The sequence below is a fragment of the Heterocephalus glaber genome, unplaced genomic scaffold, assembly GCF_053883595.1.
Source record: "Heterocephalus glaber isolate CG9 unplaced genomic scaffold, H.glaber_assembly_v1.0 deba00000331, whole genome shotgun sequence".
Lineage (NCBI taxonomy): Eukaryota > Metazoa > Chordata > Mammalia > Rodentia > Bathyergidae > Heterocephalus > Heterocephalus glaber.
In genome coordinates this window covers 16251303-16323391 of record NW_028258142.1, presented here as the reverse complement: position 1 = coordinate 16323391, position 72089 = coordinate 16251303, and positions in this window count along the sequence as shown.

Here is a 72089-nt window from a genome sequence, read left to right as displayed (position 1 = left end):
CCCATGACTGAGAGGTCTATAATGGTGGGTGTTTAACACACACACGCACACACACACACACATACCCCATAGCAGGTTCTGCATATTCCACATGTCATTGATGAGAAAACTGCATTCAGACAAATTAACCGGACCCATTACTAATTGACCGAATGATGGACTAATTAACCAAACTCACTCATACTAAACCCTACATTTCGTTTGCCTCTCTTTTCCTTTCATTGTTTTTTTTTCTCTTTACATAGTAATAATCCCCAAAGTAACAAGCACAGAAAAGGTTTAAGATAAATACACAGACAAAAGAGGGAAAATCTAGTCTCAAAAGACCATGATAGTATCTGAATACTCTAGAAATATTTTTTTAAGATAGCTGGAATCAATTGGATTTTCAACCATAGTTAGGTCTCATGAGCTAAAACTGGGTGGGCGCTGTGGTAATGGGCATACAGCATTTCACCCAGAAAGAAAAGTATGATCAGCCAGGCTTGGTGGCATACTCCTGCAATCTCAGAATTCAGTAGGCTGAGGCAGGAGGATCTTTGTGAGTTTGAGGCCAGCCTGAACTACACAATGAGACCCTGTCTCATAAAACCAAAAAAAAGAAAAAAGAAAGAAAAGTATAATCCAAGACACAAAATAAAAATATGATGTAATTTACATCCAGTTATAGAAATAATCTATACCCAATTTGAGGTAAAGCACAAGGCTTACCAAACTTTTTGAAAATTGACCTGCATTCCACAACGCTCAGTGAGCTTTCATTGAGAAATCAATCTTATCTCTGTTGCATCTTCAAATCCCAACTTTTCATAACTTACTAAACTTCTACTAGTTTGAGACATAGGATTGGTGAGATTCATATGCAAATTTATATTTATATTATTAATGTATTATTACTACTCTTTAAAACTATTTTGCAAGAGAAAAAACTTACACAAGGACAAACTTAGAGAAACCTACTCAGCATAGCATGCTGTATTTTTTTTGGTATGTGTGTGTGAGAGATTTCATGTGTGAGGGAGGGAGGGAGAGTGACAGGATGTGTTTGTGAGGTGTGGCAGGGCTACTGATATAGCAGTGCAATATGGCAGGACTAGAGGAACGTTACTTAAGAGAGAGGGTCAGAGTAGTAAACAGGGATAGATACTTAAATATTCAGGTACAGATAACAAAATCAAAAGGTTAGACTGAGGATTATTTGTGGGAGACAAAAAGGCTACTAAGAGCAATACTACATTTTATCACTGCTTACTGAAAGGGCAATTCCCAGACTGAAGTCGCCCACTGTAGGACTTTTAAATGGGTTCGTCCTTGTCTCATTGTCAGTATCCGACCCTTGATTGCCCCATTGCCAGGGATCATTTCCACCTTTTCCAGTGGCGATTCCTTTTGTTGTCTCTGAGGGTGATACATTTGCACACTCCTTGAGGAAGTGTGCATGCAGAACAGCACAAAAATGAACATCCACAATGCATACGTTCCTATTTGCTCCTACAAGGGATGCATCATTCACATACCTCAGTAACACAATAGTGAAATGTGGCAGGTCGCTAAAAATATGTAGTTTTAAGGATATTCAAGCAGATGTGCTAAGCTTTGCATTAGATAAATTTTATTTCTTCAGCCTTTTTCTGAGCACTAGAAATGTCATCACCTTTGAAAAGGTCACAACGACTTTAAATTAGTCAAGAATTTAAAAAATATTCTCCAGAATGTCTTTTTAAAATTGGATTTGTCCTCTAAGTTTTTAAAACAATTATAAAAGGAATCTAATATGATAGGATGGGTTTTTTTTCTATTTTTATGTTCACTAAATGAAAAAAGAATTAATTGTTAGGGCTGGAAATTTCCAAGGTACTCGAGCAATATACACTTTTAACTCCTTAAAATGTTCATACATTAAGCCAATAATTTTATATAAATACAATTTTAAATTTACCCCATACACATTTAAGTTAGTAAAGCTATTATCTTTTGCAATAGAACTAAACATATGCCCCTTATTTACAAATTAGCTAATAGGTTTCCTTCATTTAATGGGTTTTGCTAAAATTTACTGTGACATCTGTGGATATAAGATTCATTATAAACTGTTGTATGTTCTTTTAAAGCTTTTGTTTCTGTTCAAGGAGAAATGGACCATGTCCTGGAAATAAATGGTGTCAATTTTTTAATGAATTAGTGCTTCATATACAGCATATAAACTTTCCTTTTTTATATACTAAGGTGATTTCACACAAAATTCAATAGTTAGAATTCTTTTCACATGATCTTTCTTCTTCATGTGATCTTTCTTCTTTCTTCACATAGAAAATGAGCAATTTTAATCTAAAACTTAGATTTGCTTTTCTAGTCTCTCTGATAATATAATATAATATATTATATAGTAATATAATATTTAAAGGAGGTCACACCTAATTAAAATGAAAACTAACCCTGCATATGTGAACTGTACTTTTCTAAAAGCATTCATTATTACACATAAATAATCATATTCTCATCTTATTGCCTCTGGATTAAATGAAGGACTCCATTATCTTTTTTATCATTAGAAATTTGAAATAAGGATTTAACCTGATTTGGTTGTAGGGTTCTGCTTACTTTTGCCCCATAGGAAATATTGAAAACAATGGAAATTATTCTTCAGTGCATGTGTTTCTAAAGCAAAAATGTGTTATAGAACATGGAGAGGAAGGAGATGTGTTCATACATTATCTTATTCTATCCCATGAGAACAATATGACATGACAAGGATATAGAAAAAGTAGAGATATTGTCCCTAACTTACAATTGTTCAACTTTAAGATTGTGCAAACTTTTTATGGATTTGGTGACTACCATACTTGCAGTTTTGAATTTTGATGTTTTACTTGGTTAACGATAGGGAGTTCAATCCTCTTCTGTGATGGTAGGCATGGGAAGTATATTAGTCAGCTTTCCTTGACTGGGATAAAATACGCCACAAAACAAACTTAAAGGAGGAGAGATTTGGCCTGGCCCAGGGTTTCAGAGGTGTCAGTTCTTGGTCAGCAGGTTCCACCTCAGAAACATGGCTGAAGAATGAGACAAGAGAGAGCTGCTCACCTTCTCCTGGCTGAAAAGCAGAGACAAGGAAAGAGCCCAAGCAAAGATACATGCTTCAAGGTCATAGTCCCTGTGACCTACTTCCTCAAAATAATCCTGTCTTCTAATGATGCATTCAGCTATGAAGATATCTATGAGTTAATTAATTGGGAAAGTCAGGGCTCTCACAATCCATTCACTTTTCCAGTGGTCTCTTAAAAAAACAAATTGACAATGAAGATTAACCATCACAGGCAGTGAATGGGAGCTTCTAATCAGCCACTCAATCAACGGACTGTTCAATTTGTACCCTGAAATATACACTGTTGTTAACTTGTGATCTACTGTGCATTAGAAATATTGAGTGTGTTTTCAAATTATGGTGTTTTCTTTTTTAATATTTTTACCAATTTATTTATTTTTATCAGTACATTTTTGCAGTGCATAGAGATCACATTCTTCATGGGGATTTTGTACATGTACATAACGCATCTTAATTTTTTTATTCTATTCCATTCCTGTTCCCTCCATCTATCCCTCTTCCTTCTATCTCTTGGTCTTCGTCCCATATGCAACAAATTTATTTAATTATATAGTATTATCTATCTTTGACTTTGTTCGTTATTTAAATTTTGGGTTTCTCACATGAAAGAAACTATCCAGTATTTAGTCTAGAATGTATGATTTGTTTCACTTAACATATGATATCAAAGTGCATCCATTTTACTACAAATGACCCAAGTTTATTTTTCTTTGTTGAAGAGTAGTGCTTCTGTGCATAAAAAATGCTACATTTTCTTTATCTATTCATCTGTTGATGGACATACAGGCTACCTTCAAGGCACTTTCAGGAAGACACCTTAAAGGGAAATAGCTGGGTGGAATAGAATTTCTAGTTTTAGATTTTTGAGGAATTGCCACACTGATACCCATATTTGTACTACTTTATATTCCTACCAACAATGTAGGTCCACTACTGTATCACCAGTATTTCTTATCTGATTTCATGATGATAGCCATTCTTTCTGGAGTAAAATAGAATCTCGGTGTTATTTTAATTTGCATTACTCTCATAGCCCACAATATAGAGTATTTTAATTGATTTATTGGGCATTTGTATTTCTTCTTCTGCGAAGGGTGTGTCCATTTCAGTTGCCCATTTTTGAATCAGTCTTTTATTTTGGGGGATCTATTTGGGGGATCTTTATGTATGCTAGATATTAGTACTTTTTCTGAGGAGTAGCTAGCAAAATATTTTCATTCTGTAGGTTGTCTCTTCACACTGTTATTTCTTTTGCTTTTTCAGAAGCTGTTTCATTTAATATGATCTCATTTGCTGATTCTGGATATTATTTTTTGTGCAATTGGAATTCTTTTTTTAAAAGTCTTTGCTTAGCCTATGTCTTCAAGAGTTTTGCATATTTTGCTATCCAGCAGATAAATTGTTTGCATTTTAATCTTTGATCCATTTTGATTTTAGTTTAGTACATGGTGAGAGATATGGGTCTAGATTCAATCTTCTGTATGAAGATAGCCAATTTTCCCAGCATCTTTTGATAAAGAGGCTTTTTTTCTGCCAGAATAAGCTTTTGGCCCCTTTGTCAATGATAAAGTAGTTCCATGTGACTGGAATGGTTTCTGTATCTTCCATTCTGTTCCATGGGTCCATGAGTCTGTTTCTGTTTGTTTTGAAGTTTATTGCCAATAACATGATGTTTTTATCTGTAGCTTTGTAGCCTAACCTAAAGTCCAAGCTTCTGGTATCTCCTGCCCTGTTATAGTTGCCCAGCATTACTTTTGCTATTCTAGTATCTTGTGATCCCATATGAATTTTAGGATTATTTTCTCCATTTCTGTGTAGAATGGTATTGGTATTTTGATTGGGTTTGCATATCCCTATTTTGACTATATTGGTTCTGCGTAATGAGGAGTGGAGTATTTTTCCATTTGATAATGTCCTCTTTAATCATTTTCCCAAGTACTGTATTGTAGTTTTTGTTAGAAAGCTCTTTCACTTTCTTGGTTAAGTTAATTCTTAAGTATTTAATTTTTCTTGATGTTATTATGAAAGATATTTTCCCTTATTTCTTTCTTGGTGAGTTTATTATCGGAGTGTAGGGACACTACTGATTTTTCAGAGTTGACTTTGTATGCTGCTACAATGCTGAATTTGGTTACTAATTCTACCAAACTTTTGATGAAATTTTTGGGTCTTCTATGTAGAGGATCATGTTTTCTGCAAATAATGATAATTTAACTTCTTCCTTTCTTATACATACACTTTTTATTTCTTCTTCCCTGATGAGTCTGACTAGTATTTCAAGAACTATACTGAAAAAAAGTGGTAATAGGAGACATCAATGCCTTTTTCTTGATTTTAGAGGGAAAACATTCAGCATCTCCATTTAATATGATATTGGGTGTTTATTTCATAAATAGCCCTTATCAGTTTGAGATAAGGTCCTTCTCCACCTACTTTCTTCAGGAATTTTTTTTTTTTATCATGAATGGATGTTAGATTTTGTTAAAGTTTTTTTTTCTGTGTCAATAGAAATGATCATGGGGTTTTGTCCCTGCTTCCTTCCATTTATATGATGTATTACGCTTTTTGTTATGCCTATATTGAACCATCCTGCATGCCTGGGGTGTTTCCTACTTGGTCACCATATATGATTTATTTCATGACTGTTGCATTCTCTTTGCCAGTATTTTGTTGAGAATGTTTACATCTACATTCATGAAAGAATTTGGCTTATAGTTCTCTTTTAGTTGGGTTCCTCAATGGTTTGGAATCAGGCTAATGTTTGCTTCCGGGAATTACTTGGTGGTAATCCTCTTCTTTTGATTTCATTAAAAAATTTGAGGAGTACTGGTGTTAGATCTTCCCTAAAAAACTTTGTAGGACTGGACAGTGAATTTATTGGCATCAGGGTTTTTCTTAGTTGGTAGTTTTATATATTTCTTCAATCTTATTGACTGGTATTGGATTATTCTTTTTTTTTTTTTTTGTACCAGGGATTAAACTTGGGACCTTCTGCTTGCAAGGCAGGTGGTGGCACCACTGAGCTAAATCCCCGGCCATATTCAGAGTTTTTGTCTCTTCTTAGTTCAGCTTCATTGTTTTCATTGTTTCATATGTGACTACATATCTAACCATTTCTTCTGAATTTTCCATTTCATTAGAGTATAGGTTCTCAAGTTAGTTAATAATAATCTTCTGCCTTTTGGCAGAGATTGTTGTGATATTGCCTGTTTTATTTCTAATTACACTAATTTGGATTTTTTATTTATCTATTTTACTTTTGCTAAGATTGGCTAAGGTTTTGTCTTTTCAGTTTATTCTTTCAAAGAACTAGCTGTTCAGTTCTTTGATTCTTTCTACTGTTTTTTTAATTTCAGTTTCATTAGTTTCTGCTCTGATCTTCAAATTTTCTTTACTTGTACTAAGTATGGATATTTTTGTTGTTGTTTTTTTTTTTTTTTTTTTTTTTTTTGGTACTGGGGATTGAACTCTGGACCTTGAGCTTGCAAGGCAGGTAGCGGGACCACTGAGCTAAATAGCTGGCCCCTAGCTATGTATTTTGAGTGTCATTGTTTTCCTAGGAACTTAAGGTACATTATTAAATTATTCATTTGAACTACTGCTGCTTTTTCTGATATGGGCATTCACAGCTATAAACTTCCTTCTTAGGATTGCTTTAATTGTGTTGCATAGGCTCTAGTATGTTTTGGTGGCATATTTCATTTGATCAGAGGAACTATCTAATTTCTTCCTTGATTTCTTCAGTAACCCACTGATTATTCCAGATGGTATTGTTTCCTTTGCATATTTTATGTTGTTTCTTTTGGCATTAATTTAATGTTTCATTGCACTATGATCTGATAATATGCATAGAGTAAATTTGATAGCTTTACATTTACTTAATCATAATTTATGCATTAGCATGTGGTCTGTTTTGGAGAAAGTCCTGTGTGCTGCTGAGAAGAATATGCATTTTGTTGTTAATAGGTAGACACTCTGTAGATATTTATTAAGTACATTTGTTCAAAGTTTTAATTCAACTCTCATATTTGTTTTTTGAATATTTTTCTAATTAATCTTTCTATTTGTGTCAGTGGGTTATTAGGGTCCCCCATTATAATGGTGTTGTTATTTATCTGATTTTTTTTTTATGTCCAGCAGTGTTTTTTATGAAGTTGGGCATGCTGGTGTTTGGTGCATATATACTTATAATTGTTACGTCTTCCTCTTGAATTGTTCCCTTAACTAATACGTAGTGACCTTTTTTGCCTCTTCTGATCAGGTTTGGCTTAAAATCCACTTTGTCTAAAATTAAGATAACTATTTCGAATTTTTTTCCTTCTTAAAGTATGTTCAATTATATTAGGTTTGGTTTATTTCAACATAACCCTACTGTAAGTAGATGTTTCTCAGTTATGCTCAGCACCTTCATAAAGAAAAACTTATGATTATGTTTGTCTGCATCATTTGGTTTTGAATTTCAGAATCTCAAATCAAATAGTCAGTGACCTCTTTGTTCAGTTATCTACAGATAACTATACTTACAAGTATTCTATCAATTGATCCAAAAATTAAAGTCACAAACTATAATAAACCTTGTTTAAGATTTGCAATATATTTACTGTCATTATTGGTATATAGTGAAACATGTAAGTCTCTAGTTTCATTTATTTATTTATTTATTTATTTATTTATTTATTTATTTATTTTGGTGGTGATGTTACTCGGGATTGAATCCACAACCTTCATACTAAGCTATACTCCCAGTTTTTTAATTTTTAAAAATTACCAGTCATGGTCTTACTACATCATTAAATTTCCCAGGCTGTGTAGTTAAGTACTTCTAAGGAAGCTCCTTAATCACTATAGCTGGTGAGAGTTGCATTGAAGTCTTGCTCAGGTCATTGGAAATATAGTAGTATATCAATGACTTCTCTGATGACATTTGTGGCTAAGAATTGGTCTAGTTCATGGTGTGCCTCAAACTGGACTTTGCATTTTCCTTTTAACTCAGACTTGGAGGTGGAGCAGCAGTAGTAGTATTCTTGAAGCCAAGCATTCCAGGCCTCAGTCCTGTTTGAGAATATCAGCTGATTTGGTTTAGTTGGATGGAGTGCTTTCTAACTATTGTAGCTTAATTCTCTGTATAGGGAGGATCTTAACAAGATATGAAAATAGATCCTCATTTTTGTAAAACCATGATATCTCCTGGAGATGACCATTAAATATCTCTTCAGGAGGCAAGAACTAGGGAATAACACAGAACTCTTCTTTATTTTACAGGATAAACTAATATATTCCATGTGCATAACAACTTAATATTTGTCTCATGTCAGAATAATGAAAAAAGAAAAAAATGACAAATTATTAAATAAAATTTTTAAAATATATCAATATTCACACAAAAAAGTAACTTATTTATATTTTATATATAACTCTACAGACATCCATAGTAAAATTTTAACACCCTTGTAGTATCCCATTGCAATAAAGTTTTATTGTTGCAACAAGTTATTCCTAATAATTCTAAAACTGGTATCATTTTTTAGTTATATCTTTGGGTAAGAAACTTAATTTCTCCAGGAAATGTCCAAAACTCCAAGTCAATTTGTCCTACATTATACATTTTTGAAAAGCTTAGAGTTCCATTATTTGACATATATGCCTATATTGAAGACTATTAGATACTTTTGAGTTATACATACTTGCAATATCCCCTTTAATTTGAATGGATATTTTGCTATGCACAAATATTTTATACAATTTAATGTATTTTCCTTTGGAATGCCTCCATCTGTTCATTTCATTTCTGAAACTATTTAGTTGATTAAAACTTAGAAACAGATTTTTTTCTCTATCATCCCAAACCTGTTTTCACCTAAGAAAAAGTATAAGAATTTTGAGTTAGAAAATTAAGTGCCTTTAATTGTTTTTCCTTCTCAGTTTCTCAGTATGTATTTAAAGAGAATAAAATGCAAAATAAAGTCCAAAAGATGTAGAATTCAGGAGAGCAATAGTTACAAATTGTTAGAACTAATGATCATTTAAGTACTTGTAAAAATCAAGGTTGGCTCCAGATTAACATTACCAATGTTTTTATTACTAGGAAAGTCATGAGAAAAAGAAGCAGAGACCACTAGGTAACATTAACTACAACATTAGTACCTTAATATCTTCTTAGGATTGTTATCTGGTCTGAAAAACCCTGATAAGCAAATTGTCCTAAAAGTCTGGCTTTATCTAATGTTTAGATACACATGGGCTTATGCTCATTTAAATTTAACTTTCTTTTCACAGTAATTCTCATAATATCATTTAAGGAAGCTGAGGGCTTAGGAGGTATATAGGTTCTATGGTTTGTGGACAGAGAAAATGGGTAGGAAGAGGTGTATTCGACCCCAGATCTATTTCCCTTGTCTTATGTCAAGTTCAAGTTGGTTACACTTCAATCTTCAATCTCTTCTCTGTTCAAGCGAAGGTGTCGTAATAAGTAACTTGAAATCTTTCATCTCTTGTTGATGAGGAAGTAGATTACTGTGGTTTTGTTACATGTCAACTAGCGGATTTATTCTTATGTTTGAAAACACAGAGGAACTGTTGGAGGGAAACTAGCGTAAAACTAATGATCTTAGAAGAAAAATAATCTCAAAATATTGAGTACAAAGAGTGGAATTTGCTACCATCAGATAATTGAAAAGAAGAATGCATATGACTACTGATAGCAGTATCAAAGTTACAATATGATAATATAATAACAGATTGTTATTCCCTACATAATAGGATGAAACATAGAAATCCAATATTAATGTACATAATTTCAATTTTACACAAAGTATTTAAAATCATGAACATCAATACATTGATACTTTGCAGTTACTGGTTTTCTGGCATTTGACACAAATGTTGGAAGAAAGAAGAACAAGGAAAAAAATAAAGAAGTCTGTTTTCCTAGTTTTTCAGAATTGCATTGTTCACTCACCCATAGGGAGGTTCATCAACACTGATTCTATTCCAGCAGGTAACACCCTGCAAGTGAAATCGACTGACATCCGTTTCTCTCTCTCACCTTTTACTCTTACTTGAAACAGCATATGTATATGTGAAAACAAAATTGTGCTTAATTTAAATAAGCTGAAGTGTTGGCAGATTTTTTTTGGACAACTACACAGATTTATCTTTCCATGAAATATTTTCAAGGACCAAATCAGTTTTCCCTGAATCCCTGAATCTTTCTCCTGATACAATTTCATTATTTATATCAGAAGGAAACTAGAGTCAACACCTCCATATTCTGGTCTCTACTTGATTCTGAAGCAGAGTGAAGAGGTGGAATTTAAAGTACCTGTATTTTTAAACAAGTCTATGTTTTAGCATACATGGGTTTAGCAATGAAAATAAGAATGATTTTTTAAAATATGGTATTAAAATCATGTATGTCTTTACAGATGAAATATCAAACAAGAAAAATTACATTGCATGGATGACTAATAAATCTGTGCTGTCTTTGTAATTTTTGGTAGCTGATGTTTCTTCCCACTGTAGAATCAACACAGTGCTATGAGGCTTTGTGATGAGAGAGGATTTGGGTTTCTCAGTGGAAATAACTTTGGCTAGGAGTTGAATGAATATGACTATTTCATCCTGTCATGTTCATTTTGTTTTAATTTTAAAAGTGTAATTTCACATGCAATATTGTTTTATTGATTATTAATATTTACACTGCAAATCTTTGATACAGCACCAGATAATTACATAAATATTAATTTGTTGCCCTTATAGAAAGCTCAGGAAAGTGCCTTCAGTTTAGAAGACACTGCAAAGAAGGGAGTTTTAATAGAAAGGAGATGAGAGGCTGCCAGGGAACAAATCTCCCTGGTTAAGAAAAGATGTTTCCTACTAGCATAAATGTAGAAAGATCAGTGTGCATCCAAAACCACTAGTCATTTGGCACTTTTGGGGAAGTTTCAAGTCGATGACATGGCATTTCTACATACTCTTCACACTGACTTACAGATGAAGCACAATATCAGTGTTAACCAATTGTTTACCTTGTTGGGGAACTTATGTCAGATACTTCTAGGTCTTTAGAACACCTCCTTGTCCCTATTTGACCTGCTTTAGAAGGCCAAAAGACAAGTATAATCATTCACTTACTTTCCAACAAATGTTTATTAGAAGGTTATTCCAGGTTGGCATTGCATTCAATTCAGAAGGGCACTGGCCATGAAGACAGAAAAAATCTCTGCTCTCAAGGGACTTTAGGAATGTAATAAAGTGCATGTATTTCTCCCTGACATTTGACAGAATTCTAATTAGAGCCCTTGCTTCCTTTGTAGAGCTTTATGTTCAAGCATATCCAGATGACAGTGTGACTAAGTGCAGTCTTAGGAAGGATTTCTTTTCAACTCTATTACTTTGTTCTCATAGATTTCAGAGATCAAGCATGCCAATTATGTTTGTAGCTTTATTTACGGGATTCAAGGCCAGTCAGATAGGTGATGACAATCATCCTGAAAGCACCAATACATTACTTGCAGATTTACTAAAATGTAATCTCTTATTTTGACTGTGCTCCCTTTCACTCACCTACAGACATGTGGATACACATGCACAAAACATTAAGAACCAAGTGAATAAGATGGGTTAATTCAACAAAATATATTTTTAGTATTTCTCCTTGATAAGAAAAGGAAAATTTGAAAATTAAATATATTTGTTTAATTCATACTATATAACTTGTATTTTTCCATATCACTCTTAAAAATCGCTTCACATCATATATAATTTAAGGATCTGATAAAATTTATTCTGGATAATCATGTTGTACAAATATCAATTATATTTAATAATGAGTTTCAAAAGGCCTTTCTAGGTAAGTTGGATGACAGAAATAATATGCATAAGAAACTTATCTTATTTGATTCAAGAGAATTCAATTTTTCTTGGACTAAAAGTCACAATTTTCTATGTATTGAAAACTTTCTCATCACCTTCACTTTATACTGTTCCTAATCTGACCAACTCATCAGTAATATTTGTATTTTCTCTAACAATTAAAGCATTGTGGTGATCAGGGTGTGGTGTCGCATGCCTGAAATTTCAGCATTTGGGAAGCTAAGATGGGAGGACCAGTGCAAATTTGAGGCCACCCTAGGCCATATGGTGATACATAGTCAGTTCAAGGTCAGCGTAAGCTACACAAAGAGGCTCTCTCTCTTTCTTTCTCTCTCTCTCTCTCTCTCTGTCACACACACACACACACACACACAATTGCTGCTGTAAAAGAAATCTCTGTTTCTTTAATGTTGGATGGATATATTCATTGTAGAACACAATTCTCAGTATGATTTCTCCTGTGATGATTAACTCATTATCAAAGTAGTTGAATCCTCTCCTATTGTCATTTTAAGATGGAAAGAAATAGAAATAGGTGGACCACATTTCTGGAATATATGTATGAGATTTTATTTTCAAAATGTACTTTGAATAAATTTATTTAGAATTTTTCGGTTTATTGTTTTAAGGCTAAGTAGGGTTTTCAAAGGGAGAAATGTCTTCTCTGAATAAATTACATATTACCCATAAACTACAGGTTTAGAAAGAATAGAGAATTAGATAAACTTCCTTCCCCATTACTATAGACTCATGCTCAAACATTTTAGAGAAGTAAAGCACAACTGCACTAAAATTTATGTCCACTATAAAAGCCATCTTCTACCACCCCTCCTAGGATCCTTGCTTAAATCACTTAAATATAGTGGCTACCCAGGACAGAACTGCTTGACAGCCTGGCCAGTATGCTGGACACAATGCTGAAATTTAGGTTCAAAGACCATTCTGATTTGTTAGTTCTATGATCTATCACTAAATGTATGTGAAGTAGATAGGTAGCCATGTAACTAAAATTTAAATTATTACCTCATTGATAAAAAATTGCATTTTAGTGCACACACACACACACTCAAGTATATACCTCAGACATAAAATATTTTATGGGAAAATATTGCCAACTTATTAAAATAAAAGTGCTTTAAAAGAACATATTGTAAGTAAAGGATAAAAGATTAGATTAAAATAAGTGAAAACAGGAATGAGGCCCTGGTTAAGTGAAATAAGTTGGATGCATGGGCTCAAATATTGCATGGTTCTCTCATATAAAAACAAAATATAAATAAAGAGCAAAAGGAAAAATGGCTAAAGGAAGTAGGGAGATCTTTTTCAAGAGATGGATGAAGGGAAGGGCGGGGAGGGAAAGAGGTTGAAAAAAGAATTGATATCTGTTAGATAAATAGATCAGCTCCCCACAATGTATGTGATGGTTGTTTAAGGTAAACATGTACTAATAAAAAAATAGAGACTGTAAAAAAAAAGAATGAGGTCCTTATATAATATCACGTTTATTGTATTATCAATGTTTGAAATTATTAGTATTTATTGTCTAGGAGTAAGAATAGCAACACAGGTTACAAAACATTTATCTGTTTGTGAAATGATTACATATTTATCATCTCATTTGAACCTCAGGAAATTTTTTTTTTAATTTAAATTTTACACTAATGTCCATTCATCAAAAATAAAGCATACTATAGGAAGGGATGGAGGGTTTGAAGGGAGGCCAGGGGAAGGGGAAAAAAATAAGAACCAAGAGGTAAAGGTGCAAATTTCCAATGATGAATGTCATTATATGGTAGACCTAAAATGTACCAACAAAATAAAATTTAAAAAAATAAAACATACTTGCACAGTTAAAAGATTTGACAATGACTATAAAGCACACAAGTACCTAAGTGTAAATGTTCATACCTATCTACCAATTTTCTTGGAATAAATAGCTCTCACTCTTTATCACATTGGTCATAGATATCGCACTGGATTAACGGAAGCACCATTCCAGGAACTTCACCTATGTCTTGACATCTTTTTATGACATCTTGTATGGTTCTTAGCAATTATCTTTCTTATTTCCCTTTAACATCAAAATAAGTCATCTGTTTCTTTTTTCCTCTTTGCCTCCTCATATTGTGTTGTCTTTTCAAGCAAATATGATGAGTGTTTTTGAGTGTTAACCTGACTAGTTTGAGAAATGCCTAGAAAATTGACAAGCCCACTTCTCAGTGTGAGGTTGTTTCCAGAGATGACTGGCATGTGAGGCTGGAGACTGTGCAGGGCAGACACACCATCTATGTGGGCATCACTGTTCCACAGGCTGGGGGCCCAGAAGGAACAAAAAGCCAAAAAGCTGAAGAAGAGAGAAGCTTACAGGTGAGCTCATCCCCACCCCGTTCTCTCTCTCTCTCTTCTCTCTCTCTCTGTATGTTTGCAATACAAAATAGTTATATTGATTTTAGGGAACCATATATGTATATGGCATATCCATTTTCTTATCTCTTTACCCTCTCCAGATAATCTTTCCCCAGCCCATAAGCCTTCCTCATTTCCAAAACATCTAGCTTTTTGCTTCCTACCAACTCTCCTTCACTGTACTCAGTCTCTTTTTGAGTAAGTGTGTTTTTGCTGCTTCTATAGCCTATGGACATCAGACTCCAGATTTTTAAGCTTTCGATAATGAACTTGCACTCATGACTCTTCAGGGGTTTCCAGGCCCTCAGCCTCCAACTGAAGCTACATCACTGGTTTCTCTTATGCTGAAGTTTCCAGCTTCTTAGTCTGAGCAGCTACTGGGTCCCTGGCCTGCAGCCTCTGAGCATGTAAGTTCATCTAATAAGTCCTGTCTTACAACTGTATTCTATTGATTCTATACCTCTGGAGAGCTCTGCCTAATACAATGTTTTAAATTCATTTTAGGCTTAGATGGAATCTACTCTTCTACTCTTAACGTCCATACCAAATGTTAAAATTTATAAAAGAGATAGACATACATATATTGGTGCTTAATTTTATCCCTTCCCTTCAGAAATTTTTCTAAAAAACATGAGGGTTGAGTAACACCACACTTTAGGTGCCTAAGTTTCATGAATTTGATAGTGGATAAATTCTGCTAAGTGTGTGAATGGTCAAATGATATATTTGTAGAGAAAATATTTTCTAAATTATAGTAATTTTATTTTTTAAAAAATGAAGATGAAACCAAATTTCTACAGGATATAAATAAGTGTATAATTATTATTTCAGGAAGCATAGCTTAAAGGATAGATGAAATTATCTAAATTATATCCACCTGTATTTTAACAGAGTTATGACTCCACTAGCCAGTTCCACACCAAACACTGTGGGCCTGAAAATCTATTGCAGATCAATGGATTCATATGAGAAACATATTTTTCCCACAGTATTCCTTTAGGAAATACCTCTATAGCTTATTTGTGATGATTAAATGTTTATATGGAATTTCTAAGATGATGGTTGTTTTCTATTATTTTCCACCTACCTAAAGTATGTGGTGCAGGAATTATTTCTGACTGTTAGCTATTAATTCTTATATGTTGTTCTCTGATGCTGCTTTCTGTTTAGTTTTTATTCTGTTAAAATTTTTATTGTTTGTTGCTTAAAATGATTGAGATAAAAATCAGCCTTTTCATTCTCTGGGTTATTTTAAAATGCATTCAAAATGCTCAAAAGGAATATGAGACTAATTGATTCCCTTGATGTATTTCAATGAAACCTCTATTTGCACATCTGGCTGAAATAAGATATTAATCACACTATTGTTCTATCTTTAACAAATAATGATATTTGAAATAAGGTAGCAATGACAAATTTCCAAATAATGAATGCCAAAGAGTTAAATAAAAAGAGCTGGGCAAAAAAAAAAAAGAAAGGAAAGTGGATGCTCTTGTTATAATCTCGCCAGTTCTTGCCAGACTCCCCAGGACTTGTGAGTCTGAATTGAATTTCTTTCTTGACATAAGTTCCATTTCACTAACTCTGGGTCCTCTCTTTTCCTACGTAGGTAGCTTCTTGAGAAGATTTTGACCACAGTCCTGAGAAATCACCCTGGAAAAATTTCAAATGTGTGTGGACATACATTTGAAGACTAAGTGACCCCATAAAGTGGCACAGCCTCACTTGTGCCTCTTTCCTCCCCTCCTCTCTTTTTCTTCTTTCTCCTCCTCCTCCTCCCTCTTTTCCCCTCCTCTTCCTCTTCTTCCCTTCTCTTCCTTTTCCTCTTCTCTTTTACATCCTCCTCCTCCTCCTCCTTCTTCTCATTCTCCTTTTGCTTTTTCTACTTCTTCCTCCTCCTTCCTCTCTCTCTCTCTCTCTCTCTCTCTCTCTCTCTCTCTCTCTCTCTGCCTTTCTAATGCTTCAGGGTACATTAACATTTCTAAATACATCAGTATTTCTTCTGAGTGCCAATCCTTCTTCTAGAAGGACTTTCACTGGGTACCTCTATTTCTGGAACCTCTAGGGGAACCAGTTTGTACACTGGTCTAAGATAATAGGATGGAGACCTCTCTTACTATTTTTCTGTAAAACTGATACAAACAAAGGATAGAACACTAATATATATGCTCCCAATGATGTTTGTGTTATGTCTCTTTCTATTCCCTTCACCCAAAACATGTCTAATGTTCAAACATGCAGCAGACACCATGAAGGAGAAGACATCTGTCCTCCTGCTCCCTATTTTATGGTCCATATTCTTTCATGAGGTTTCTATAACCTTACTTCAAAAATGAATTTTAGTTAAATATTGGTCCCAAATGTAGTACAGCTATCATAATTTTCCATATTCCTGTCATGGTGAGACAGAATATGTAGCCTCCTGTGTTACATATATCTGTAGATCTATCTATTAGCCTTGAAGGAGCTGGTAAATTCCCCAGTATAGAAAAGAAAACTTTCATACATCTTTCTTACATCATTTCTGAGTGAAATTTGTTTGGAGATTAGAAAAAATGTATTTATTCCTAAAAGTCACTTTTGACTTTAACTATGTTAAGGCATCAAGCAATTGTCTCACATTTTTAAAAAATATAGTATAAAGCGAATATAAATCAGGAGTAACTTTCATACGAGAAAAATTTAACAACATATTTTCCATTCAAAATAGAAAAAGTGTTTCTTGAGACTCATGGAGGAAAAGTAAATGGTCTGATGTTTGGTTTATCTCTCTTCTGCAATGTTCAATGTAGAGACTTGAGAGCCAAAGAAACCATAGCTCATAACTTAGCTCTGCCACATACATGGAAAATCAGAGTTGAGGGACTTGCAGGAAGGTTTCAGAGTAGAAAGCAGCAGAGAGAGGGCTTCTCTGAGGTTTGGTGTCCAGGCATTGGAATAAAGCAATGTGAGGAAGAGAGGGAGGGAAGTGGGTCCCCAAAAGAAAGGAAGGATCTGAAGTGAGACTTGAACCCAATGGGAGAGTGAAGGCAGAGTGCCTAAGAAAGAAGAAGGAGGTAACATGCAGCACCTCCTACCTGAGCCCAGACTTGCTTCTGGGGAAGGGCAGCTTAAACCTGTAGACAAATCATGATTACTGGTGACACCCCAGGGACCTCCATGGGGAAATGCAGCAATGGAGCTAAGTGGTGGATGCAGTGGACTGCAGTGGTTGGTAAGTTGTTGGGCTTTGGTTATCCCCTAAGAGAGAGCAATCGCAATTTTGGAGAGGGACCAACTGAGCTCAGAACTCAGAACAGCTGCTGGATAGCTCCACCTGGCTGTTTCTAGTGTCAGTGTCAGAGTTCAAACTCATAGGAGGACAGAGAACACAGTTTGAGCCATTGGAGGGGAGGCACACAGACTTTTGGAGGCTCCAAAGGTCCAGTTCCAGCCTCACAGCCAGAAATCAGCCTGACCTTCAATGGAACTAATGGTGCACACTTGCTGGAATTATACATTATGCTGTCATAAAGCTATGATTGGCTTGCTAGGATTAATCAACGTGAATCCGTACATTGCCCACATTGTCAACCAGTGATAGCAGGGACATGCTTTGAAATGGACATTTTTTTCTTCTTGTTTAAAATTTCTTTCTTTTTTGTTTCTGTTTTTGATTTGTTTTGGGGGTTTTTTTGACAATATGTTCTTATTTTTTAGGAATGTGGACACAGTTTCTAGTATTTTTTGTTGTTGGTCTTCTTGGTTCTTGTTTTTATTTCTTCTTTTGCTCTTTCCCTCTTATCTTCGTCACCAAAGTTTCCATTATCTTCCTTTGTCCTCAGCCATGATTGTAATTTTTCCCTCTTCTTCTATTTCTCTACTTTTCCCACACTAAATCCTTTTGAATTTTCTCCCCAGAGGGTAAATTCTCTATATTGAGGATGTATTTACTGTAAACATTTTTCTGATTTGTTTTAGATTTTTTCATATAACCATAAATGTAGTTCATACAGTTAAATGTAGCAAATTAATTACCACAATTTGCCATTTTCTAGGCTGTGTTTGATGCTATTATTATTATTATTATTATTATTATTACTCATTTTACTACTTTAGCCAAAGTAACATAATTATTTTAATCAGTTGTTCTTCCTGGTATACCAAGTCTGAGATTGCCTAAAGGTCATAAAAAATACTATAGTCCAATGCCAAAGAACCAGGGGCTAGACCAAGTAGGCAGCAACTTCTCATCCTTAATAAATTGAAGAGGTAGGATCTTGCAACAGACTCAAAACCCAAAAGCTAGCCATACAAAGAATACACTTCTAAGAAGTGGTCATTTCCTAAGGGCTCTAAATACTAACAATAAAGATACTCACCATAAGCAATCTCTAAGCATCAAACCAGAAACTAAACTAAAAAAAAAAAGAAAACAAAAAGACACTTAAACAAGATGCAATCTCAGACTTCCATCTCATCAAAGGCAAGCCCAGGGCCAATGAGGTGGAATAATCCTATAGTGATCCATCTGGACTCCTTGAAGTGGTAATGATGGACGTAACAAAGCACATGAAAGAGACTCTAGAAAAGAAATCAAATCAGAAATAATTTCTCACGTAACTACAGAGATGGTGACCATTGAAAGACATAATTAGTAACTCTAGAGCAGATACAGGTAAAAAATAGAGGAGTTTAGGAAAATGATGGAAACCATGAATGTGCCGTATAGAAAAGAAATGGAATCCATGAAACACATTCAACCAGATATCCAAGAGATTAAAAATTCCACTGAAAGTATACACAATAGAATGACCAATATGAGAACAAAACATCAGATATAGAAGACAGGATTGCTGTTAGCAAACATGAAAAGAAAGATTTCTTAAGAAAATAGCAAGGGGGGTGCTGGGGATTTAGCTCAATGGTTCCACCTCTTGCCTGGCAAGTGCAAGGTCCCAAGTTCAATCTTCAGTACCAAAAAAAAAAAAAAAAAAAAGCAAGGGACCACGAGAAAACATGTTGCAAAAGATCATGCTGGATCATGCAAAGAAGAATAACGTACGATTCATTGGAGTCAATGAAAAAGCAGGTGATAACTCAAATGGCTTAAAAAAACTGTTTACAGAAGTAATGACAGAAAAATTCCCTAACAAAGAAAAAGAATTTGACCTACAGGTAAGTGAGGCATATAGAACTCCAATTAGCCATGATAAAAAACCCTACACCATGGCATATAGTAGTCAAGATTCTAGAAATCCAACACAATAATAGTATATTAAAAGCTGGTAGAGCAAAGAAATAAATCACATATAAAGAAAAGCCCATCAGAATCATGAAAGATTTCTCAACACAAACCCTCAAGTGAAGGAGAGCCTAGAGTGAAGTATTTCAAGTCCCCCCCCCAAAAAAACCTCCAATCCAGATTGATGTATCCCACAAAACTATCTTCCAAATTTATACAGAAACAAGGTACTCCCATGACAAAGAACACCTGAGGAAATTACAAAGCAGCACTATAAAATTATCTGAAGGATATTCTAGAAAGAAATAATGAGAATTACAACTTTATGAGTACCAACAGAATTAATATATCAGACAAGGGAATAAATTTTGAAAAAGGCATCCAACAACAGCAAAATAACATGATAAGGATAAGTTAATACATATCAGTTAGAACCATCAACATTAATGGTCTAAATTCACCAATCAGAAGAAAAAGACTGGCAAAATGGATCAAGAAGCAAGATCCAGCAATATGTTGCATACAAGAAACACATTTAATTAAAAAAGAAATTCATAAACTGGAAATCAAAGGATGGAAAATAAAACTCCATGTGACAGGAACCCAGAAAGAAGCAAGGGTAGCTACTCTATTTGCAGATAGAGTGGATTTGAAACAAAGATTAAGAGAGACAAAGAACATCTCTACATCCTTGTAAAGGGAACAGTATAGGAAGAGATGAAAATCATAAAAATATATGCACCAAAGTAGTGCACCCAGTTATATAAAACAAATATTAATGGGGAAGAAAAATGAAGCAGTAACACAATTGTAGAGGGGGAACCCAAAACCCCACTGTCACAAATAGATCAATTAGATAAAATATCAACAAATATTACAACTTAAACTTTTGCAAAAATGGACTTAGTGGATGTCTACACAATAGTTCACCACACAACATCAGGATATATATTCTTCTCAGATGAATAAGAGTTGCTTTCCAAAATAGACCACGTGCTAGAGAACATGCTTAACTAAAGGAATTGAAGTTATTCCATGCATATAATCATACCATAGTGCAAAGAAATTGGAGATCAATGGCAAAAGAAATCACAAGAACTTCATAACCACATGGAAATTAAATAACATCCTCCTCAACAACCAATGGGTCACAGATGAAATTAAATAAAAATTTAGACAAGAATTAAATGATAATGCCAGTACAACATACCAGAATTTATGGGACACAATGAAAACAATCCTAAGAGGGAAATTTATAGTGGTGAATACTGATATCAGGAACAGTGTGGACTTAAATAAACAGATTGGGTACAAATGAACCTCAAGATTCTAGAAAAGGAAGAGTAAATCAAACTCAAAGCTTGTATAAGGGATTAAATTGTAAAAATCAGAGCAGAAAATAATGCAGTGGAGACTAAGAAAACAATACAAAGAGTTAATGAATTGAAGAGTTCTTTGAAAGATTAAATAAGATTGACAAACCCTTAGCCAACTTCATCAAAAAAAGGGAAGAAAAGGCTCAAATCCAAGCAATTAGGAATGAAAAGGGTTAAATCTCAACAGATCCTGCATAAATCCTGAGGATCATCAATATCTACTTTGGGAATCTGTATTCTAATAAGATGGAAAACACAAAAGAAATTACCAGATTCCTAGATACATATAAATTATCAAAGCTGAATCAAGAAAATACTAAAATTTAAAATAACTAATATTATTCAGTGAAATTGAAGATGTAATTAAAAACCTACTAACAGGGTCAGGGATTTAGCTCAGTGGTTTCAACGCCTGCTACGCAAGAGCTAGGACCTGAGTTCGATCCCCGGTACCAAAAAAAACAACAAAAAAAAACCCCCAAAATCCCTACTAACAAAGAAAAACTGAGGCCCTGACAGATTCACTGCTGAATTCTACAAGAAATTTAGAGAAGGCCTAATCCCACTACTTCTCAAAATGTCTAATGAAATTGAAAAGGAATCTATACTCCCAAATTCATTCCTGAAAGCAAGCTTTACCTTGATTCCAAAACCAGAGAAGGATCCAACCAAAAAGAACCACAGGCCTATTGCCCTAATGAACATAGATGGAAAAATCCTCAACAAGATACTGGCAAACAGAATGCAGTCAATCATCAAGAAGTTTACACACCCCGACCAAGTTGGATTCATCCCAGGGATGCAGTGATGCTTTAACATATACAAATCATTAAATGTAATACACTATATTAGTATATTAACAGAGCCAGGGAAAAACATCACAGAATCTTACCAATAGACACAGAAACAGCATTTGACAAAGTTCAACACCATTCATGATAAAAACTCTACAGAATATTGGAATAGATGGTCTACATCTCAACCTGAAAAAAGTCATCTATGACAAACCTACAGCCAGTACCATACTAAATGAAAAAAAACTAAAAATGTGCACCCTAAAATCAGGAATGAGAGAAAGATGTCCACTGTCACCACTCTTCTTCAATATAGTTCTGGAAACATTAGTCACAACAATTAGAAAAGAGAAAGAAATAAAAGGAATTAGGATAGGATAGGAAGAAGTTTAATTGTCATTATTTGCCGATGACATGATACTTTACGTAGAAGGCCCCCAAAATTTCACCAAATGTCTTCTAGACTTAATAACCAAATTAATAGCATAGATGTTTACAAAGTCAATACTGAAAAATCAGTAGCCTTCCTGTACATTAATAACAGCTCACTGAAGGTGGAATTGGGGAAACAACACATTTCTTAGAAACATCAAAAAAAAAGAAAAAAAGAAATACCTAGGAATCAGTCTCATGAAGGATGTAAAAGACTTCTACAGTGAAAACTACAGTACTCTGAAAAAAGAGAAGAGGATATCAGAAAATGGAAAGATACCCTTTGTACTTGGGAAGGAAGAACCACTATAGTGAAAATGGCCATGTTTGCAAAACTTTTATACAGATTTAATGCAATCCCAATCAAAATTCCAGCAGCATATCTTACAGAATTAGAGAAAAAGAAATCCAAAATTTCATTTGAAACCAGAAAAGCCCTAGAATAGCACAGGAATTTCTAGACAACAAAGACAAGGCAGGGAGCATCTCAATCCATGACTTGATATTATACTAAAAAGCTACTGTGATAAAAAAAAAAGATCATGCTACTGGCAAAAAAATAGACCCAAGGATCAATGGAACAAATTAGAAGATTCAGAAACCACACCAAATTCAGCCATCTTATCTTTGACAAAGAAGCCAAAAACCTTCACTAGATGAAAGCCTCTTTAATAAATGGTGCTGAACAAAACTGACTTTCAACTTGCTGAAGTTTAAAACTGGACCAACATCTTTCTCCATGCACTAAACTAAAATAAAAAGATGGATGAAAGATTAAATATTAAAAGAAAAATACTAAATCTGCTGCAAGACAAATTAGTTAGAACTCTTGAAGACATTGGCTTATAAAGAGAATTTAGGAACAAAATCTCGGTTGCGTGGGAACTATCACAAAGAACCAAGAACTTGGATTTCATCTTATTAAAAACCTTAAGGTCTGCATATTTAGCTCAGTGTCACCACGCCTGCCTCACAAGCACAAGGTCCTGACTTCAATCCCTGGTAGAAAACACACATACACACACAAAAACCCCAAAACCCTTTTCACAGCAGGAGAAACCACCAACAGAGGGAAAAGACAATCTGCCATGTGGCAAAACAATTTTGCTATGTGTTCTTCAGACAAAGAACTATTATCTAGCACATATAAAGAACTCAAAAAAATCAGATCTCCAAATTTAAAACCCAATCCCAAAATGCTCATCTGAAATGAATAGACATTTCTCGATGAAGAAGTACAAATACAAATATGAAAATTTGTTCAACATCAGTGGTCATTCATGAGATGCAAATTAAATGAACACTGGGATTCCATCTCACTCCAGAAAGGATGGCTGTTATCAATAAATCAACCAATAACAAATGCTGGCAGGGTTGTTGAGAAAAAGGAACCCTTCTTCACTCTTAGTGAGAGTGTAGACTGGTGCAACCACTGCGGAAATCAGCTTGAAGATTGCTCAAGAAACTAAAACTATAGGTTCCATTTGATCCAGGTATTCCTGTTCTTGGTATCTTCCCAAAAGAATTAAAAGCATCATAGCACAGCGACATATGCACACCCACGATTATAGCAGCACAGTTAGTAATAGCTAAATCTTGGAAACACCCCAACTGCCTATCAGTTGATGAATGGATGAAGACAATGTGTGTTTTTTTTTAATACAACGGAGTACTACTCAGCCATAAAGAAGGATAAACTTAAGACATTTATAGCTAAATGTATGCCCCTTGATGCCATAGTAATTGAAATAAATTGGACACATATGTGTAAATACCACATTATTTCTCTGCTGTGAGAAACTGAATGTGTAAATGAGGACAAAAATGCATAATAGATTTTGTGAAATAAGAAGTATATGTTCAAATGTGAAGGAGAACTAGGGAGGATGGAAAGGAAGGAAAAAATTGAAAAAGGAGGAATAAATGCAAACAAAGCTTTTGTAAATAAGGAGGGGTGGAGGGGTTGAAGGGAGGGAAGGGGAATAGGATAAAATAAGTACAAAGATATATCATGTACAGGTACAAATGATGAATGTGATCATTATGTATACCTAAAATATACCAAAATCTTAATTACTTCTAAAAAATCAGAAGTGAATTATGTTGCTTCTCTTAGCACATGTTTCTTATCTGTACATCTAGATTTCACAGCTCACCTTACCCAAAAAGCATGCTTTTAAAATGACAAGAGCCAGTGCTTCTAAACCAAGGAATATTGTACTAAGTGACAAGCTCATGGTAATGAGTGTGCCTATTAGTTTCATCCATATCCTCAGTGATGATATTAGTAGCAGTGTTTTCTTGGTTAGATAAATTGAAGAAATTGACATTACTCTAAAACCAAAATATTAATATCCAAGATATGGAAAGGACAGGAGTTTAATTCAGCCTGTTTTAGGCTGCCCTAGTACAATAGCATCAGCTGGCTAGCTTAGAGAAAACAGTAATTTATTTCTGTGATTCTGAAGGTGAGAAGAACAAGATCAAAACACTAACCAATTTGATGTTTAGTGAGGGCCTACATTGGAGTTCATAGAGTAGCACATTCGCACGGTAACCACAGGAGATGGACAGGGGAAGGATCCTGAATTGTTAGCGATAAATGAAAGAAGAAGAAATGCACTACTAGTTTATCATAGTTTATTGAAAGGAAAGTTTTGCGTTATTATCTGTGGGGTTTTTGTAAGAATCTTTAGTTTAAGTATCCATGAGTAACTACTTTGAAGAGAGCAGTCCACAGTGTAATAACTATTGCTATTCACTTACTATTTGATTACAAAATTTTGTCTCATTTTTCACAAAATAAAAAAGAAAACTTTGTTTTTGATATAAAATAAATAATTCTATTTTTTACCAAAGGAAATCAGTAGAATTAGATTTTAAGATGTGGGAATATTTACTTCCGTAAAAGGGAAAAACATTTGTACAATTGCTCATCAGTCTTGGATGGCTGCATGGGTAAGTATAATCATACTCTAAGAAAAGGTGCAAAGGGCTGGGGATTTAGCCCAGTGACACCATGTCTGCCTCACAAGCATAAGGTCCTAAGTTCCATCCCTGGTACCAAAAAAAAAAGAAGCTGCAAATAAAATCAGTTATCAAAAAAGTAGAAGAAATGATATATGTGACAATAAAATTTGCAAAATTTTGCTTATTTAAATGCACTTTAGAGAAAATGAAAATGCATTACTACATATGTGTCTGACATAAGAAATAATTAAAATTTTTAAAAATTCTTAAAAGTGAAGATTTTAAAAGTTCACAAAATTCAATAAAAAAATAAGGTAAATGCATAAATAAGTATCATGCACAAACAAAACATGAATATCTGCTGAGCATATAAATAAATGTTAAAGATATTTGCTGCCTAGGGCAATGCAAATTTGAACCATATTAAGTGTTTTTTTTTTTAACCATTTGATGGAGAAGCAATCAAAATCTGAATATGATGTGGAGGGATGCATGAGCAGCCACTTAGTTTCTTTTCCATCTCCAAAGGAAGCATATATAGAAATAATTAAGATGGAAAATCATTTAGCTTTATTTCCTAATGTTAAACATTCAAACATATAACCAGAAAGCCCATGCTTCTTTGTGTAATCAGATGTAATTAATGTCCCTTGAAGTGTCAGCATATAGAAATGAACAATCATATCAACACTGCTCATATCAATAACCTCAAAACAATAAAAATGCTCATTAAATGGGTAATTGATAAAAAGGACTTTTACACATATTCATAGACAAATCAGTAATAGGTAACAATATAGATGAATCTTAGCCTAGGTTAAAGTGGAAAAATAACAAGTGAAAAAGCAATACATTTTTCTGAATACTATAATTTTGCAGTTTTATTTTTAAGGATACCTATTAAAACAATAGCTATACTTAAAAATGAATAACTGACATACAATTCAGGTGGATAATTAAAGAGAGTGGATGGGGTTAAGGAAACAAATGAATAAACATATGGAGATGATTTTCTAGGTTTTATTCTTATTTGCAGTAGTGAGACTGTTGGAAATTATAAGATTTTTAAAGAGTAACTAATGAGCAAATAGAGCAAAAATTAAGTCCGTGTATAGTGTGATGTGGAAAGTGTACCAGGACTATTCAAATTTTATCAAATAAAATAATTTTTCAAATAAAATATAAACTAATAACCTAATCAATCAGATTGTTGTAAAGAGTAAATGTGATTAAAAGTGGAAGGCACTGGCACTGATTGGGTGATTAATATTTTTTATATTTTTTGTTGACATTTTTGTCAACTCTAAGTTAATGTTATTAGTTCATCAATAAAATGATTTGCTTTCGTGCTGGTGTTCTTTACATTCTTCATTTTCTACCACCTTGAGAGAAAATTGTGACACTATATCAATTTGTTTATGTTTATACATAGAATTGGGTGAAATGATCATATTAGTATAAATGAAACCATAACAACAAACCTCTTCTATTTCTTTTTCCTTTGACATGATCACTAAATATGATCTATAACTCAGTATTTATTCCCCTTAGGAAAAGGGAGCATGATTGGAGAGAGGGTATTTAATTTCTATTCATGTATACAAATAATGATGTTGGGAAATGAGTAATTATAATTAACAAGGAACATATACAAAAAAACCTATTTTTTAAAAAAGTATCCAGTTGCAATCAGTATCCTGTATGTGTGAATTCTTTTAGAAAATTTTGTTTTTATAAACCTGTGAGTTTAGCAAAAAATGTAGGAAGAAAAGGAAGACCAGTGTGTTTGAGCTGGCTGCTTAATTGCACATAATTAATTCAGGGAAATGCAGTTAGAATTCTGATCTTCTTCCTAATACCCTGTATTTTTGACACTTCACATCATATCAGTTACTGAAAAAGCAAGTTTCCTGTAGCAATGTACTGTAATGTGCTGGAATATATGGTATGTTATGATTATGTTCCATATTCTTTTCATATATCTCATTGCTAGACATACAAGTTAGATCTGCTTTGGCACTATTATAAATATTTATATGAGTAAATTGTATAACCTGATGGCAAGTCAGCTTTTTATCTACCCTAAAATGGCATGTCAGGATATAAAAATATAATTAATAAAGCTGTTTTGTTTAGACAAATTCATTTGCAAAATGTACTGCTTTGAAAGTAGCATACTAGAAATGTAAGACTCAGATAATGAGACAATATATTAACTATTGATGAAGATAAAATATGAGTAATAGTAGTGTCTACATTTGGTATATTCTGACACTGCTTGAAGTAAAGCTAGATTAATCATGCAATTAGCTTTAAATTCTAAAAAGTTCCAATTGACATTTTTTAGCTTTTAGCATGAATATTTTATATGAATATTATATTGGGAAATGATGTCAGAGAAACTCTTAGCGTGAAAACTATTTTACAGTAAAAACTAACTTACATAGTGAGTAATGTGAAGACCATTATTTTATTTTTCTTTATAATTACTTCTGAAATTTTAAGCTATCCTTAAATTTTTATTGAATGACTAAGAAGTAAGAACAACTCCTTGTAATGGGCAATAGATCTCACAGAAGAAAAAATTTTAAGTCTTCAATGTAATTCTGGGGAAGTTAGCAATTACAAAATAATACCTTAAAAAACTTCACTCTTATAAAAATCTGTGAATATTTTTGTTTCCTAGGAATTGATGAAAATATGTATAGGCAACAAACTTTTAGTATATTTGTGATACTTATTTTTATTAAAAATAGCTTTGAGTGCAAAGTCATGCAAACATATTGCATGATGTTTTACAACATCTTTTTAAATCTCAACTTTTTTGTTAGAACTTTCTTACTTTACATTTTCTAGAAAAAAACTTAAAATAAATTAAGAGCAAACATTTTCAAAACAGTTCAAATACGTATAAAGTTTATAAATGGTTTATATAAGGCTGATGCTCCAAGGAAAATAAGACAACAGTGAAGACAGGTAGTAACATCACTGCTTTGACAATTACAAACCCCTTGGCAACCTTAGGTACTAGAACTTACCTGATTACCTTCAGGGCAGAAGAATCAAACTTTTAGTTTTAATTAATAAAATTTCCCTCAATGTAGAAAGTGCCTTGATACTTTTAAAAATCTTTTGTTTTCATTTTCAGTGATTTACAATTTAAGGAAAGTACAATTTAAATTCCTTCTTCAGAATAAATTTTCAGAAAGGGGGCCTTAAGAGGATAATAGATCCTTAGAATTTATTTGAACAATGTTTTCCTGTTCACTTGTGTTGATTTTGTGAAGTAGAGTAAGTTAAAGTTACTCTACTTAAATCATGTCATTAAATAAGGAATATCTACTGACAAAGTTTTTGATTTTTATTTCAAGGTTCCTGTGGCCAAGTCAGCAAACTGTCAAATACAAAATAATGCCCCACTCACAGAGGGCAGCTGTTTCTAAGAGCTCAGTCAAGGGATCTTATTTCACAATCATCTTAGCATCTGGGTAGTTCTTATGTGATCTATGCTGCTCTCAGACTCCAGAATGCCTTCTCTTGTCCATTCTTTCATCCCACACCTGCCAGCTCTGTGCTCAAGATTCTGAATTTGCAAAGAAAGGGAGAAATCACACACTGAAAGAACTTGCACTGTAAGTTGCTTTATGAAGGAAAGCTGCCTGCTGTTACAGAGCATCAGCCTTAGGCCTTCGAAGGAACATTAAGCTTCATGGTGTTACAGTGCAGAAATTGGGGGATAGATTGAATTGTTTAGTTTTAGTTTCATTAATACTTCTCTATTTTATATACAATATCCTATTTAGAAAAACAGCATGGTTACTAGCAATTGAATCAAATATCTCCAGGTTGGCATCTGGACAGGTAATAATTGTGTGCTCTCATAAGTGCTGTCCATTTTCAAAGAAATTATAGATGTGCTCACCTAATAATATTGACCATGTTGACTCTCCCCCCAATCATCTTCTAGGCTTTGTGAGCTTCTGAAGAGTGAATTACACTTTGGAGCTTTGTCCCTTTCTCTTATTTGCTGCTGTACATTTTTAATTATATTTGTAGGAAATCTGGATGGAAGCCTCCCTGACCTCACAATTCTTTCATTCTGCATAAAACCAGTACCTTGTGGATTACAACAAAGTATACTATAGGCTCAAGCAGTAGCTGAGTACTTTTCCATCTTGTTAGTGGTTGCAAAATCTTCTGAGTGTGTGGTCCAGAATGGTGAATTTAATAATCAACTAGGGCATGAATTCCCTTTCCTTAGGCTTCTGACATTCTGGAGCATGGCCCCCTGAGGTTTGCTTCTCAAAGCAAAGTATTTTACTTTTCCACACTGGAGTCTATGCCACCAAGGCATCCTTCACTTTGTTCAGTTCCAAAGTATATGGTTTGTGAGAATAATTCATTCTAGAAATATGCTTGCAAACCAAAACACTTATATATCAAAGCAAATTTTCCCGAGAAATATAAAGGAAAGTCAGATGATTCATTCCAAAGCCCCAAAATATTAATATAAAATGATTATAATACTGTAATATAATGCTAAATATAAAGAAAAAATAAATTAAGCTGCACTTACCTTTGAAAATATTTGTGGCTTGTTTGAGGGAAACAAGAGAGAGGAGTGTAACACAGAAGAATGACCCACTGTGAGGACAGAATTTCAGATATAGAAGATAAGATTGCAATTAGTAACCAGCAAAAGAAAAAAAATTAAATAGTAAGGGACCACAAGAAATCAATCCAGCAGCTGCCAGACGATGCAAAGAAGAATAACATAAGGCTGATCACAATCAATGAAGAAACAGGAGAGTGCAGATGACATAAAAAAAAAAAAAAAACTTTTCAGAGAAGGGATGGCAGAAAACTTCCCAAGCAGGGGCAAAGAAATTCACACACAGATAAGTGAAGCACATAGGACTCCAAACAGCGTTGATAAAAATAAATCTACACATAGACATATAATAGTTAAGATTCCAGAAATAAAACAGAAGAACAAAATTCTACAAGCAGTTAAAGAAAAGAAACAAATCACATGAAAAGGAAAGCCCATCAGAATCACAGCAGACTTCTCAATGCAAACGCTCAGGGCAGGAAGAGCTTGGAGTGTTGTATTTCAAGCCCTAAATGAAAACAGTCTCCAACCCAGACTGATGTACCCTGCAAAATTTTCTTTCAAAATTGATGGAGAAATAAGATACTTTCATGACAAAGAGCACCTTAATAACTTGATGACTACAAATTCAGCACTCCAAAAAATTTTAAACAATATCCTAAGAAATGTCAATGAGGATCACAACCCCAGGAAGCCCAGCAGAATGAAGCTATCAAGCATGCCAAGAAATTAAAGCAAAGGGGGAGATTCCAACATAAAGAAAAAGTTGTGACAATCAGAAGTCAATACGTATCAGTTATGACGTTCAATATTAATGGTCTCAATTCACCAATCAAAAGAAAGAGACTGGCAGAATTGGTCAAGAAGGAAGATCCAACAATATCCTGCATACAAGAAATACACTTAATTCAAATATAAACTTGGACTGAAAGTTAAAGGGTGGAAAACAATACTCAATGTAATGGGAACCCCCCAAAAAGGCAGGAATAGCACTGAGACAAAGAGGACACTACATCATTATAAAGGAGACAATCCTAGAGGAAGAGAACACAATCATAAATATCTATGCACTAAACACTATTGCAACCAACTATATAAAACAAATACTAATGGACATGAAACTTCAATAAGCACTAATACAATAGTAGGGGGAGACTTCAATACCCCACTGTCACAAATAGATAAATGCTAGAACTCAATCAAACTCTTGAACAAATGAACTTAACAGATGTTTACAGTGTGTCCCATCCCACAAAATCAGAATACACATTATTTTAGGGTGCACATGGATCGTTCCCCAAAATACAAAACATACTCGATCATAGAACATGTTTAAGTAGGTGCAAAGAAATTGAACGTATCCCCTGTATGTTATCAGACCACAGTGCAATGAAATTGAAGATCAATAACAAAAGATACTGCAATAATTTCATAAACACATGGAAATTGTGCAACACACTTCCGAATAACCAATGGTTCACAGAGGAAATTAAAGAAGAAATCAGACAGTTCTTACATTTAAATGACAATGACAATACAACATATTGGAATCTATGGGAGACAATGAAAGCAGTTTTACAAGGGAAATTCATAGCAGTGAATACTAATATTAGTATTATTAATATTAGTATTAAAACAGTGAACCCAATTAAAAAAACCTGATGCTGAACCTCAAGCTTCTAGAAAAAGAAGAACAGGACAAACCCAAAGCTTGTACAAGGGAGGAAATTGTAAAGATCAGAGCAGTAATCAATGCAATGGAGTGGACGAGAACAATACAAAAAATCAATGAATTCAAGAGTTGACTCTTTGAAAGAATAAACAAAATTGACAAACCCTTAGCCAACCTTATCAGAAAAAGGAAAGAAAAGGCCCAAATCCATGCAATTAGGAATGAAAAGGATGAAATTACAACCAACCAAGCAGAAATCCAGCAGATCATCAATACCTACATCAAGAACCGATACACCAATAAGATGGAAAACACAGAAGAAATGCACAGATTCTTAGATACGTATGTATTGCCAAATTTGAACAAAGAAGACATAAAAATTCTAAATCACCCAATATCAATCAATGAAATTGAAAATGTAGTTAAAAACTTACCAACCAAGAAAAGCCCAGGTCCTGATGGCTTCACTGCCAAATTCTACAAGCCATTTAGAGAGGAAATACTGGCACTACTGTTTAAACTTTTCAATGAAATTGAAAGGGAACCAATACTCCAAAATTCATTCCTGGAAGCAAGCATCACCTTGATCCCCAAAGCAAAGAAAGACCCAACTGAAAAAGAGAACTATAGGTCAATCTCACTCATGAACGTAGATGCAAAAATCCTTAATAAGGTACCGGCAAATAGCATACAAAAGATCATCAAGAAGATCATACACCCTGACCAAGTGGGATTTATCCCAGGGATGCAGGGATGTTTCAACATACGCAAATCAATCAATGTAATACATTATATAAATAGAGTCAAGGACTAAAACCATATGATCATCTCAATAGAAGCAGAAAAAGCATTCAACTAAGTCCAGTGCTCATTTATGATAAAGAAACTTCCAAAAAATTGGAATAGATGGTCTCTACCTCAACCTGAGAAAAGCCATTTAAGAAAAACTAACAGCCAATATTATACTAAATGCTCAAAAACTGAAATCCTTCACACTAAAATCAGGAACAAGACAAGGATGTCCAATATCACCACTCCTGTTCAATACAGTTTTGGAAACAAAAGCCCCAGCAATTAGACAAGAGAAAGAAAAAAAAGGGAAGAAAAAAAAGGGAATAAAGAAGTCAAATTGTCATTATTTGCAGATGTCGTGATTCTCTATGTAGAAAACCCCGATAACTTCACCAAAAGTCTTCTAGCCTTAATAACCAAATTCAGTAAAGTAGCTGGATACAAGGTCAACACATAAAAGTCAACAGCTTTCCTCTAAATGAACAACAGACTCAATGAGAGAGAAATAGGGCAAATAATTCCTTTCACAATAGCATCCAAAAATATGAAATACCTAGGAATCAACCTAACAAAAGAAATCAAAGAATTCTTCTCTGAAAACTATAGCATGCTGAAGAGAGAGATTGAAGATGATATCAGCAAATGGAAAGACATTGCCTGCTCCTGGGTAGGAAAGATCAAAATAGTGAAAATGACCATACTTTCAAAACTGCTATACAGATTCAATGCAATCCCAATTGAAATTCCAGTAGCATACTTCATGGACTTTGAGAAACAATCCAAAAATTCATTTGGAGCAAGAAGAGACCTAGAAGAGCTAAAGGAATTCTAAGCAACAGAGACATGGCAGGTAGTATCACAACCCCAAACTTGAAACTAAACTACATTGCTACTGTGATGAAAACAGCACACAACTGGCAAAGAAACAGACCTAAGGAACAGTGGAACAGATTACAAGATGCAGAAACAACTTGAGACACACTCAGCTACCTCATCTTCAAAAAAGGAGCCAAACATTCCCACTGGAGGAAAGATAGGCTCTTTAATAAATGGTGCTGGAAAAATTGGGTTTCAACTTACCAAAGATTAAAGCTAGACCTGTATCTCTCACCATGCACTAAACTAAAATTGAAATGGATTAAAGCTTTAAATATTAAAACAGAAACATTAAAGTGGAGGGGAGAGATGTTAGGTAGAACTCTTGAAGTTATTGGTGTAGGAAAATATTTTATGAATAAGCCCGTGAACTAGCACAAACAATCAACATGTAGGATCTCTTCCTATTAATTTACACCTGCTATTCTTCAGAGAAAGGTCTATTATCTAGAATCTATAAAGAACTTAAAAAAATCAGACCTGCCAAATTTAATGACCCAATCCAAAAATGGGCATCTGAAATGAACAGACATTTCTCAGGTAAATAAGTAAAAGCAGCAAATAAACTTATGAAAAAACGTTCAACATCCCTGGTCATTTGAGAGATGCAAATGAAAACAATGCTGAGATTCCACCTCACCCCAGAAAGAATGGCTGCTCTCATAAACTCACACAATAACATATTCCACTGGTGCTGTTGTGAAAGAGGAACACTGCTGCAGTGCTGGTGGGAGGGTAGACTGTTGTAGCCACTGAGGAAATTAGTATAGAGATACCTCAAAGAAGTAGAACTGAAAGTCCCATTTGACCCAGCTATTCCCCTGCTGGGTATCTTCCTCAAAAAATTAAAAGAATCATACCACAGTGATATATGTGCACCCATATTCATAGCAGCACAATTTGTAATAGCTAAAACTTGAAAGCAGCCCAAATGCCCATCAACTGGAGACTGGATAAAGAAAACGTGGTTTTGTAAAGTGGAGTACTACTCAGCCATAAAAAATGAGAAATTAGAGACTTTTACAGCTAAATGGATGAGCACTGAGGTGATACTCTTAAGTGAAATAAATAGGACACACGTGTAGATACCAAATATTTTCTCTAGTGTGAGAAACTCTAAGTGTAAATAAGTATAAAAGTTATAGTAGATAATGTGAAATAGGAAGAAAAGGGGCAAAGGGGAAGTGGAAGTGGGAGGGGTAGGGGAAAGGAAAGAAGGGAATGGAAACAATATGAGAAAATGAAAAAACGGAAACAAAGTCTTTGTAAATAGGGAAGGATGGAGGGGTTGAAGGGAGGGCAGGGGAGTGGGGAAAAAATAAGAACCAAGATGGATTATGTAAAGGGGCAAGATGAATGTAAATGTATCATATACCTAAAATGTACCCATAAAATCAATAAAACAAACAAACAAAATACTCACACACAAATACAAACCCCAAAACAAAGTGGGGTGGAAGGAGGTAGAATTCATCTCAGTGTCAACCCCGTGGGTTCAACTCAGTGCTTTCTCAGTTTGATACCCAACACCAATAGTACAATCACAACCACAAAATAAAGAAGGAGGAGGAGGAGAAGGAGGAGAAGAAGGAGAAGGAGAAGAAGAAGGGGAAGAAGGGGAAGAAGAAGGGGAGGGGGAAGGGAAGAGGAAGAGGCAGAAAGGAAGGAAGGAAGGGAGGGAGGGAGGGAGGAAGGAAGGAAGGAAGGAAGGAAGGAAGGAAGGAAGGAAGGAAGGAAGGAAGGAAGGGAAGGAAAACACTGTGAGCCTTGTGTGGCACTTTGGGAGGCTGAGCCAGGAAGATTCCAACTCTGAGCCTACTTCAGGCCACTTAGGGATTCAGTTAAACTCTAGCTCACAGTTTCAAAGATCCCACACAAAAAAACCCAGCTTGATAACAGGGAATATATATGAGACTGAAGAGAGATCCCAGGGCCAAGCATGTAAAAATAAGCCACGCTATAGCATGGAGGATTTCTATTGTGGGATTGTGTTTTCAGCAAGGCATGATATATACAACTAAGCACTTTATACTGGGGTGTTAGTGTCTCTTTCAACATAGTAATGACAGTTCCATTTGATTAGTTGGTAAAAACTGGAAAAATATTTTTCATATAGTAATGTAACACTGGGTGATTTTGTTTCTTTTAAAGATAGAAAATAAATCTATTAATAACTAAGGCTTCTGAAGTATCCAGTCTAATTTTGAAGTTTTATTCGGTTCCATAATTCTAATTTCTACTGTTATTAAAATTTGTTGAAAACACTTAATAGGTTGAAATGCAAGCTATTTTAATCTTTGGCTCAAAAAGAAATTATAATAGCTATGAGAAAATTATAATATCCTTAAATTTGTAACACAAAGTTTGTATCCATGGTAGAATGGCTAACGATCTCTTCTCTAATAAAAGAAGTCTGAAGTGAAATGTTACAAAGTTTGATCTCTGTGCATTATTTCTCATTTAGGTCACGGCAGGGGAGAGAGGAGGGAAGAGAGAGGCACTGCATCTGCGGGGAAGGCGCAAAGCTGAGGAAGGCTTAGTCCTTTTCCTCTGAAAATTCTATTTTTTTCCAGGACTGTGAATTGAACCTAGGGCCTTTACACTGAGCTACATTCCCTTAGTTTATTTATTTCCTTAATTTTCATTGTGAGACAGGGTCTCATTAAGTCTCTATTTTACCCAGGATATGCTTGAACTTGCCATCTTTCAGCCTCTGCCTCTCCAAATGCTGAGATTGAATAGTATTCCATTATATTAAAAAAAACCCATATTTTATTCATTCATCAGTGGGTGGGCATTTGGGATGTTTCCAAGAATTCACTATTACAAATTGTGCTGCTACGGGGCTGGGGATTTAGCTCAGTGGTTCTGTCGCCTGACTCCCAAGCGCAAGGACCCGAGTTCGATCCCCAGTACCAAAACCCCCCCCCAAAAACCAAACTGTGCTGCTATAAACATGGGTGCACATGTACAGCTCTGGTGTGATGCTTTTAATTCTTTTGGGAAGATACCCAGAAAGGGAATAGCTGGGTCAAATGGGACCTCTAATTCTATGGGTTTTTTCTTTGCAAGTAAGGACCAAAATATAAAATTGATATTGTAAAATATGAAGAAATTGTTCAAAATTATACCTAATGTGAGAGACTTTGTTAATAATTAAAATATTGTATCCAAAAAAGTGCTGAGATTACACTTGTATGCCATCAAGCCTGGCTGAGAGTTCTCTACATGTGAATGGAAATGAGAATAAGTGCATAAATCATGGAAAGGGCTGTGAGAGAGTGGAGGCAGAGTAGAGGAGTGAAGGGAGGGCTTTGGGGTGATGGAAATGTGAAGCTACTAACAGCTCTTTCTTTCCCTGGTACCTGGTGGCTACGTGCAAAGAATCACAAGCCGCCAGTGGGGAAAACTAAAATCTATGTTTGCTTGGATCACTGTCTCATTTTTATCTTTTGCATCTTGAGCGTGTTATTTAATTTCTCTGTTTTGGTTTCTTCATCTATACAGATAAAGTGTCATCATCAAACTTTATTCTATGAAAGCCGTGTTTTGTAGGGGATCATCCCAGGTCACTATAAGGGGAAGAGCTGAGGGAGGAGACACTGGTTCTTCTTTCAAACCGAGAAGTTTAACCAGTGTTTGCTTATTAAGTGGCACTTATTTACTTCAAAAAATAAAAAAAGACTATTTACTTTTAAAAACATAAAAGCATGTTAATAAAACACTGGAACGCTTCAATTTGTTAACAGTGTTCGAGATATAAGATTTTGTGATGCAGGGTTGATTTTTGTTATTCATTTTTATCTTGTTTGTTTAGCATGCCTTTTACAGTTCCACTTTTCTTCTCATGCCATGATAGCTTCTGGTGGAAAAGAGTACCCAGTAAGATTTGATTCCACTTTTTTTTCTTGAGACACAACCAGAAATAGCTCTAAGAGATAGAATTGACAGAGCTTATTATATTTTCAATAACCAAGAAGTTTCTAAACTTCAGTTCTAATCATTTCAGGTAAAAGACTCTAGGCAGAAATGAAGGATTATATTGCATAGTATAATCTTAGTACATCTGAGAGAATGACATTTTACACTTCTGGATACCACTTTATTCTTTCTTCTTTCTATAAGTATAGGATTATCACCTTTTGATCATTTTACTGCTAATTAACATTTTCATAAAAATATAGGCCCATAAATGAGACAGATGTGCAACAAGTTTATCTAATGTTGTGGTATATTACGGTATTAGAAATTTCTTCAGAAAGTTAGGGTTGAAGAAATATTGAAACTAGGCGCTAATAAAACTTTGGGGTTTTTATCCTCATCTATTGTTGGTTCTCTGCTACTATTCAGTGAGCTGATCATGGATAAGTGAGAGTCTGCCATCAAATAAGGGTCATTGAAGTTAGAGTTTTAGACAGGAATGACTGTAAAATCTAAGCATATACACACTACTATCTTGTAGTTATAACAGATGTATTCAAAGATACTTTTACTTATTCAAGAATATGCCATTTCCTTCTAGTCAGCTGCCATTTATTTAGTTGCTAAGCAATTGGTTATATGAGGAGATATAAAGGAGGAGAAATAGTATCTTTCCTTCAAGGGTATTAAAAAGGAAAGAAGGACAGAGAGAGGATTAATGAATATAGTCATGTGACCCATAGCCCAGAACACAGAATGTTCTTAATTTGTAAATGATTATTTTGGTCAAAGGATTTATGAATCACCTGCAATTAGGCCCTCTAAGAAATAAAATAAAGAACTTAAAATATTATTTAGAATTATACATCTTTTGCTATACTTAAAAGCTTCTAGGCTTTTTCTTCCATTTTAATTTAATATTTGTTAAATAGTACATGAAATTGCACCTGAAAATTTCCCTTTCAACTTTTCATTCTTTCTGAGAATAACTTTGTGTTTTGCACCTCATTGGTTTTCCTAGAAATTGTGTGTTAGGGTCTCAACACTCAGACAACCCCATCTTCTTCCTTTGAGGGCTCTAAGAAAACTACTAGTCAATTACATCACAATGTTGAATTATATCTCTAACTTTTCTCATCAGAAGACTTGGATAATCTTTATTTACATTATTATTATTATTTATTTGTTTATTTTTGGTTTTTTGATACAGGGTCTCACTTTGTAGTTCAGGCTGGCCCTGAACTTACTGTGTAGCCCAGGCTGGCCTTGAACTCGTGATTCTCCTGCCTCAGGCTCCTGAGTGCTGGGAGTACAGGCATGCACCACCATGCCTGGCCATTTATATTATATTTGTATTTCAGACCCATTGCTAAATGATGGCATCAAAGATATGACCATGAAGGAAGCACTCCTCTATTTGTGCTTAATCAAATTTCTGTTTGTGAAATCCTGATCCTCCACAAGCTATGGCTGAAGTTAAGTTGGAGATGCTGGTTTCTTCAGCTGTTGTTTACACACAGTGGAGACAGACATTCTAACTAGAGAAATGAAGGAACCCTGCAGCGATGAGGGTGGTAGGGCATTCCTCAAAGCTCAAAGTTTAAGAACTTTGCATAAACTGCCTTTGCTCTTGCCTACAAGAGAAATTACCACTTGATTGTCTTCGGAGGCCCTGTGCTGCTTCAAGGGCCCACAGTCTGTGAAAAGCACACCCATAGGTGCTGTATCTTCTGGATCAAGGCTCCCTTCAGTGCTATTTGGAATCATTTCTGAGCTCTTTTACTTTTACAGTGCCAATTTAAAAACTGCCCTTTGGAAACTCCAGTTCCATTCTCTGTCATCTGTTTCTTAAGTAAAACTACAAAAGAATAGGAAATTGTTTTACAATTTAAGCAGAGTTTTGTAGGAGTTTCCAATCTCCACTTTTACCTGATTTCTGAAAAGTTTAGCCAACATTTTCTTGTGCTGCTTGCAACAAGAGTAAAATAAGTGCCCATTAAAGGATGTTTCTTTAGAAAAATAGCTTTTGCACTGATGAAAATATCATATAACATCACCGAAATTCCCTGTACTCACCAGTGCTCACATTGTCGTAGAGGTGTTGAGCAGTGTCTCTCTTCGCAGGTAGTGTAGAGAGCTGTCAGTGGCTCCTCGTACATATTACATGTGACAATATCAGAAGAGCATTGATTCATTCCAATCATAAGAAATCATTACTGTATATCCTTTTATCTAATACCTTGTGGCAAATGAGCACTCCACTGGCCGAGAAAAAAAATGGAAAAGTAGAATGCTATTGAACTTAAATAGAGGGTGGGGAAGTCAGGTAACGGAAGGAAAATGTGTGAGGATTATCTGCTCATCACAAAGTGAAATGCTCCGGAGTATGAAACATCATTGTACCATTTGTTTTCTTAATGTTTTCCAGCAAAACTGTCAGTTCTAGGAAGGCATAAGACCATGAATATCATTATGGTTTACATCTAGATGTGACCCGAGTGCATCATGCAGTCATAGATGTAGCTTTTGGAAGATAGTTGAATCATGGGTGACAGATAGCTGACTTCCTATTAGGAAGCAGGGTCTGATCAGAACAGGTGAGTCCCTGGGGAACAAGACCAGAAAAGTTATATTTCTCCTCTCCTGGCTCCTCACTTTTTTTCTGCTTCTGGACCAGTGTGATGTGAGAAGCTTTCCTCCACGGAGACCCATTCACCATGTCTTTTCTGTGTTTAAAGCTGCCAAACATGAATTGAAACTTCTGAAACTTTGATGCAAAATAAAACACACTTCCTTTAAGTTGAGGTTGTCAAATATTTTGTCCCAGAGAAAAGGAAAGTGACTAAGACAGATATTAAATCTATTCACTCAGTCATCTTTTTATTCCGCAAAATCCTATAAAGTAATTATTATCCTTATTCAATGTGTCTCATTTCCACATGCAGAAATAAAATCTCAGAGAAGTTATTCAGCTTACTTAAAGCCTCACAGGAGGAGAGTAGTATGATTAGAATTTAAATCCTGCTGTTGGTTTGCCCCAAACTAGGCTTCTGTCACCACCGATAACCTGTGTTATGGTTTATATTTACAGTTCCCCCCAAAGCCTCACGTGCTCACAGATGGAGCTTTGGAGAGGTGAATGGATAATGGGGCCATGATACTTTTGTAGATTAGTCCATTGATCAGTTTATAATGAAATGTGATATTGGGTGGTGAAGCCTGTTAGGAAGAGGTGAGTCACTGAGAGTATGGCCTAGAAGGTTATATTACCCTCATTCTTCCTTGGATCTCCCTCTGCTTCCTGCCTGCCAGGCATGAGCAACTCTCCTTTGCCATGCCCCTCTTTCATGCCACCCTGCCTTTGAGCCAGCTAACTATAGACTGAAACCTTTACAAACTATGAGCCAAAATAAGCCTTTCCTCATTTAACTTTGTGAGTTTTTGGTATTGTGTCCCAATTGTGAGAAAATGATTAAGTCAGATTTTGGTACCAGAGATGTGGAGCCATTGGTCTGATGCTACCTGATCATATGGTTCAGAAGCCTTTGGAATTTGGTCATAGAGGGAGTTTGGAAATGTTTAGAGGTAAAGACTAGAGATGCAGCCCTAGAATACTCCTTGCAAAGCATGATGGAAAATATTGCTCAGAGCTTAGAAGACCAGAATGCTGATAAACCAGATAGGAAAAATTATGCTCAGGAATTTTCAGTTGGGAAAAAAGATTCTATTTGGCAGTAGGAGTCCAGGTCATGTGTGTTATGCTGATGGAAAAAGTACGTACATTTTTCTCTTGTCCTGTGACTTTGAGGGAGGCTGAGATTAACAGCAATAGATTAATTAATCTGTTTCAGGAAATTTCAAGGTAGTCTAATGTTGAGGTAGTGATATGGGTAATGTTGGGAACTTGTATTTAGCTCAACCTTTGAAATCAAGAGCAAAAGGCACAGTTGAATGATTTAAAGATTTGAGCTTCACCAGAAAGGAACCTCCAATATAGTTGGGGTCTGCCAACATGGAGTAGAAGAGAATTTGGTTACTAAAAATATTAGCATTAACAAAAATCCAGTCAAACCTTGGATTGTGAGTAACTTGTTCTGTGAGTGTTCTGCAAGGCAAGAAAACATTTCTAATATATTTTAAATTGATAAAAGAACAGTGTTTTACAATGTGAGCAGTACCAGAGGCTGAACATCACATGATCAAAACTGATCCAGTTGTTCTCTCTCTATCTCATTGTGGATGATTGTCTCATAATGGAGGAAATCTCATCTGCAGAGGAGGAGAAAAAGTTAGAGGAATCCATAACTTCACATGACATTAGGAAGATGTGTAAAATGTGAGAAACTGCAAAATTTTGTAGAAAAGAACCACCCAAATGAGGATGTGGCCATGAATTTGTTTAATAACTGTTCGATGTCATATTTCTGCAAAATCCTCGAAAGGAGGCAAAAGCAAAGATCACTGGATAGATTCCCTATTAAAGTTACATGCAAAGAAAAACATTCCATTGAGCCAGTAGATGACAATAATGCATTAGTGATAGTGAAACCTGTCATAGGCAATAAAAATTTCTTTTTTAATAAGTTTTATTGGTACATTTTAGGTAGATAATATAATGACATACATCATTGGAAATTTGCACCTTTACATAACCTCTATTGGTTCTGATTTTTCCCCCTTCCACTGACCTCCCATCAGGCCCTCCATCCCTCCCTACTTACAAAGACTTTTTGTCCAGTTCTTCATTTTCTCTTATTAATTTCATTCCCTTCTTTCTTTCCCCTACCCCACCTACTTCCCCTTACACATTCCTCCATTTCTTCCTATTTCACATTATCTCTTATACCTTATAGTCCTTGTTTACACTTTCAGTTTCTAACATTAGAGAAATTATTCAGTATCTACACATGCGTATCCTATTTATTTCACTTAAGAATATCACATCAAAAAAAAGAATATCATATCAATGTGCATTCATTTAGCTATAAAAGTCTCTAATTTCTCATTTTTTATGGCTGAGTAGTACTCCATTTAATAAAAAAAGCCCCACATTTTCTTTACCCAGTCTCCAGTTGATGGAGAATTGGGCTGTTTCCAAGTTTTAGCTATTACAAATTGTGCTGCTATGAACATGGGTGCATATATATCACTGTGGTAAGATCCCTTTAATTCTTTGGGAAAGATATCCATCAGGGGAATGGCTGGGTGAAATGGGACTTTCAGTCCTACTTCTTTGAGGTATGTCCATACTGATTTCCACAGTGGCTACAACAGTCGACACTCCCACCAGCAGTGCAGCACTGTTCCTTTTTCCCCACAGTGTCAGTAGCATTTGTTATTGTGTGATTTTATGATAGCACCCATTCTTTCTGGGGTGAGGTGCATACTCAGTACTGTTTTCATTTGTATCTCTCAAATGACAAGTAATGTTGAACATTTTTTCATATGTTTATTTGGTGCTTTTACTTCTTTGCCTGAGAAATATCTGCTCATTTCAGATGTTCATTTTTGGATTGGGTGTTTAAATTTGGGAGGTCTAATTTTTTCAAGTTCTTTATGGATTCTAGATAGTAGACCTTTGTCAGAGGCACAGCAGGAGTAAATTATTTCCCACATTGTGGGTTGTCTCTTCACACTGTTGGTGGTTTCTCTTGCTTGCAGAAGCTTTTAAATAAGAAAAGATCTCACTTGTTGTTTGTGCTAGTTCATGAGCAACTGAGGTTTTGTTCATAAAATCTTTCCCTACACCAATGTCTTCAAGAGTTTTACCTAACATCCGTCCCAGCTGATTCAGAGTTTCTATTTTAATATTTAGATCTTTAATCCATTTTGATTTTAGTTTGTGCCCAGTGAGAGATATAGGTCTAGTTTTAATCTTTGGCAAGTTGAAACCCAATTTTTCCAGCACCATTTATTAAAGAGGCTATCTTTCATCCAGTGTGGGTCTTTGGCTCCTTTGTCGATGATGAGGTGGATGAGTGTGTCTGGAGTTGTTTCTTCATCTTCTAATCTGTTCCACTGCTCCTCAGATGTTTTTGTCAGTACCGTGCTGTTTTTTATTGCAGTAGCTTTATAGTTTAGTTTCAAGTTTGGAGCTGTGTCTGCCATGTCTCTGTTGCTTAGAATTGCTTCTGCTATCCTAGGTCTCTTCTTGTTCCAAATGAATTTTTGAATTTTTTTTTTGGTTCGTGAAGTATACTGCTGGAATTTCAACTGGGATTGGATTGAATCTATATAAGAGTTTTGGAAGTTTGCCTATTTTCACTATGTTGATCTTTCCTACCCAGGAGCAAGGGATAGCTTTCCATTTACTGATATCCTCTTCAATCTCTCTCTACAGAGTGCTATACTTTTCAGAGAAGAGGTCTTTTATTTATTTTGTTAGGTTGATTCCTAGGTATTTCAGTTTTTTGGATCTTATTTTGAAAGGAATTCTTTGCCCTATTTCTCTCTCACTGAGTCTATTGTTCATGTGGGGGAAAGCTATTGATGTTTGTGTGTTAACCTTGTATCCAGCTACTTTACTGAATTTGGTTATTAAGTCAGGAAGACTTAATAAGCTTGGTGGAGTTCTTGGAGTCTTCTATATACAGTATCATGTCATCTGCAAAAAATGACAATTTGACTTCTTTATTCCCTATTTTTCTTTCTTTTCTTTCTTTCTCTTGTCTAATTGACATGGCTAATGCTTCCAAAACTATATTGAACAGGATTGGACATCCTCGACTTGTTCCTGATTTTAGTGTGAAGGATTTCAGTTTTTGACCATTTAGTATGATATTGGCTGTTGGAGTTTAATAGATGGCTTTTAGCAGATTGAGGTAGAGACTGTCTATTCCAATTTTTTGTAGGTTTTTTTTATCATAAATGAGTGTTGGAATTTGTTGAACACTTTTTCTGCATTTAATGTGATAATCATATGGTTTTTGTCCTTGGCTCTAATAATATAGTGTATTACATTTATTGATTTGCATATGTTGAACGATCCCTGCATCCCTGGGATGAATCCCATTTGGTCAGGGTGTATGATCTTCTTGATGATCTTCTGCATTCTATTTGCCAGTATCTTATTAAGGATTTTTGCATCTATGTTCATTAGTGAGATTGGCCTATAGTTCTCTCTTTTGGTTGGGTCTTTCTCTGCTTTGGGGATCAAGGTGATGTTTGCTTCCAGAACGAATCTGGGGGTATTGCTCCCCTTTTAATTTCGTTGAAGAGTTTAAACAGGAGTGGCAGTAGTTCCTCTCTAAATGTCTTGTAGAATTTGTCAGTGAAGCCATCAGGACCCAGGCTTTTCTTAGGTGATAAGTTTTTAATTACTTTTTCATTTTAATTAATTGATAATGGGATGTTTGGAATTTTTAGGTCTCCTTCATTCAACTTTGGTAATTCGTATATATCTAGGAATCTGTTCATTTCTTCTGTGTTTTCCATCTTATTGGTGTACCGGTTCTCTATGTAGGTATTGATGATCCTCTGGATTTCTGCTGGGTCCATTGCAATTTCATCCTTTTCATTCCTAATTCCATGGATTTGGGCCTTTTCTTTCCTTTTTCTGACAAGGTTGGCTAAGGGTTTGTCAAACATGTTTATTCTTCCCAAGAGCCAATTCTTGGCTCCATTGATTTTTTGTGTTGTTCTCTTAGTCTCCATTGCATTGATTTCTGCTCTGATCATTATAATTTCCTCTCTTGTATGAGCTTTGGGTTTGTCCTGCTCTTCTTTTTCTAGAAGCTTGAGGTTCACCATAAGGTTGTTAATTGGGCTCACTCTGCTTTCCTAATATGAGTATTCATGGCTATGAATTTCCCTCATAAGACAGTTTTCATTGTGTCCCATAGATTCCGATATGTTGTATAGTCATTGTCATTTAATTATAGAAACTGTCTGATTTCTTCTTTAATTTCCTCTGTGAACCTTTGGTTATTCAGAAGTGTGTGGATCAATTTCCATGTGTTTATGAAATTCTTGAGGTTTCTTTTGCTATTGATCTCCAATTTTATCGCACTATGGTCTGATAATATACAGGGGATAACTTCCTTTCCTTTGCACCTACTTAAACATATTTTATGTTTGAGTATGTGGTTTATTTTGGAGATCAGCCCATGTGCAGTGTAAAAGAATGTGTATTCTGATTTTGTGTGGTGGGACACTCAGTAAACATCTTTTAAGTTCATTTGTTCAAGAGTTTGATTGAGTTCTAGCATTTTGTTGTTTATTTTTTGTCTAGTTGATCTATCTATTTGTGAGTGAGGTATTGAGGTCTCCCACTACTATTGTATTAGTGTATATTTGACGTTTCATGTCCGTTAGTATTTATTTTATGTAGTAAGCTGCAATAGTGTTTGGTGCATATATATTTATGATTGTCATCTCTTCCTCTTGGATTGTTCCATTTACAAGGATATAGTGTCCTTCTTTGTCTCTCTTTATCAGTGTTGGTTTGAGATCCACTTGATCTGCAAAGAGGATAGCTACTCCTGCTTTTTGTGGGGGTTCCTGTCTCATGGAGTATAGTTTTCCACCCTTTAACTTTCATTCTGTGTTTCTTTTTGAATTAAGTGTGTTTATTATGTTCAGCATATTGGTGGATCTTGCTTCTTGACCCATTCTGCCAGTCTCTTTCTTTGGATTGGGGAATTGAGACCATTAACATTGATAGTTATAACTGCTACATATTGACTTATTGTCATGACTTTTTCTTTTTGTTGGACTCTCCCCCTTTTCTTTAAATTCTTGTCTTGCCCAATGGCTTCATTCTGCTTGGCTTCCTGGGTTTGTGAACCTCACTTTATTTTCCTATGATATTGTTTAAAATTTTTTGGAGTGCTGGTTTTGTATTCATGAAGTTATAAGGTGCTCTTTGTTGTGAAAGTATCTTATTTCACCATCAATTTTGAAAGATAGTTTTGCAAGGTACATCAATCTGGGTTGGTGACTATTTTCCTTTAGAGCATGAAATAAATCACTCCAATCTCTTCCTGCCTTGAAGGTTTGCATTGAGAAGTCTGCTGTGATTCTGATGGGCTTTCCTTTGCATTTAATTTGTTTCTTTTCTCTAACTGCTTGTAGAATTTTGTTCTTCTGTTTCATTTCTGGAATCTTATCTATTATATGCCTATGTGTAGATTTTTTTTTTTTTGATCAAGGCTAGTTGGAGTCCTATATGCCTCAGTTATCTGTATGTCAAGTTCTTTTCCCCTGCTTGGGAAGTTTTCTGCCAACACTTCTGTGAAAAGTTTTTTTATGTCATCTACACTCTCTCTTGTTTCTTCATTGACTCCCATCAGTCTCATGTTATTTTTCTTTGCGTCATCCTGCAGCTGGTGGTTTGCTTTCTTGTGATCCCTTACTATTTTAAATATTTTTTTCTTTCCCTGTTCACTATTTCCATTCTTATCTTCTATATCTGAAATTCTGTCTTCACATTGGCTCATCCTGATGTATAAACTTTCAATGGTGTTTTTATTCTCCTAGATATCTATTTGCATCTGTTTATGATTTAATTTGTTTCCTATGTTGTGATTCTATTATATTCCTTAACTCCTCTTTTTTTTTATCTGTGTCCTCTCTAGATTTATTAATCATGTCTTGCACTATGGGCTCAATGTCTGCTGTTATCTGAGAAAATATTTCTGATTTCACTTTTTCCAGATCCTTTTTTGTTGCCAGTTCAGGGAGTCCAGGTGGTTGAATATCCAATTGTTTCATCTCCTTTTCCTTTGTGTTTGCCTTAGGTGATTTGGAAGTCTGGTTTTGAGACTTGTTTATGTGTCTTCTGATTTCAAGGGTGGGGGGAGTTGTGTGCTACTGGTGCCCACATGGCTCACCTCCTCAGCACTAGGTGGGAGCTCTGCTCTAGGTGCTGGGAGTGGTGGTAGCATGGCTCGAAAGGCTCAGCTACTTGCTGCTGGTGGCCTTTGCTCCTTGGCACCTGGGGAGGTAGTATGACAGCCCAAAAGTCTCACCTCCTTAGTGCTGGGAGAGGAACACTTCTCCTTGGCACTGGGGGTGGTGGTGTAGTGACCCAAAAGGCTCAGTTCTTTTTTTTTTTTTCTGGAAAATCTGTCTCACTAAGTTCCTAAGTTGCCCATGCTACGTTCACACTTGTGAACCTCCTGCCTCAGCTTCCTGAGTCCTGGGATTATTGGCTGGCACCACCATATGTAGGGATTGCTGATTTGAATTGATGCCCTACATCACACTGTACTCTCCTGTTTTCTGTGACATAGGTGATTAATGCTTTTCACTTCCTTTAGTAATGTGTATTCATTTACCACTTTTCCTCACTTTGCCTAGATATATATTATCTAGATATACATCACCATCTCCTTGATTCAGGGGTCTCCTTTTAAGACTGTTACATAGTTCACTATGCCACTTGTTTCCAGATGTTACCAACAATCCCATTACTTGTGGTTTAGATATTGGACTATATCCAACACTTCTACGTAGATTGTAGTGATAGGAAATTAATTCATCTTTCACAATAACTGCATAGTTTTCTCTTGGCTAGCATATCATAAACTTTGTTGCTTAAAAGATCCAAATTAATGTTACAGTTCTGTAGGTGAAGAGTCTAATGAACTCCAGGCAGATCAAGCTTTTGGCAAGGGCTTAGTTCTTTTTTGGAGTGTCCCTTTTGGTGGCTGCCTCTGAGAAATTATTAGTACCTGGGCCAACCATATCCTTAGCACGAGTTCCTTACTCCAAGTTCAAAGTCAGCAACATCAGTTTGAGTCCTTTTCTGTTTTTACATCTCTCCCCAATCTCTTTAAGAAAAAATTATCCACTTTGACGAACTCACATAATTAGATTGAGCACATTTGGAAAAACCAGAAAAATGTCCTCATCACAAGGTTTTAATCATATCAACAAAGGAAGGATTTAGCTCAGTGGTGCCACCCCTGCCTTGCAAGCCCAAGGTCCTGAGTTCAATCCCTGGTACCAGGAAAAAAGTCCTATCAACAAAGTCCTCTTAGTCATGTAAGGTAATGGAATTTTCCTTATGATGTGATTCTGATGTTTTTGTATGTGTTTATTGTTTTGCTACTAAACTGCCCATAAGATATTATAGGAAAATGTGTAAGGTCTTCTTTTTGATTTACATAGAGAAAGTAAAGAATTAAGTCACCACCAGACACACAGTAGAATACATGCACTATATATGTCTGGAACTATTGTGACTGAATTGACATGCTTCAGATACTCTGAATTTATTTAGAGACATTTCTTCTTTAATGACCGAGTTCCTATGAATTGGTCGCTAAATGAGAATTGTAGATACTGTATAAGACTCACTTGGTCAGCTTACAGTGAATCCAAATTACACAGAATTCTCATAGAACAGAATTGGTTTGTAAGTTGAAGACTTACTGCAGTATGTACATTACAAGATTTAAAACAAAAAAATTGGTTAAAAGAAACTCTAACTTGTGGGTTTTGTTTTTATTTGCAAAACTCTTACATGCAGTACTGTAGTGTATAACAGAACATAAAATTATGGTACTGTACAGTACAATCAGCAAAAATTATAGCACTCTATAAACAATGTGTACTGCACAAAAAAGACATTGAGGCTTTATAAAAAAGATGTACAGAGCAATACAAAAAAAGAGACAGGTCTTAAGTCGCAGCAGTGGGTCCTAAGTCGGAACAGCTCACCTTGGTCATAAAATAAAAGTCCAGTCCTTAAACAGGCAGCTGATTAAACATCAAATATCTGTATTTGTATCAGATTGTTAGTAAAATGTAAAATCTACAATGAATTTTTCTTTATTATCTCAAGGATGTTCTATCAATAAAATAGTAAAATAATATAATAACATTTATGTAATTAAATAATGATAAAGGAATGATTAAAAACAAGCTACATTATGCTAAACAAGAAAGATACAATGATAATTCTCTAAATAATAGCTAAGATTCTGGTACATCATTCCAAAGGAATCAAGTAGTTATAGGGCTGAGCATAGTGACGTAATCCCAGCACTTGAGAGGCTAAGGTTGAATTTGAGGCCAGCCTGAGCTTCATAGTGACTTCAAGGTCACCCTGAACTACATAATGAGATCCTGACTCAAACAAACATGAAAACAAGCAAAAAAAGAATCAAGTAGTTATAAAGAAAGCTATTGCACTGTACTGTGGGAGACTGCAATACTGATAATACCCCAAATCAGGTGGTAAAGAGTTAACCCTACAATTGTCTTGTTTATAGAAGTGAGTCTGGCTAAAGCCTACCTGTTGTGCCAAGGTCAGAGTAACTTACACCCAAATTCCATTACCAGAATTAAAAGCTTCTTACTAAAAGGACAATGTTCTAATTATAACCATATATTTTGTGTATTTTGTTCCTAATTTGAGAATGCTTTGTCTTGTCTTTTATGAGCCGTTTTTACATTGATTTCCATCGAAATGGCACAACTGCTACACCTCCTCTCACATAGTACTGCCTTTCTGTGTAACGTGCCCTTACCCCAATTGATTACCAAAAAAATCAGTGGCTTGGACTGCCCAGTGCCTTTCTTGGTTGCGCAGGCATTGGTCATCCTGGCACCCCTCTTTCTGTCTCTTTTAGTTCTATCTTTTAGGGTTTTTTTCCCTCAGGCCTTCATTGTACACTTGGCAGGAGACTGGAACCTACTGCAGAGGTTTCTGGTAAAGTTTCAGGGCTTCCCAGTATTGCACCTTATTGCGATTACAGTTAAAAATCACTAATTTATTTTATAGAATAGTATCTTCCATTAAATAATATCAATAGTGCTAATTAGAATTTTATTAGTTTTCCTTTTGTATTAGTTTAATTTGAAAATGGATTTGGTCTTATGTTAGTTAAATTCTAATATGGAGCATATTGTCAATTTTAATATTAAACATTTATGCAACATGGAAATTTTATCTTTAAAAATTCTTCAGAAAAAAATAATATTCTTTAACATCCTTCAACTTTTCCGTTTGGATGCATTATTATATATTTTTTTATCCACAAGTTTGAGTCTGAAATTGAAAACAAGATATTTTTATGCAATATGGATGGAAATTATTGCATTCTTCATTTTATTTTTAAGACTATCCTACCTGTATATACTCTTGTGTAACGTGGACTCATCAAAATTACATGCTTGAAAGAATTATAACACAGACTTCCTGATGTTATGTAAATTGTTGTTTTTTTTCTTTAAAAAAAGGATAAATGAAAATTCCAGCTGAATTTATTTCCCAGGAAAAAATTCTCTCAGGATATTTTGTCTTAAAGGAATACGAAAATTAATTTTTTTTTGCAAATATCTTTACTACCACCTCACTTAATTCAAAGATTAGCTATCATTTATTGAGTCTTACAGTGTACTGAGATAACAGTAATCCTTTTACAAACACATTAATCAGCAGGAGAGCAGTTGGTGCTGTAAATTAGAGGTCAGGTTTAAAAGTGTTAACAGCTGGGTCAAAGTCGTACCTTTTTTTCAGTTTAATAACTAAAACCCAATTTGATTTTTCACATGTGACATATTGCAGATGCTTCAGAATCTCTTCAAAGTAGTGAGTGACTAATTTCCTGACTTCTTAATATTCTATATTTTGCCTGATGTATAATACACAAGGAAATTCAAAACTTATCTCCTGATTAGCATTAAAGAGCTATCAGAGACAATCTCAAACCTTATATGTAACACTATTATTAAATTTCTTAGACCTCTCTCTTGCTCTTGGTAACACAAATCTAAACATTTATCCATTTGTATACTATCTTTCTTGTAAAGCAGATATCTGAGTTCCAATTCTTGGGCTTTTGCCAACTGAAAGAGCCTCTCATTTACAATTATTTTGAAAAATTAGATTGGGTCTTTGTAGAGTACCTTCTTGAATGTTGAGTTTCTTATATTTTATACTGGTGATCCATCATAAAACATTTTTATTGCCTTGCAAAATTTTCTTTTTAAAATCTCATTTGCTGTTTTCTATTGGCTCTTGTCCCACTTTGAAAGAAACTTACTACCAAGGCACATTTTTCAGAGCTGGGACCGAGCCTAAGTTTATGTGTTACAAGTTGCAACCTATCTTTTAAGGACAGACTAGTACAATCTGTTACATAATTTTCCTTTGTGATTGGGGTTATTAACTTGATGGATGTTAGTATCCTTCAGAGTCCTTACAGATTTAGCTTTAATATGCCATTGTCAGTTGTTGTGTTTTGGGACCAAGAGGAAAAAAAAAAGCTTTAGCTTATATATTTTTTAATTTTCCTGTCTTTCAGATATAGCTTTATATAAGTAACGATTTGAAAAGAACAGTGTGTAAAGTTCCCTTTATTAATAACATTTAAAATTTCCATAATTCAATATATCTCAATATTGCTCTCTGTTCATAATTCATAGAAATGTAATGTTTCTCAATTAATGCAGTTATTTACTTTTTTCCTTAATGTGTCATTTGTCTACTGGATGCTAAAATCACCAAAACTTCTTTATTCTTCTTTGTAAATTTAAGAAACTGTCACAGTATCTGATAGAGACATTTAATCAGTAGTTATAATATTAATTAACGTACCAACTTAGCATCTGTTTCCTAAAGATGGATAGAGGTGTTGGGAAGCTACAGACCCCACTTTCCCATACTGATTCATTCTTTCTTGTTCCTACATCCTAGAAATTAAAGACTCATTTTATCAGGTAATTTTGAGGAAGTCAGGAAGATGGGGCCTTCAAGCTGACTCAGAGCTAGAACAAGGGTCAAACTATGACCTCACTTCTCCCTGTAGATGAAAAGGCATCAAGCAGAAGCTGACTCCCGGGCCTCCAGGACTCTCCGCTCTTGGTTGCGTCCCTATGTGTCTTTTCTTTACTTACCTGCAGCAGATGATTAAATGACTGCAGCCTCGCCCTGACTGTGCACTCCAAGGCTAATGTATCTACCTTTCTCTAACTCTGTTTACCTGATACGTTACTCAGTTATGCCTGTGACCCCTATGTCTTTGAATTTTTCCCTCTACTGTTACTTATCCTACTAATAAGACATATTTCAGCTTTTCAAATATCAAAGCAATAAAATTCCTACAAATAATTAAAGACCTACAACCTATTCCCATTTACTTTATGATTCATTATTATCTATATTCAATTGTTAACTTTATTGGCAAGCTCCCAATAATTCCTATATTCAAACTCCTTTGTATTCTAAATCCAATGTAATATCAACCACTCAGTACTTTCTAAAATGTTTATCTTAAAGTAATCAGGACATTAACTTACATATGAAATAATATTTAGTCTGTTTAGTCAGACTCTCCGAGTACATGATTTTATCAAATGTTCCATTAATTGTTTCTTTCAACTTCCTTCTCCTTGAATTTCACTCTACCCTGAGTTTATTTTTTTTTAATATACGATGGCTTTTTTCTCAAACTATATGTGAAATTACTTTAAACAATGTCACAATATTTTAAAAATGAAAATGTTTACAACTACTACTGGTTTTTCTCTTTTTCTAATTTTTTATATTTGTGCATTTTTTTTCAAAGATTGTTCTTTTCTTTCTAATAACTTTGCTTCAGATGATGCCAGATACAATATTTTTACCATCATGTAGTTTTTATTGCTCTTCTCAAATAGTTCACTGCCTGTTCACCTCTGGAATCACCTCAGTGTTTTATGTTTCCCCCAAATTCATGTGTTGAATCTCAATCACCATTGAGATAGTACTAGAATTTGGGTTGCTGGGAGGTGAGCAGGACATGAGGATGGGTCCTTTATGAGTAGGATTAGCTCTCTTATAAAAGAGACCCTGAGGAGCTAGATCTCTTCTTTCACCGAGTGAAGGCACAGCCAGCAGTTGCCAGCTCAAAATAGGGACCCAACTCACTTTGAATCTGCCGACACTTTGATAACAAACTTTTCAGCCCCTAGAACTGTGAAAAATAAATTTCAGTTGTTTATTAGCCACTCAGCCCATGGTGTTTCTGTTATAGTATCTCAAATGAACAAAATCTATTCCCGTTACGTCATTACCATGTGTCAAAATCAGATACATGTCATGAATGAACTTACCTAGTATCTGAGCTCCTGCACTACTTGTCCTCTAATTTTCTTTCTCCTCCCATTCAAATAATCTGCTGCCCTGAGTGTGGAAGGTCTTTAGAAAACCCTCCAACAATTCTCTACCACTGGAAGATATGTTAAAACCCCTTAATATGCCACAACATGTCTGATTGATGTGTTTTCATAGCTATTCTGTGAAAAGCACTCTTTTGGGTAGTCTATAGGAGGCCATTTTTCACAAATATAGTGGCATGCCAATTGTTTTTAGAGAAATCTTTGTTTTTAATGCAGGGGATAAAACTGAATTACTGGATTGAAGTCAATTGAGTAAATGTCATATCCAGGACAAATAAGATGGGAGCTTTTTCTAGGGCTTTGCCCATGTGGGTGAAAATAATGGATTCAATAATTACCTCACCTTTACAATCAGTAGCACGTGGTTACTTCTTCAGTAACACCCTAGATAATGGCTTCAGTAAGTGTGTGAATGATACTCTTAATCAGGGTAAGAAATAGTATAGATAACAGAAAATTGGGCTTGATCATGAATACTGTTTTAAATTCTTGAGTTTGAGGAGGCAGTTAGACATCACAGTGGAGAAGAATTTGATTTGATTCCTCAGTGTTTTGATCAGAATGGAGGAGGTGTTTCAATATGGGATTTTTGGCCTTAGTAAAAGGAACTGGGCTGGTGATTCTGCAGTTAATGGTACATCCTGGAACTCAAAATCTGATACAAAATGTTACAAAGAGGATAACAAAAATAAAAAACAAAACACTATCTATAATGATGGAAACAGCAAATACATGCTATTTCTTTTTTTTAAATTTTATTTTATTGGTACAATTTAGGTATACAATATAATGGCATTCATCACTGGAAATTTTCACCTTTACATAATGTCTCTTGGTTCTTATTTTTCCCCCTTCCCCTGCCCTCCCTTCAACCCCTCCATCCCTCCCTATTTACAAAAACTTTGTTTCCAGGTTTTCATTTTCTCACATTAATTCCATTCCCTTCTTTCCTTTCCTCTACCTCTCCTACTTCCCCTTTCCCTTTGCCCCTTTTCTTCCTATTTCTCACTATCTATTATACCATTTAGTCTTTATTTACACTTTCAGTTTCTCACACTAGAGACACTATTGATATTTACAAATGTGTGTCCTGTTTATTTCACTTAAGAGTATTGCCTCAGTGTGCATCCATTTAGCTATAATCAGTATGGAAATACCTCAAAGAACTAGGACTGGAAGTCCCATTTGATCCAGCTGTTCCCCTGCTGGGTATCTTCCCCAAAGACTTGAAAGAATCACAGTGATATATGTGTACCCATGTTTAGAGCAGCACAATTTGTAATAGCTAAAACTTGGAACCAGCCCAAATGCCCATCAACTGGAGACTGGATAAAGAAAATGTGTTTTTTTAAATAAAATGGAGTACTATTCAGCCATAAAAAACTAGAAATTAGAGACGTACTATTTCTATATAAATACTGCCCTGATGTCAACAAAATAACATATCATTAATCATCAACTACTCTATTTTAAGAATAACTTGTCAGTGTTGACTCTTGAAATCCATTGCAATTCATTTCCTAAAAATGAAATATTTTAAATAAATCTTATTTTGGGCAGGGGATTTAACTCAATTGTGCTGATGCCTCCTGCCTCACAAGCTCAAGGTCCTGAGTTTGATCCCCGGTACCCCCCAAAAAATCTTATTCAAATGAAAATAAAATAGATTATTGAATGTAGACTGGGAAAAGTAAATGTATGAGTCATTTTAGTCAATTCAGAACAGTAAGGTAATGGCAAAGAGAAGATGATGTTAAGTCTCAAAAGATTGTAATTCATATTTTTCTTTCACGGGTCAGGTCCAGGAGATGACTCAGATTAGATGACAAAATTCACTGGTTTAGTCTGATACTAAAGATAGCAATGAAATCTTGGAATATCCATAGTTAGTTGTGATTGAGGAGGTTTCATTTGGGAAACAAGTGTCTGTTATAAGCCAGAGTAATATGGTATTGGCAGCTGAAATTAACAAGACAATGCGTTTCTCTCAGGAGAGTGCCATGAAGTCAGGCAAAATGACTAGCATGTTACCATTACAGCATCAGATTTACAGTGTTTACATGCTGGTCTTTCTGAAATTAATTCCTCAGTACACCTCTTATCAGTTCGAAGCAGGAAACTGGTGAATATAGAGAATCATTTTTAAAATTTTTGGTCCAAGGTTCAAGTCCGGCAGAAAGTGCTGTGATTAGAAGATAAATTTTTCAGTGGCAGAGCTCATTCTAGGGATAAAACCGCAGGGAGCTTCCAGCTTCAGAACAGAGCCACCATGGTGCTGCATAAGGCAGGGGCTGAAGATCTATCTGTGCTTCAGAGGAAAACTCAAGTGATGATCTTCACCATTTGATAACTGGAGCAGCAGTCATAAGGCCACTGAGGGTAAAAGCCTGGGCAGAGGATGCTGAGATGATAGGATGATGGGCATTATGGGGTCTGAATCATAATGGTAGAAACACACTTTAAGAAGGTTTGTAGAAAAAAAGACAAAAAATGCTTTTTCTTTACATGCCACCTCACCTTTCTGTTTCCTTAGATATTCCCAGCAATGTTCTTGGGAGATGGTGTAAAATGAGGCAGGAGACAGGGAAGCAGAGGAAGGGTGGGTTCATTGTGCCACTTATGAAGACTTGTAATTCTGAGGCAGCCATGAGCCACAAGCAGCATCAACATGTGAAGCTTACAGGTTTTGATTGTCAAAAGTTTGCACTTCTCATTATTAATCATGTAAGCTATCTGAAATGTTTGCATGTTTCAGATATTAAAATGAGGACTTTATGAAGATCATCTGATTTATTTCTTAATCCTCATGAAGTATGTGTACTTGGCAAATGAGCAAATTTGGTGTTTTGAGGCTTTGAGGACAGCTCGCCTGAGATCATATTTGAAAGAAAGGATCTGGGATGAGACCCTACATATGTCCACCTCACTCCCTCTTACTGAATTCTCAGTGATTTTGCCTACTAACTACACCACAACTTTCCATTTATTTGGACAGTAGTCTAAAACTGGAAAAAAAAGCACACCTAAATCACTCCCTTAGCAAATGATGAAGAAAGATATCATGTGATATTCAGAAAGGAATAGCAGATACAAAGGGGTGGGGAATCAGGAATTTCAATAAAGGAATCTAAAAGGATATATGGACATTCTCTGACCTTAGAAATAGTCTTATCAAATGAATTTTTGGATTGTTTTCTCTAGTTCTGTGAAATACATTGTTGGAATTTCAATCGGCATTGCATTAAATCTGTATAGTAGTTTTGGAAGTATGACCATTTTCACTATATTGATTCTTCCTACACAGGAACAAGGGATATCTTTCCATTTTCTTATATCCTCCTGGATCACCTTTTTCAGAGTACTATAGTTTTCAGTGTAGAGATCTTTTGCTTCCTTTGTTAGATTGATTTCTAGATATTTCATTTTTGGGGATGTTATTGTAGGAGAAGAGACCTAGAATAGCAAAACGAATTCGAGGCAACAGAGATATGCCTGGGGGCATTACAATCCCCAACTTGAAACTATACCACAAAACTACTGTGATAAAATCAGCATGGTACTGGCAAAGAGATAGACCAGCCACCTCATCTTTGACAAAGGAGCCAACTATCCTCACTGGAGGAAAGATAGCCTCTTCAATAAGTGGTGTTGGAAAAACTGGATTTCAACCCACCCAAGATAAAAACTAGACCCATACCTATCATCATACTGTAAACTAAGATCAAAGTTGTTTAAAGATCTAAATATTCAGACAGAAACATTAAATTTGGTGGAAGATAAGTTAAGTAGAACTCTTGAAGACATTGGCATAGGAAAAGACTTTATGAACTCAGTACCTCAGTACCACGGGAACTGGTGCAAAGAATCAACAACTGGGATTTCATCTTATTAAAAAGCTTCTGCACTGCAAGAGAAACCACCAACAGAGCTAACAGACAACCTACAATGTGAGAAAATATTTTCAGCGGCTGTACCTCAGACAAAGGACTACTATCTAGAATATACAAAGAACTGAAAAAAATCAGACCTCCCAAATTCAAAGACCCAATTCAAAAATGGGCATCTGAAATGAACAGACATTTATCAGAGAAAGAAGTAAAAACAGTAAATAAATATATGAAAAAATGTTCAACATCACTGGTTATTCAAGAGATGCAGATGAAAACAACACTGAGATTCCACTTCACCCCAGAAAGAATGGCTGTTTTAAAGAAATCATCCAATAACAAATGCTGATGGGGTTGTGTGGAGAAAGGAACCCTTCTCCATTGTTGGTGGGAGTGTAGACTGGTGCAACCACTGTGGAAATCAGTATGGAGATACCTCAAAGATCTAGGCTTAGAGGTCTCATTTGACCCAACTATTCGCCTGCAGAGTATCTTCCCAAAAGAATTAAAAGAATCATACCACAGTGATATATATCCACCCATTTTTATAGTGACACAGTTTGTAATTGCTAAAGCTTGGAAACAACCCAAGTGCCCATCAACTGGAGATGAGATAAAGAAGATGTGTTTTTTTTCATAAAATGGAGTATTACTCAGCCATAAAGAGAAACTAGAGACATTTATAGCTATATGGATGCATATTGAGGCCATACTCTTAAGTGAAATAAATGGGATACACATGTGTAAATACCAAATAGTTTGTCTAGTGTGAGAAACTGAAAGAATAACTAAGGATTAAAATGATTAAAATGAATAATTTATAATTTGAAATAGGAAGAAAAGGTTCAAAGGTATAGGGGTGGCAAGAGGGGAAGGGGAGAGATCAGAGTTACAGGCTGGAATCTGGAAAGAATCCATATATAGATTGTGTTTGAAACTGTAGGAAGAGATGTAGATAGAGACTAGGCTGGAGCTCATCAGTCGGTGGGGAAGGAAGAGTCACTGAGATCAAAGGAGAGAAGGGTATGTTTCCAGAAGAAGCACATATAACTATGTATAGAACACAGTACTCGATAGTGTGTTAAATGAGTTATTATTTCAGGTACTTATCATAATATGCTGTGTTTTTCATCCTTTAAAGTATACTCCTACTTATATAAAAGAGTTTACGGTAAAACAATGTGCTGCTATGCCAGCGGTAGCCTCATGTATCTCATGTTTAACTGCATATTTGGATAATATCAAGGGGCAATCACAGATGATTGACGTGTACTTTTTCAGTTTGCACTTAGAAGATGGCACTCCGTGTAGTACGTTGTGATACTCATGGATGATATTGCCTAATAACATATGCCTCAGATTATATTTTCAACACATGTCACATGACTGCATTGAAATTTAAATAAAAAAAATTTGTCCTATGTGGAGTCTACTAGTTTATTAGAATTTTTTCTCCAGGCCACTATTTGTTCAATATTAGTTGTGAAAGTCTTTCTAAAACAAATCACATCTTCTGATGTCTTTTTAATGCTTGAGATTTCTTTTTTAATTATATGGAAAAATGTTTAAGTACTTTTCAGTTTTGCTTTGGTTGAGTTGTATTATATTTGAATATTATTATAGCTTTTTTTCCCTTGAATTGCTTTTCTTTGAATAATTTTATTTTTTGTATATGTGTGTGTTTAGTGAATGATAATAAAGTTATACATTTAAAAAAAACAGAAATGCTTTTATCAAATAGCAAGAGAAGCTTGGATGTCTCATTTTAACTTGTTTCTCATTGCTTAAAACAGTTCAATCAATTCATTTTAATTTGCCTCTTTGACATTACTGTTATAGCAAATAAAAGATGAAACGAGGGTAGAAAAGGATATAAAGTAGGTCTTTTCTCTAGACAGCAAATATCTTTATTCCACACATTTTTTAGGCATGAGTACTCATCCTCCTGAACACACACACAAACACACACACACACACACACATTAGTAATTAAATACTACACATGGGTCTTACTACTAAGCAACTGAAGCTTAAAAAGCTACTCCTGCTCCCCTGTATTATTTTTGCAGTACTGTACTGGACATTGAACCCAGGGCCTTCACACTGAGCCATTTCCCAGATCTTTTCTTTTTAAATTTTGAGACAGGGTCTTATTAAATTGCTAAATTGCCCAGGCTTTGGCTTAAACTGTGATGCTCCTGACTCAGCCTCCTAGAGAACTGCACTTAGAGGCATGCACCAACACATCCAGTTTGCTCCCTTCTGTATCATATTGTATAATAAAAGGAATCATCTCACTTCCAGGTGCAAATTCAGTGTTGCTTGACTAAGTGATCATCTCCCATATATTAATTATGTGTAATATGGGAGACCTTTACTTAGATTCTACCTTTGCACTGTCATTGATATACCCAAGTGAACAAAAAGAGAGAAAATGATAACAAAATAGAATTGATATTTTAAGATGTCTGGAAACTATAATAAATACAGAGTTTTTCAGTCAAAGAAAGATGAGATCTTTTGGCACAATTTCCAGAATGTTGCACTTCCCCTTCAGTCCTTGCAGGGAGGCCAGTGTCCATTGTTAGATACATTACCTTGCACACATATCCAATTTAATACTTGAAAGGGGTTTTTTAACTCAGCACTACGAAAAGGTAGTGAAAAATGTATTTTAAGAAAGGAAGGTGACTCCTAACTATAAAGTTCACTATGTTAATAATCGAACTATTATAGTAAGCCTGACTTTATTCAATAATGTACAAAAACGTGATTATTATAGCTTCACGAAGGAAACTTCCTATTTTACTTCTTCATTGTTTATCCTTTACTACAAAATTAATTTTCAAAGACTCAATCTACACTCTCTCCAAATAAAGATTACATAGATACAAATTTATATGAAAATACAAATACACACATACATTCCCCAGTACAAACACACATGCACACCCATATATATATATATATATATACACACACACACACACACATATATATATATATATATATACACACAAAGACATACATATTCTTTACTAAATCTGCTTTCATTTCAGTTCTGTATAAATCCATGCCAAAAGTCAAAAGAGGATTCTTAATGGGCTGTTCTGAAAATACTATTGCCTCATGGTAATCCTAGTGCTCATTTATAAATTTAGTTGAATGTTTTTGAGACAAGGAACATCTCTATTTCAATGCTTTTCTAAAATATTTCTTTGCTGTAAATGAACACTTTGCTTAATGGTATAATCTTCGTGTAAAAATAAAATCAAATATTATCCCCAGACAATGCAGTTACAGCAAAAGTCTTTCTTTCTTGCTAAAGTTTTATTGTTCAATCTGGAGACAAGTACATGTAAGGAAGTAGAAAATGTATGCTTTGAGAATCATCGCTTTCAGATAATATACTCCTAGGAAGTACTTATATTTTTAACTCCCCCAGAAAAGGCACGTTGCATTTGAGAGTTATTATTACACTGATATCTAGTTTTGTTCACTTTGAAAATTATAGTCTGTATTAGAAATATAAAACTGGGGAAAATTGACCTCTCTTCAGGAAAGAAGCCTCCTTTTCTTCATATATTATCATGATTGAAGATAGTTTATGCAGAAAAAAATGAAGAATCTTCATTTTCTCCCTTGAAGATTATACATCTTCCTAGAAGGAATGTCAAATGTATCATCTGAAGAGCTCTGGGTACAGTCTCAGCCAGCAAACACAGTCTTTTATATCTGAGTTATTGCTTCCAAATAATAGGTGAGTTTAGAGTGTGCACATGTGCACACACACACACACACATGCAAACTCACACATACACACTATTAAAGGAAAAAATAAAGGGTTATATATGGATCTTACCGTAAAATAATTTTATTTCTCAAAATCAAGATGACCATACTTTCTCCTTAGTCATTCCAGCTGGCCCAGGGTAGTCTTTGCATGGTCCTGGCATAATTCATGCTAGTACACATGTCCTTTCAGGGTTGTGGGGAATTTGGATAATATTACCCTTGTAAGGTCATCTACTCAAATGGGAAACAAGAAAGTATTCAATGAATGAGAAACAGCTAGAACATGCATTTTCTTTACTTATCACTGAATAAATAAATCACTCAACAACCTGCAAATTCTTGTTTCTTTCTTAAATTCATTCTAGTAAAAGTATACCCTATGAGGAAAAACGTTTACCTCTTCACCCATTTTGATTTCAGACCATGTTCCAGAAATTGAAAAAATCTGACTTAAAAAATGGAATTTTTAAAAAGAAGCTGTTTTGTGCTTCAAATTCCAGCCTTGTCTCAGTTGCTCTTGGAACAGATGTTGTCTTTATTGGAGATGCAGCCACATTCAGTCTTCATCCAAGGAAAGTATTTCAGTTGTACAGGATTTAATAATAGAAACGGAAAATGGTTCCGAGTAGAAGCAGAAAAGGAAGCAGAATATAACAACCTCGTTCTTTTCTTTTGATGGTTTTATTTCTGGGATAAAGATTCTGGAAAACTCTGGCTATGGCATCGCCGAAGAATTTTTAAGGTGATATCCACATTCTGCATCTCTGAATGAACTTTACGTGTGTGGTAGCTTTGGAGCCTGTTGTATTATCCTTTGAACACATGCTATTCTAATCACTGATAGAACTGCTTTGGTTTTTTTATGTGACTTCCAGGGATGAGGGCAAAAAGAAAGATCTACAATCTGAGGCCAGATGGGAGGAGAATTCTCTGAGACAAAGTACTTTTGTCTTTTTTTAATACCATTCTCTTTCTCAGTTGTTGGAAATTATAGGGAGACTTTTTGCCACATTAAAATGGGCATAAAATCGCTTTACACACTGATAACAATAAAAAGATTGCAAGAGAGAAAAAAGAAGATGAAAGGATTTAGAACAGCAGCCCAGTTGTATCTGGTTTGCTATGGCAATAAGTGTCCTTTCTTTGCCAGTTGAGTCTCCGGTCACTTTAAATTAGAACTAAGCATATAGCTACACTAAAATTCTAGAGCTGAGATATCTCCCAATGACACTAGACTTTATAAACTGCATTCATAATTAGACTTAATCTTTTCATAGATGGGAAAATTCTTTCTTGCTAAATGTGCCTCATAACTCCTTTTTTTTGCCAATAGGTAACATTTAGCCTTAGAGAAAATCTAAAATGTTCATTATTTCTGACAAAAGGAAGCCATGGGTTAATTTTTTTACGATGAACTTTCCAGGTCAGCAGAATCAATCTTTAAGGAATAGCTGAACACTCTGAACTAAACAATAAACTTGTTTGTACTTTCCTATCCTTTATAGACACAGACTGAAAATCAGCATGATGTTTAAATGATGAAAGTAATTATAAATATAGATTTTGAAGATATTTGTTAAAATGCTCTTAATTTTCTGATAGCAGTTCCAGATGTGGTGATGAAAGGTTGTGACTATGCTGATGAAATTAATGGGATTAATTTTCCCATTTAAAATATTGTAAAAAGAAGAGAACACTGTTGATATTTGGATTATATCAAAGACTAAGGCACTAAGTCTCAAAGTCTATGTAAGAAAATGTAAAGTATCAGAAGATTAACAAAGGATCATCATTTAAACTTTAGTGCTTAAGTTATACATTGAAGGTAATAGGTGCATTAATGATGGGGAGATAAATTATCTAATCTAGAAAGTTTGATTCCCATGAGCAAAGCTCAATGAATGAGATAATCTGACCTGAAGTAATTGTCCTCATCCTATTCTGTATCCTATATACAGTTTTGTCAATAAGGTTCTATGTTCTTACTTTCTAAATTATGGAGATACATTAAGGATGTTTTCTACTTCTATTAATAATCGATTCTAATGAAAAGTTATCAAACCAATATAAAAATAATTAAGATAATCACCAGTATAATAACACCATTGACCTACTGTCCTGCAGGTATGCACACATCAATGTAACTTATTATTTCTGTACAATTCCTACCTCATTTGTGTTATCCAGGTACTAGTTTTCTTATTTTATTTATAAGGAATATTACCTAAATTATAATTCATAAAATTATATTTTACTGTGAAGATTTTTGGCCTTTGCTATAGCAATGGGTAAGGCATTCTACTTCTTGAACATCTTATTAGGACTGTGGTTAAGCGCCGGAAGAATTCAAGGGCAGCTTGGGCTACATAGTGAATTCAAGGCCAGCTTGGGCTACATAGTGAATTCAAGGCCAGCTTGAACTACATAGCAAGACCCTGTCTCAACGGAAAAAACAAAACAAAACAAAAACCGTGCTAGCTAGCAGAGAAAAGAGCACTATTATTTTTTAAGTATGTGTCTATATAATTTTAATTATTAGTCTACTAATTTACTAATATTTAGAAATTTTAACTTCTGGAAGTACTTGTTTAATGCCCTGTTGACTAAGCCTTCTCCCACCATATCCTTGAACTAATGTCTTCATGCACCTGGTCAGCTCAATTGATTTGTCAGTGCCCTGGCCAGTGACTGTGCTTCACTTTTACCCAATAAACATAGATGACAAAGGTACAAACTCATAACACAGAGTGAAGAGGAGAGCGGTAATGAGAATAAGAGTGTGATGTTGTGATGCTCAAGAAAAGCTGAAAAATAAGAGAAGAATCTTCATTTGCTTTTTTTTGGGGGGGGGGTACCAGGGATAGAACTCAGGACCTTGTGCTTGTGAGGCAGGCAACAGAACCACTGAGCTAAATCCCTGGCCCCATCATTGCTTTTTTATCCTGTGAAGGGCTGTTAATTCATATCATTAATAGATCTTCCTTGACCATAATCTTAATAGGTGTTACCTAGCATTTTTATTGATTCTTTTCCGGAAAGTTTTCTCTATGTCCTTTTCCTAGCAGAAACATTAGAAAAGAAGAAATATTACCTAAACAATGCTTGTAATCACTTTTTGACCACTACTAAAATAAGGAGCTGATAGCAGTCTTATTTACAAATATTTTTCTTTTACAAACAGGCTGTCCTACATTTATATATGACTTTAGAAAACATCAACTTAAAATGTCTATATTATTGGCCATTTATCCTGACAATAAATTAATTTCTTGTCATCCATTGCCTAGATCCTACTATTACAATCATGCCTGAAATTAATTATTGTTAAGAATGGCTTCTTCTAGCTATTTTTACATTAAATAGGTTTTTTTCTTTTATGCTTTATTACCACTGTGGTTCATTTCTGAGAGTTGCCTGAACGTTTCTGTTTATTTTTCCTACTTGAAAGTGGGCGGGCAGTCTTGGATTTCTGTTAGTGAGCTGCTCTGAGTCATCACTATGTGCAAGTCACAGTTGGGTGTGATGTCAGGTTAGCGGAGGGGAACAACTGAGTAAAGCAGGTAAGCCATCCTTTGAGAGCCTGACAGTCTGAAACCAACGTGGCTTTAAAATCTAACTTAAATTAAAGGACCAGAAAGTAGGAACAATGCCAAATTATCCCTATACAACTGCAAATTTTGGACCTGGTACAGATGTCATTTACTGAAAAGTGCATTTAGTGTCTTCCTCAAGCCATACTTAACAACTAGTGACAAGACAATATGGTCACGGCATCCAGCCAGCCCTCAGCACTACCACAGTGTTTGTCATAACATTAGTTTTCTGGGCAGGAACCGTGAGGAGAACAGCTGACAGAATGAAATGATGCAGCTGTCACGTCTGCTCCTGAAGAGGTTGAATGCCAGCCGAAAGGGGTGAAGAAATGCGGTAAAAAACAGTGACTAAGGCAGCTCAACTGTAGGAGTTTAACTGTGAATAGCTAACTACAGAAACAGCATGAAAATGCTGGACCAATACATGATCCTGAAGATTACCACGAAATTTGTTTTTGAGGTAAACATTGAGAAGAATGAAATCTGTAAGTATACCTATCACTAATTTTTAAAACTAAAAACACCACCTGCACTGTCTTTGTTCCTTAGTTGTATTTGTAGCAAGGGAACATCTCTAACTGGTATCCCATTTCAGGTTCTATTCCTACCACATCCTATTGTTATTCGAGAACATAGATTTCCCAATCTGGGAATTAATGGAAGGAATCAGATATAATTTATTAATGTGTCATAAGCATGTTGAGGTTTCATACAAGAATTTATGGAGCAAATATTCAAAGGTAATGACTTTTAATTTTATTATTCTGGTAAATATTGTTCCTTGGTGATTCACATGAATTGATGAAATAAAAAGGAAGCATTGACTGGCAAGATGGAATAGTTAAAACACCCTTACAGCATAGAGAGTGATTTCATAGCCAGATCATCCTGGTAGGCTATAAACATATCAAGGTAGGTTGAGATGCAAATCAAAAAAGTTAGGTAAACACTTTGATCGATGATAAGTGGATACATTTCTGACTGACACGTCTTGCTAAATTGCTACTTAGCAAGTTGTATTTAGTACTTGCTGTGTTTTGGAATCTTTGTTAGGCTCTTGGGATATCATTTAACAACATTAATCAAAGCAGTTAGAAAATAGTAATAATTTCCAAGGTCCCTGTCATAATTTTTTTCAGGGATTAATTTAACCAATTATCACAGTACTATCACAGTTTCATTATAGTAAACAATTTTATTAATTTAAAATTGTCAAATTTTCTCAAATTATTATTCTACATTTGTGATTATTCCAAGGAAACTGAGACAGATAGACACCACATAGATTATCCAAAGTTGCATTACATTGAACTGAATTTATTTGAATTTTGGCTCTTTTTCTCCAGGGTTCATGTGGACAACAATGGAATCATACAGCTTTCTTAAGAGATTTCTGGATCCTCTTATCTCTCAGATAATGAATTGCTGCTCAATTATTTCCACCTTATCTCGTCCTTATCTGGTAATGTTTGATAGTCCACCTAACATTATTATTTATTTCAAACTGACCCTGTAATTACTTTTTTAATTGTTCTAAATTAAATATTTCCATTAAGAAATCAATTTGCTTTATTTCCTTATTATGAATGTCTGGCCCATGTCTAAAAATGTGGGAGGTGCCCTGAACCTCCAAAGAAAAAGCCTATATTGAAATGACATTGGATCAATTGGATGGCTGTGCATGAAGAATTTAAAAATGCTTCAAAGCCTTAAAGAAATATCTTCATTAGCCAAAAGATTTTCATTCCAGAATACTTCTCAGAGAACTAACACTAAGCTCAATATCCTTCTAGATTTCCTGTTCTAATTGTATTCTCTGTTGCTACCATATATTTTCAGAAACTTCAAAACTTAGGTTATTATCTTCTGCAGATTTACAGATAAATCAATCAATAAATGAAGTTTTTACATTTCAGAGTATGCAAAACTGTTATGTGGCATTATTAACTCTTCTTTCAACAAGGTAGCAGTCAGTAAAATGCCAGCCTATATATATGTATATATATATATATATATGAATACATATATGAAGTTTTTGAAATGTCACTTTTGAAATACAAATTTAAGTCTTGTAAGATTGTAATTATAAAATTTTAACATATTTATACTAATTCTCTAGCTATAACCTTAGACCACAGAATTTAGTGAATCACAGTGTCAACAAACAAGAAATCAACAGCTAGGACCCTACTGTGAAGCCTCTGATAGCCTTCTATAGCATCCCTGTGCCAGACATGTGCTTGCTTTTACACATTCCTGCCTCTAGTATTTCTTTCCAGGAAAAACCATCTCCCTGACTTTGTCTAGAAATAGAAAACATAGAAAACCTTGTATCATTGTTTTGACTTCACAGATGCAATTGTCAACTAACCATAAGCTGGGGGAGGACTTGGATTGTGTGTCTTCACTGTTGATTTAGCTCAGCATCTAATACAGTGTCTGATGCATAATAGACTGATGAAAACTTTTGATAAATGGATAAATGAATTATCATTGTGAATTTTCTGAATATTAACACATCTGACAAGCCAAAGGGGACTTACCCTTCATGTGCTCCATTTGTGCTGGGTGCATTCTTTCATAGATTACTTTCAAAGCCCTAGAGCACATATTTTAAGATATGGTTTTCTGAGCTGAGAGCAATCTGAAGATTTATACACCACTTTTCTAAGAAGCATTGTCTTTATCAAGTATACTGTTTTAGAATCAAATGTGGCTCTGTACACAGCAATTTCTCCTTGACCTCTTATCTGGAAATTCCTGTACCTTTTTGGCCCAATGGCTTTTGCATCTTTGACTCTAATATCTGAAAACTGGTTTTCCTAGACCTTAGATACCTAGAAGCCTTATACAAGGCTTTAACTTTCTGTTAGAGAAACCTTTTTCCATGTTTTTCATTGCAAGTATGAGAATTAGCTCCTTTGATGTGAGATCATAGATATGTATAGGTAAGAAATATGCAGTAGAAATTTGCATCCTTTGTATCTAAAAATGTTAATATGATATATCGCTTAATTAGGAGAGCAAGCTTTTAGCAATAAAAGCTCATCTCCACAATTGATTCTTTGAATCAGATTTTCTTATGTACAGTTCAAGGTTTTTTATACAATATGCCATTCTTGAAACTAATTTGTGTTCATTTAATCTTTCCTTGTTTGCGCTTTGTATTAGCAACCCTATGTGCACCTACTTGCCTCCTAATAATAAGGATTTTTTAATGTAACATAAATTAAATATAAACTATACATGCATGGCTCTTTTATTATTGTGCTCTTATATACTGAGAAAAGAACAAAAGATGTTTCCTTTATATCATTTCCTACCTCATCTTCTTACTTTCTTTTCTCCTCTTCTATTTTCTTTTTACTTTCATATAGAAATTGCTATTGATAAAATAAATTTTTCTACAGAGAATGCATTTTAATTTTGCAAGGACTGATGAAAGACTAAAGTAAAGTAGACTGTACAGTGTGAACTGAGAAGTTATACATATAATAATATAAATTCTTTATTATTTTTTTCTTCCTAAAGTTATAAGAATTTAGGATATGCTAGAGTGTAAAAATGAGGTAGCATTATAAAATATGGATTAAATTTCTTTCTTAAAATCTAGATACTTCATTCTCAAATGTCTAAGCAACAGATATCCATATAAAAACATAATTTTATTGCTTCTTTTTAAAAATAAAGTATGGTATTTTAACATTAGAATGCATGTTTCACATATGGTCAAAGACATTTTAAAATATTGTACTTCAATATGATGGCTTTTTGGAATACTCTCTTTGTGGGGAAAGAAATAGGACATACATAGTCATTTCTAAATAATAATGCAGCTGTCAAGAATTACCAGAGTAAACATGGAAAGTTAATAAAACATTTTTCATGTGTAGAAATATGCATAGTTAAATATCTTGAAAAATAACCGAGTTTTATAAATGTGTAACCTTAGCAGAATTAGGAGACAGGAAAATAGAGAAAGAAAGAGAGACAGAGAGGCAGAAAGACAGAGAGACAGACATTATCGAAGGACATGCACACAGAAACACATTAGGTGAGCTCCATAGAAATAAGCTGTCACTAAAACTGATTACTTGTGGAGTTGCCTATAGACTTGTAGAGCTTTAGAGCTTTCATTTAATAGACTGCATGATGGGGCAGTTGACAAAGCTTATGAACCACCTAGTGTGGAAAATTGTACCAGAAGTAAAGTACCTCCTTCCCAAAAGTAAAATCTACCACAGTGCACTGGAAAGCATACTCTTGGCTAGCAGGAAAAAGTATAAAAATTTGCCTCTTCCCTCTAACATATAGGTAGAGGAAAACGTATTTGCTCTATATTGTGATCATAAGCAGCCAACCTTCATGTAAGTATGCATCCCACAAACACTCTATTTGTGGAACTCCAAAGAATTCCAGAGGAAGAATTAAATGAAAAGGTATCCCATGTAATTGGAACCTTGGAACATGAATACAATGAATACATATACTATCTGGAAGAGCGTTCTAAAATGTCAAGGCAAAGTTTAAAAGAATTCCTCCAGATGACATTTCAAAAAATATGAACTCAGAACAATAAATCACAAAGCACACCATCAGATTTACCACTTGTCATGTCAGCAAAATTAATAAACATCCAAATCAAATGTGTAAGAAACATAGAATATACAATTAGTAAATAAATGACAAAAAAGAATGTGGGGAAATATTAAAGAAATTAATTTTTGACAAGAGAATTCATATCTTAGGGAATATTATTGCTATGGACTCAATATTTGGTTCCTTTCAAATTACACAGGTTGAAGACCCTATCCCTAATGTGATACTATTTGGAGATGGAGCCTTTCCGACATCATTAGGCTTATATGAGGTCATGAGGATAGAATACTGATCTGATAGGACTACTGCAGTTCTGATGAGTCACTTGAGAACTTGCTTTTTCTTTTCACAATTTGAGCACACAGCAAGATGATAGTCATCTGCAGCTCAAGAAGAGAACCTTCACCAAGACTTAAGAAAACTGGCACCCTGATCTTAGACTCATGGCCTGTAGAAAAGACAAAACTTTTGTGACATTTTATTATAGCAAACCAACTATATTTGTGTAACTATTAATCCTTGTAACCAACAAGGATTTGTGTTTACTAAATCATTCACAGCTATTTATACTTTCTTTTGTTTGTTCTGATCTATGTTTGATTTATATGAAAGTCATCTACCAGCTGCCCATATTTTTAGAATCACAGGCTTTATTTTCTGACCTCTGCATATCTCTTGGGATAAGAAAAGCTTCTGTGTTAAGAAGATCAGTATCTTTCCTTTCTACCATACAGCCAGATGTCTAGCAGAGGCTTCTGTCTCTGGTTTTGTACAACTTGTATAATTTTAGCACCTAAATATTACCTTTACTTTTTAAAAAGTTCAAGAATGGATTTGAAATTGTTATTAATATATTCATAAATTCATTATGGATTCATTCAATAAATAGTTAGAGTCCACACTACATATGGAACATATACAATACGCCAGTTAACTACTACTACTCCCCAACATGGATACTTCTCTTATGTTTATAGTATTATCTTATATTTAGCTCAGAAAAATGGTATCATGAATAACTTTACTAATTAAGTAAATTAACAAACATGCTAGAAAGTAGTGTTATAAAAATATCAGGATAGGTCTATTTTAGAAAGTATTTATTAATTTTAGTAATTGCACTGGCCAAAGTAAATTTCATTTAGAAGGTGATGCTTGGAAAAGGACTAAAGAGAGACAAGTAAAATATCATGTCCATAGCTAGAAGGGTGAACTTCACAAACAAAGTGATTGCAAAGGCCTTCATCCTTGAGTATGCCAAAAATATTTCAAGAAAAATAATGAAGCCAATTTGGCTAGTGGCTGGGCAGAATGAGTAAAGAGACAAGAGAAAGAGATGAGATCAGAGAAAGGAAACAGAGATTGCTAGAGAAAAAGGTAACAGTGCTGGATACCACATTAATAATTTTCCTTCTTTTTTAAAGTTTTCATTACATTTCATCTGGATTTCTAGTTGCTTGTTGCTGGAAGTATCAATAAAAGAAATATTCTTTTTCTTCTTCAATAAAACTTTTAGCTTATGAATCCTATTTTGGTAATAACCCACAACCATCCTTTTCTTCTGTGTATAAGTGAAAAATATCAGACTGGGCAAAGTAACTTGGCTACCATATCTTGCCAAGAGTGTGCTAATGTCAGTCACTCACATTAACATATCTCTACAAGCCCACTTCCAGTCACTTAGGGGAAATGGATGGGACTCAGTGTTTATAGAAATATGTAACTGACATTAAGAATGTTGGGCCTGGGATTTAGCTCAGTGGAGTGGCTTCGCTGCCTGCTACGCAAGCGCAGGGACCCGAGTTCGTTCCCCAGTACCAAAAAAAAAAAAAAAGAATGTGAATACACTGGAAATTAGACACACTTCTTGGCATTTCTAATCTTCTGGAGCTATGGTGGACAAATCTTAGCTCTGAAAAACACACACATAAAAAACCCTTTCATTAGTCACTCTCACCATTTTCTGCATTTAAGTTGCATAATTTATCTAATATTTTCTTTAGCATGTCTACTCTTAAAGATCATGAAACTCTTCTTTGCTGTAACACTCACTGCTTTGCACACTGTTTTACATGATTTCGCCATTTAACAGTAAGCATTTATGGTGTATTCACCATTACCCAGTCCTAAGGTAATGGCTTGGTCAAAGTACACACTGAATAATATTGATTTAATAAGTGCTGCAGTATTGAAGCCATATCATCATTTTACTACTGGATGGATATAGGTAAGGAATTGTATCAAGGATGTGCTTTCTTGCTTTAATCTAGCTCAGTGACATCGTTTTTTACCAACACTAATGATGACAAAATCTGCAAACAAACTTATTTTTAGTTATTGTATTTCTTCTAAGATATAATTTGAGGTTGTACAGTATTTTGTTTTTGTTCAGTTTTATTTCAAGACTGATAAATTACATATCATTTTTAAAAATCCAATAAATGATGACCCTTAAGTCTAAAAGCTAAAATAAAGCAATACTCATTCATACATTCAAACAACAAAATATCTAGAAAATAGAAATGTTCTTTAAAATGTTATTAGATATTTAAGAGATGAATATCTGAAAATAAATCTATTCATTTTTTTCTATTATTTCATAAAAATGGAGACATAAACTCTCCTACACACAGTTTTATATAATTTAGTAGGGTTTTGTCATATGAAAATAGTGTATGCTCATTATAATAACAATGTACTAATAGTTGGTGAGGTCTATGGTTCATACAGTGTGAAATACCTGGAAAAGACAAGGAATCTTCTTTTAATAGCTTATGATTGTAGCTACCTCATCTCTATTCTATTGGGGACAGCCATATTTTTAAGCATCTTCTCCCATATTATCATAAATAAATATCTCTTCATCAGGTCAGTAGTACTGCAATGTAGAGGCAGATAGTGTGATATATGTGTAGTCTGAAGTTGAATCATCCCAATTCCAATGCTATACATTGGAGATATCACAAGAAAGCTCAAACTTATTCTCAGTCTTCTCTTCCTCATAGTAATAGAGTTATTTTCAGAGGCAGGAATTCCCAGGAAATTGAAAT